The following is a 67,505-nucleotide window of genomic DNA, read 5'->3' on the forward strand; positions in this document are numbered from 1 at the left end:
TTTTCGCCGATCGAGTGCTTCGTCTTCTCTCGAAAGGTGCTCCCTCTGTCTGTGAAGCGTGCGGGGCCACCGAAACCCTAAGCGAACTACTTCTCCGTTTCGTGGCCCCGTTCACTGAGAGTGCACATGTGAGGAGCGTGAGTACGGGTCATGGTATCTGCTTCTTGGCCTGTTTCTGTCCTTGCGACATCACACCCCCTCCCTCGCACTGCCACACACACACACACGTACACAAATCATGTCTCTTCCACTCTCTCTGTCTGTTTCTTTTCTTTGGTGTATATCTTCGCCTTTCCCCTTGCCATTTTTCACGTTTGCCTCCTCTTTCAATCTTTCTCTCCTCCCCTCTCTTCTCCTGTACGCCACGCTCTCAACCGCGCAGGTGTACCCCCACATCTGTTGCCTGTGTGTCTCTCTTCTCTTTTTTTTCTTTCACGGAAGACGGATTCAAACTCGAAGAAGGGAAAGGTGAACCAAAGGACGCGACAACCAGCCGAAAACGAAAACGAGTGTGCTCTTTGTCCATGTGTTTTCTTATTTGTGTTACTTTCTTCTGTGAATGATGGTGCCGATGACTCGAGAGAGAGCAGTATGCCTCGTATTCCCCCTTACCTCACGCTCTATCCACACGCGACCTCTTTTCCTCTGCTATTAGCAAGCAGCTATGTTTCCCCCTGATATATAATACGTATGTGCGTGTGTGTGTGCTGTGTGTGCCGTTGACGTTGCCTCCCTTTTTTTTTTTGCTGTTCTCTTTTGTTTTTTTCGGTTTTGGTCTTTTTCCCCCTCTTCTCCCTCCTACTTCTCTGTCATTTTTTTTTTCCTTTCTGTCCACACACCCACTCACTCCTACAACTATTCTGGCTCATTCGAGGTGGCGCGTGAAGGCGAAGAGTCGGCCTTCTCGTTTGCCCTCTTCTGTTTGTTTTGCCTCCCTCCCTGTCTGTACCTCTCGCTGCTGCACTCCGAGGTGAACCTCGCCTTCTAGTCACTGGGCGCCCATGAGCCTGTGCCTGCCGCTGACATCTTTTTTTCACCTCAGCTGGCCTCCACTCCTCCCTCATAAGCTGTTGGTAGCTCTGTCCGCTGGCCAAGTGTGTTCGGAGCATGGCCACAAGCAATGCGCACGAGAAATCGAATCGCACCTGTGCTCGCGAAAGAGATGATGATGCGAGGGTTATTAGGTAGGGAAAGAAAGGAGAGCAGATGTTTACGCGCGCAAGCGTGGATGTCTTGATGAAGTACACAACGGAGTGACAGCGGCGGCAGAGGAAGAGGGAAAGGCGTACCGAATTTTTGAAAAGAACAAAGTGAGATCGTCTCTTCTCTCGCGGTTGTATCTCTTTCGCTTTTTTCTTTTGTTCTTGTTCGTGCTGCTGTTCTTCACATCAGGAGTTTACGTGGATGTGCCGACGCTCTCCTGCTCATGTGCTGGTGCTTCTTTTTTTTTGTCGTTCCTTCGTTTTTGTTCTCCGGTCCATGCGTGTCTGTTGCTACTTGGATCTTGTCTCCCTATCGCTTCTCCTCTGCGCTCGCCAGGAATAGCTGCGCTATCAACACGCCTACGCACGTGCACAATCACACATAGACACACAGTCTCTTTTCTGTCTGCTGCTTTGTTTTCTTCTACTTCATGAGCAGTGCAGAAATGACGGGCATGAAGTAGGTGAGATGCGCGCTTTTCTGGTTGCCCCCCCCCCTCCCTTCCTCTTTGTTTCTTTTTTCAGACCCTCTCTTGCTTTTTTTTGCCGTGTCCCCACCCTCTCCAGCCCACACCCACCCACACACACACAACACTCCATTGATGCACGGGGTCATCTTTCTGCAACAAAAACGTGCTTTCCCTTCTGTTTTATTTCTTTGTTGTTGTTCGTTCGGCTCCCTTTCGCCTTCTGTACTTTTTGTTTGATATCTTTGTCGTTCTTTCTCTCTTCAAATGTTTGATCCTGTTTTCCCTGCTTTTCACACACACACACACCACTCCCGATCTTCTTCGCCTTCCTACTCCTCCTACCCTCCCCCCCCCACTCTCGTTCTTCCCCTTTCCTTACCGTCACGGTTTGTACGCCACCCTTTGAGAAAGACAACAACAATAACAAAGCAGCAACAGCAGCAGCAGCAGAGCTTCTCCTCTTCCCTCTCAGTTTTCCTTTTAGGATTTTCTTGTAGTTTTTGAGTCCTTCGGTTTTTGTGTTTCTTTTTTCGGAGGGGGGCCCTGCTGGATTTGAGTGTCGAGCAATCCTTGTTTGCGTTTTCTCTTCCTGCGCCTCTCGTTTTTTTTTCATCTGTCACCTGGATGTCTTCTGTATTGCGTTCACGCACATGTTTGTGTTTGTGTTTGTGTGATTATTTGTAGCACTGTGCAAGTGCTCTTTGTTGTTGCTCGTCTTTTTTTTATTGGTTCGGCGAGTTAGGAGGGCACGCGTATCGCTCGTATTTGTGAAGCGTATGCTTCCATTTCTCTGCTCGCACGCGCACACACACATACAAATGTACACTGGATCAACTCTTCGAGTCTCCCCGTGTGATCCGCGCGTGTACATTTTTTCTTTGGCTTTGCACGCCTGTTTTTTTTTGTTTTGTTTTGTTTTTCGTCTCTCCCTCTTCCCCTCTTACGTCCCAGCAGCGAACATACATGCTCTAAGCAGCAAGACAACATATTTAAGCGACCGAGAAAGAGGCTCAACCGGCAGAAAGACGCGTACAAGAGAAGGAAAAGATGGTGCAGCTCCTCTTTTTCTTCGTTTCCGGTGCTGAGCGTGCTTTTTCTTCATGGTTTTTGTGTCGTTCTCTCTCTCACGCACGGGCTCTGCTTCGCTTCTTGTTTGTGCGGGACTTTACACATGTTCATGTGTTGTTGTTTCCTGCTTGCTTCTCCCCCCTTTCGTTGCTCACCACCCACCCACCCTCGCCCATCTCTTCCGCGTACCAGCATGCGCGCCGAGTTTGTCCGCGCGCGTGGGTGTGTCGCTCTGTCTGTATTTCGGTTTACTTGTGTTCGGCTCCCTTCCTCTCTCACCCCCCCCAATCCGAGAAGAGAAATGGCCGGCGCAGCACGCGCGCTCCAATGACACATTCACATCTTTTTCACCTTGTCCTCCGCGTTAAGACCATTCAAAAGGGAGAGAGGTAGAGGGAGAGGTTGATGTGGAGAGCGGGGCACGCGCGCGACAGAGGCTGCTGCAGCCCCCCCCCTCCTTCTTTGCACTCGAAGGTGCGTGCTGGACCTCTTCGGGCGCGTGCCGCTCATCTGCTTCTGAGAATGTGTGTGTGTGTGTGTGTGTGTGTGTGTGTGTGCGTGCCTCCCCCTTACCTGTTCTTATTCTATTTCCATAATGATGAGCGGCCGAGAAGCGACTCTGCAGGACGACGGGCTGTGTGTGTACGTGTGGCGTTGTCACATTTTGTTCCTTCTACGGTCGTGCCGTACTCCTTCACGCTTCTCTCCTCTCCTCTCGTCCCCCCTCCGCCCGCCCTGAACCTTTCTTGGCCTGGGCTGGCGATGCATTTCAGGCATTCAGGATTGACTCCGCGTCTTTCTATGCCTCACCTCCCCCCCCCCGCACAATATGCTGTGTCAGCATTCTGCTCTGAGCAGTGGATGAGCACGTACTTAAGGCTCTCCGCTCTCTTCTGTGTGCTTTGCTCTTTGCTGGAGCGTGCATGTATGGGTGTGCTTGTAGTCTTCTACCTCTTTCCCTCCTCCACACGCACTACACCTGCCGGCACAATCACGGAAAAAAAAAAACCTACACAGCGCGCACGCAAGTACGCAGGTTTCTGTGAGCAACGCAGTCGCTTACTTGCGCGCATCCGTGCGTGGGGGGGGGGGGAAGACGGCTGCTTTTCATGATTTTTTTTGTATTTTTGTATGTCCTTTCCGTGTGCGTCTTATCCACGCAAACAAATACAACAACCAAAAAAAGAACGGATTCAATGCAACTTTCGAACGGGGTGTGTGGGTGTGTGTGTATGGGTGGGTGGGCCCATGCCTGCCGCCTGCCTGCGTTTTCGTCGACCGTTTCCGGAGATGCGTATGAGCAGTTCTCTCTCCGTTCTTGTGATGCTTTTTTTCTTCTCCGTGTTGAAACGAAAGAGTGGTGCGAGGGCTAGCAAGCTGTGCGTAGCGAACCAGCGGAATGGCGGAAAAAAAATGTCCATTGAAACGGCTTAAACTGCAACGATGGGTGTGCGCGCGCTGCCACTGTCTGTGTGCGGTTGCTTATTTCTTCCTTTTCTCTCGTTCTCATAGCCTGGTTTTGCTCGGTATCACACCACCTTTCCTCTGTTTTTTTTTTTTCGATTTTCAGGTAGGTACGCTGTTCGTATTGCAGCAATCGGCAATGTTGTGTGTATGCGCGTTGCCTGCGCCTTTCCAGTTTTGCCGTGTGCGTGTAGTGACAGGAAGACGGGATTATGCAGGGCTCGAACTGCGCCGTGTCGGCTTCCTTTTCTTCTTTTTTTTCCGCACGTACGTGTACGTTTACGAGATAAACTGTCAGGAGAGGGGAAGTGTGAGAGCGGTCTGTCTCATCGCTACAAGGCATGTAGAAGGCGAAACAGAAAAATGTTTTTGCGCGCACAGTGAGAAGTCGTTCTTCTGCACATGTAGAGGTTGTCGCGTTGTCTTCCCTGCCCTCCTCCCTCATTATTGTTTCAGGTGTCTAGACCACACACCCGCCCTGCCCCCTCTACCTTCCGGACCCCACGCAAGCACTTCGAGGTGCTTTTCTTCTTTTCGATTTGCTTTGTTTTCTTTGCGCACCTGTCTTTGGCACCATGTTCTTCAATGACAGGAGCGCACGCACACGCATGCACACGCTCATCTCCTTCCCCGCTCCTCTTGTGTACCGCATCTCCCATAGTGGGAACGACCACTTGAATGCCAAGCAAAGAGTGAATTTGGCGGGGATAGGCATGTGTGTCTGTGTGTATGTGTGTGTGTGCAGAAAAGGGAGAGATGCGCCAACTTCGCTGGCTTTTGTTTTGTCGTTTCTTTCCTCCTCTCCTTTTCCTTCGCTCTCCTCTCTTTTCTACGTTCCATCAAAAGGCTGCACATTTTTTTTTCTCGCTCCCCCTCCCCTCTCTTCATCCTCTGGCTCCTTCTCTTGCTCCCATTGTCGTGGAGCTGTTTGGGAGTGCTTGACTTGCCCTCTCGCTCCCGCTCTCGTCATCTCCCTCTCCCGCTCTTTCGAGTGACTTTTCAATCGAGATGCGGCAGTTCGCCGTTTACATCCTGCCCACTCTCACTCTTGCTCACCAGCTCCACCTCTCCGGGACCCTCCCCCTTCCTTTTCTCCCTTCTTGTCTGTATCTCATTCCCGCATCCTTCTACTTGTGCTGTACTTGATCGCTTTCTTTGTTCCAGCGTGGAGCTCCTTCCGTTGCCACTACCGGCTTTCTCTCGTGCTCGTTCCCTTCTTTTTCTTTCCCTCTCCATTCTATTTCCCCCATACTTACACCCACGCACGCACACGCACCTCTGCCCTGCCCTAGCCCTTACTTCTTTCTCAAACTATCCTTCATCGGCTTCTAGCGCGTCGCACCGAAGGGCAGGAGACGCAGGAACAAGCTAGTGGACGATCAGAAAGAGAGTGGAAACCAAAAAAAAGAGGTGTAGAGGAGATAAAAAAGAGAAGTAAAACGGCTTCGAGCGCACGCTTCCTACAACAAAACAAAATTTCACCAGATTGATTGGTGGCAGCGTGTGAGCGTATGAGAGACAGAGGCAGAGAAGCGTCAGTCTCTGTGTATCTGATTGTCTGGACTAGTGGCCATAGCTGAAGAAAGGTTCTCACTACGTGGCTCAAGGTTTGGATGTGTATGTGTGGGTAGGTGTTTCGATCAGTGAAAAGAACACGAGCGAAACAAAAAAAAAAGTCTATCGCACCCCCGAGCTCATTTATGCACCTGGATCTCCACCTTTCGCTCTCTCGACGCTCACCATCACCACCACGACCACGGCCACGACGACGACCACCACCGCCGTACATGTATGCTTGACCTTTTTCCTTACGGCCCATTTGCTCGCCAGCGCCTTTCTCTGAATGAATTTTTTTCTTTGTTTACTTTTGAGGCCTCCTCGAATGCTCTTAACCGGTCGATGTATTACTTTTTTTGTCGCTCGCTCTCTCTCTCTCCCCCATCTACAGTTCTTCGGCATTCTTCGTTGTGTGTGTGTGTGTGTGCTTCTTTTTTCTTTCTTTTCCGTGATTTTTTTTGGGGAGACGTGAGGGGCCGCTCTGTTAGCGAAGCATGAGTAAGAAAAACGAAGGGGCAGGCAGCTAAGCTACTCCGCATGAAGGCACATGGAGTTGCGTGTAGGAGAAATATGTCTGCTTCTCCGCAAGCATTCGCTTTCCTGAAACCCTACGCTTTTTTGTGCTCTCTTACGCACGCACCATTCCCATTCTTATGAGTGTGTGACCGGCGTCCCTGGGCTTTCCTTTCTCTCTCCCGCACACACACACACAACTGTTCCTCCAAACAGGCTTCTTCTGTTTTTTTTTTGTTTCGTCTTTGCGCCTTCCCACTTTCCTTCTCTCTGTGCGTGAGTGTGCGTGCGCAAGTGCGGGCACTTCTCTTGCTCTCCCCCCCCCACTATGTTCGACCTTCTTTTGTCGCTCACCACGTCTGCTGTTGCTTCACCTCCTCTCTGTTCATTGGTTTTACCCTTCTGCGACACTTGCTCTGCGTTGCGTTCACGTGTGTGTGTGCGCGCACCTCTCGGTGTCTCCGTCCTCTACTTTTGATCTTTGTTTTTTTTTTTCGATTTTTTGGTTCCTTCCCGTCGTTCCCCTCGCCCCCACTTCCACTGTGCGACTCTCTTTCTCTTTTTTTCTGTATTGTACTTTTCCATGTCTGCCCTGCCAATCTCATTTTTCCTCGTTTTCTCGCTCTCTGGTTTCATGTAATGCAAACTCGCGCGCGAACGCGTGTGTATGTGTGTGTGTGTGTTGTTTGTGCGCTCGCGGGTTTGTTTGCTCTTCAGCAGGTGCGTTCTGCTTGCCCTCGCAGCATGCCGTGCACATTATTAAACTTTAAAACACGGAAAAAGAACAAAAAGGAAAACTTCAAAAGGTGCAGGCAAGTCAGAAGAAAACTGGAAGTGTGTGTGTGAGAGCATTTTTCTTTCCGTGGCGTCGTCGCGGTGATAATTCTCGGAGAGCGTGTCTTCCAAGGGCACTGCCTCTTGGCTCTCTATGGCTGCACCTGAGCATACTGCTGTTCGTGAGCCGAGCCATAACATGCAATCTATTCACGGTTGCGGAAGCTGGTCTTCACGCGTATGTGTGCACAGGAGCAACTATGCCTGTCGTAGCGTTTTTTTCGCCCCTTCAACCCTTCCCTTTCCCCTCCCCGACCGCTCTTTCTCTTGCTCACCGAAACGTGATTATCGCATGTTTTTTGTGGGTGCGTGAACACCGGCTTTTACCACCACCGCCACCACCCCGGCACCCTTCATACTCTCATGCCGCTGTCTCACAGCCGATACGCGCATTCCGCTCGTCGATGTGCCTCTCAAACTGGAGCCGCATTTCCCATCTTTTTCACCGACACCACTACCCTTTCACGCACCCGTATGCGGTCGCTTCTTTCAAGGACAAACTTTCTGTCTTCCCCCCCCCCCGCCAACTCTACCGCTCACCCTTGCAGAGCACTGCTGGCGAAGTTCCGATTCGGCTGCATGCCCATTCTAGGATCTCTATGGCGCACCCTCACACACCAACAAGTAGAGAGCGCGCGGTGGCATTCCTTTATTCTCTCTTGTGGATTCTCTTCTGCTTTTTTTTTGCCTCGCCCGCCTCCCCGCTGCTTCTCTGACCACCGATGGCAGATAGCACAAAAATGAAAGAAAACAATGTGCATCCGTGACAGCGACGTGCCTACGTAATCCTTTCTTTTTTGTTTTGGGGGAGCTCGCTTGCGGCACACAATCCAGGTTCTACCATGCCTTTCAGCTCCTACTTGCCCAGCGTTTGCCGTTCCGCACCCCTCCTCGTTACCCCTCCAGGAGAACAGTGGAAGCGACCAGGTGCACACGCTCACAAAAAGGAAAAAAAAGAACACAGAGACGCTCACGCTTCGTGTGAGTGGCATCGTGCAGAATAGACGGAGAGGAAGGAAGCGAGGAAAAAGAAGGCAAACCACCTTGCTTCCCCACCACTCCTCTGACGACCATTTCGAGGGGAGTTCGACGCGGTCACTCTCCCAACTCACACACAGAAAGAGCGGCCCATGAGCATTGAGGCGCCCTGTCCCCCGTCTTTTCTCCACCACCACCACCCGCCCCTCCCCCTCCCTTCACTTTGCTCTGTTTTGTTGCGGTTGCCATTTTTTTTTTGTTCACTAGTACCTCCTTTGCCCTCTTGCTTGACGTGACCTCCATCTCACAGCTGCCGAGGAAAGCGAGAGAGAAGAGAGCCCGAGCACACGAGAAAAAAAAAGGCGGCGCTGCTACACCCGAAGCCGCTTCGCGCTGCTCCTTCCTTGGGCCTCTTCCGGGGCGATGCGCAGCAAAGACACTGACACACAAGGAAACGTGCTTAGCAAGCATTTGCATTCACACCTACATATGGAGCGGGTCAAAGTCAGACTAGCAGCTCGAGCGGCGGGTGCTAAAAATAAATAATAATACACTCCTATTAACCAGCGAATATGTAGCGATGGCAATCTCTCCTTCTCTTTTCTCCTTTTACATGAGAGCGTCGGACTGTGAAGTTCTCACGCAGGGAAAAGGCAAAGGAAGGGGGGAGTTACCAGAGTTCGAGAAAAGAGTGCAGGTGGAAGCAGGCAAGCTAACGAAAAAGCGACCAGAAGCGACTTTCAACGCTGCTGTCGACCGCAACACTCCGCCCCCGCTTTCATCCTTCTTTTACGAGCGTTCTGCATCCGTGTTTGCTTCCGTGTGTCTTCGTCTGTGCATTTTCTTTTCTTGCTTTTGCGACTGCTTTGTCCCTCGACCGCTATATGATCTCTCTCTCTGTCCTCCATGAGCCCTCGCGATCCTCGTAAGGTTGCTTGAGAGACTCCGTGTTTGTGTGTGTGTACGTGGGTAGTCTTCTTTTTCTGCTCAAGGAAGCGGCGCAGCTTGGGATGAGTTTTTCACTCGAATCGCTCCCTGCTGTGCTCCTTCCCCTTGCTTCTGTAGTGGCGCATAGGCTGCCTTTTGTGAATTGCTGGCTCACGCTCACGCGATAGCACGTTCACATGCTTTCCCCCATCGTACACACACACACACACACAAACCCTCCCCTTGCTGGACTTATTACACTCGCTCCTGCGAATGTGTGTGGGGGGAGGGAGGGTGTTTGAAGGTCTTTATGAGTCTCTTTTCTTCTCTGCATACACTCGATAAAACAAGGTACGGATGGCAAGAAATGAACAAAAAACAAAATGCTAAAGAGCAACCAGAGAATTAGAGCGTGGCATGCCCGCTGCGTAGATCCGTGCAGCAGTGAACGTGTTGCATCTTGCTCCACAGGCCCGGCTATCCGGCCATGGACTGCCTATAGCCTCACGCCACCCCCTTGCCAAGGAGAACTACCACGCACTTACCCCATTCGATGTGTCTGTGCTCATGGTTTTCCGCCCTGCTTGCAGAGCATCTACGCTTGCTGCAAAGAAACAACGTGACACGTCTAACCATCTGGAGAATACACTTCTCACACGCAACACGGAACTGCCGCTAGTCCCCTCTCTGCTCAACACATGAACTCTCTTTTCACGTTCCGCCTCCGTCCTTCCCTCCTTCTGCCTTCTGGTTCGCTGGTGTCCGCGATCGGCGTACCGTCTTCTTTTTTTCGGTCACCCTCATCCCAACGATTGCTCCCACTCTTTCTTCGCCGCGGGTCTGCTGCTTGATTCGAAACCTCCACCGCCGGGAATCAGCTCTTCCCGCCTTCTCCGTTTTCGCGAACTGCCTTTTCTACCCCCTCCTGAGGGAGAACTCATTCCACATCACTGTCTCCTTGTGTTTCTGCGTTCTCTACCCATCACTCAGCTGTGTGCCCGGTGCGCCTCTTTCGGTTTTGCAATCGGCTATCTCTTTCCCTCTCCCATTCGGGTTCATTTCCCTCGGCGCTTCCTTTTCGTGGTCGTACGCCTCTCCATCTGAGTGCTGCCCTTGTCGTTGTCGTCGTGTGTGTGTGTGTGTGTGTTCTGTTATTGTGCAAGCGTGGTGAGCGCCGATTATTTCCTCTTCCTGCTCTTCCTCTTCCCCTCCTTTCTCTTTTTCTGAAATCGTCTTTTTGGTCTAATACGCCGTGTTTCTGGGGCCCGCCTGCCCGCCCTCCGCCCCTCTCGTTCTCTCTGCTTCCAGTCCTTTCTCCTCCCTCCTGATTATTTCCCTCGACAACCGTGTGAGTTCGCGCGTGTGAGCGAGTCTGTTCATAGAAAAACTGTCACCAGTGCTGCTCTTCCTGCTCTCGCTCTCTTTGTTTTCTTTTTTGTTGTTTCTCTCGAAGTCGCTAATAGCCTGGTCGCCCATACAACTCCAGCTGCAGCACTTCCCTCTCTTAGGAGGGGTCGCTTGACAAATCGCGCCCTTCTCGGTACTTTGGCACCGCAGCACCTCTCAACCTCCGTGTCATCGTCGGGTGTGTTTGCGTGTGTTGTTGTCTCCCTCGTGCTTCACCTGCATACGACAGTCAAAAAGAGGCATATCTTCTCGCTTCTCTCTTTTTCTTTATATTCCAGCCGGTCTGATTTTCCGTTCCTCCCTCCCCAATCCCCCCCCTCCCCACTTACTCTCCTGGTTTGATTGCGGCCTCTGCTTCTCTTTCCGTGCTGTGTGCGTGTGCGTGTGTGCGGTTGCGTTTTCTAAAACACCTTCTCCATCATCCATCTCGGAAGCAAGAACCGAACAAAAGCGGAAGCGGCAGTGCGCCTTACTTTTCCTTTGCTTTTTCGCTTGTTCTGATTCGGCTTGTTACTGTAGTGGTGGTTTGGTTTAGTTTGGTTTTTGCGGGTGTACTCTATCAGTTCCACGTTGTGTAAGCAACGCCAAGCACACCAACTTCGCATTTGTGAGCTCGTCTGCGTCGGATAAAGAGGTTCCGCCTGTTTTTCTCTTGCTGCTATCACTCATTCTTTATTTCGCTGCCTCCCTCTGCTCGCTGCTTCTCTTTTCCTTCTTGGTCGATCAGAGCCGTTTCGCGTTGTCTCTTTTCGGTGCTCCTCCTGCGGTTCTCATCTTCCGGCGTGTGTGTGTGTGTTTATGTTTTTCGTTTTTGTTTTTGCTGCAGCCCGGCTCACTCTTCTCTCTTCTCAGTACTCGCACCTCCTCCGCGACAGCTGGTGCACCTTTGTTTTCATAGTTTTTTTTTCTTATCTACGTGCTTGGCCAGTAAGACCGCGCTCTAGGCACTCACACGCTTACTCCCGCTCTGTTTGTTTGTTTGCGAGCCATCTTCTCGTCAACTCTCCCTGGCTCCCTTCCCCTGCTCGTGACGTCCTCGACGTCGTTTCTCTTTGCCCCAGTTTTCAGCCATCTCCGCCTCGTTCCCGTTTGTGCCCTCCTGCCCACACCCAGCTAGACACCATAAGGGAGCGAATTTCCTCTTTTGAGGGCCACGCACGCGCGTGCATACCTGCACCTCACCATCCACCGCCATACACACAGGTGTGCTCCTCCCCCTTCCTCCTTCCTCCCTCCCTCCCTCCCCTCCTTCATCACTTGCGGTCTCGTTTGTAGCGATTCACTGAGCGCCTTTACTTTATTTGCTTTCTTCTTCGTTTTCTCTTTTGTGGGCCTTGCTCTCTGCGTGCTCGTGCCTTATCCCCGCGCCGTTCCCTCTTGCTCGCGCTCCGTCTTTGGACCTCCACACACTCAAACGAGAGCCACAGCCGCCTCTAGTGCCCCTCCCCCTCCTCTCTCTCCCTATCCTTGCTCGTTTACTCCCCATGACAGTCAACAACAGCAACAACAACGGCGAGAGGCTGGGCAGTGGCACGGCTCGCCTGTTCGTTGGTCAGCTGAACTTTGACGCCACCGAGCATGATCTCCGCCAGATCTTCTCCTTTTATGGCCACGTCATTCACACGAATGTGCTGCGCGATGCGGACGGCAAGAGCACCGGCAGCGGCTTCGTCACGTTCCGCGTCACAGACGAGGCGGACTTCGCTATCATGTCCATGCACGATCGCTACAACATGGGCCGGGAGAAGCCGCTGCAAGTCTCCTACTGCCGCCGCAGCGAGCGCATCTCGCCTTTTGGGTACGAACACGCAATGAAACTGCGGGAGAAGAACACCACGAACCCGCCACCACCGCAGCCGACGTCATCGTGAGCGCAGAACGCGTGCGAAAACTATGTGAAACCGAAAGAATAGCGAGAAAGGCGAAAGGGCAGGTGAGCGGGTGCGGCTGAAAAAAAAAAGAGAAACGCAGATAGCGTGCCCAAGCACCCGCTGCGCTCGCAAAGCTGTCAAGGCAAGGATTGAGAATCTCGCGCTCGTGCAAGCGCTTCCAGCAGATGTGACGTCTTGCCGTGTGCCTTTCTATGTGCACCTCCGGGTCGGCTGCTGAACGGAAACGCGTCTAGAGAGAGCAGATCCCAAGTACTCTATATCCTTCACGTCTTCTCGAGAACATGTGCGAGGGCCACGCGCACGCACAAGCACACATATTCAGATGGAAGCCCTGTAGCACAGAAAGAAGAGAAAATGAAGCCAAGCTGTGCATCAACAGCCATGGAGAAGACCGCGTTGGCAGAAGTGCTGCTCGTGTGTGTATGTGTGTGTGAGGGAAGTGAGCACTTTCAGCCCCTCTCTAGGCCCCACCGTAATAAACTATTGCGCCTCCTCATCTCTCTTCATTCTCTGCAGCTATCTCGCTTTCCTCTCTTCTCTTTTCTGTGCTTCATTGCCTCAGTCAGAGCTTGTGTGTCCCCCTCCCCCTCTGTCCCCCTTTCCGTCATTCACGTCCATCGCTCGTATTTTTTTTCGTTGCTCTCGTTCATCTGCGTGGTGGTGGTGCGCTTAGTGACCCTCGTGTTTGCCTCCTTTCGTTTTGTTTTGTTTTTGGTGTCCACTTTTCATGGAAGGTCACGAGAGTTAAGGCACTGCATCCACATGCACGCCCTCGCAATGCAGCACGTGGGACTGAGCGAGTGAGAGTTTCCTTTTTGTTGTTTTTCGATGCGTGTGCCGGTGTGTATTCGACGTCTTGAAGATATAGGGGGTTAGGATTACTTTTTTCCTCGTCTGCACCGCCAGCGTACAAGGCAGGGAGGCTGACGTTAGCCTTTTACTGTGTGTGAGCGTGTGAGTGTGTAACCCCATGCAGGACCAAAACAGAAAACATCCTTTTTTTTCTCTACTTTTTCGCTCTCCTATGAAGAAAAGGGAGTCGTTTGTGAAGATGAAGGGCTGTTGCGCACATGTAGGCGTCTGCTTATCTGCTTCCTTTTTTCTGCTGCTGGTACAGAAGACCAGAAGAACGAACATAGCCATCTTTTATTCAACCTCGTCTGCCCATCCCCCCCCCCCTGCATCACTCTCTCTCTCTCTTGATGCTCCCATCGCCCATCACAACCACCACGAATGCGTTTCAGCTTGTTGTCTTTTTCCTTTAGTCTTGCTCTCGGTCCCCCTCCGTCCTCCTCATTGGGCAGCGGCACACACACACACACGAGCACGCGCACATACGCCTCTCTCTTGTCTCTTCTTTATTAGTGCGTGTTGAAGGCTGCCGCTGCACAGCAGTCAGCACCACTCTTGTCTCCTATCGTAAAGGTCCCTTCAATGCAATATGAGCTCGGTACATGCGTCAGCTTCCCTGCGATTTTTTCTTCTGCAGTGCGTGTGTGTGTGTGTGCTCTCTTATCTTCGACGTGGATTTCCTTTTTCTCTTTTTTGCCTCTTCCTTTACGTATGTGTGTGTGTGTTGCATTTTCGTTGTTTGTCCGCTCTCATGTCTGCGCAGTCTTGAGTTGGTGTCCCAGCTGTGTGTGTGTGTGTGTGTGTGTGTGTGTGTGGATGTCGCCTCCCTCTGACCAACTCGCAGTCTGTCCGCCCTTTATCGCGTATGTTTGCAACGCTTCCTTTTTTGTGTATGTGCATGTGCGTGTAAACTGCAGATACAACCGCCTTTGGTAAGTCACTGCCAGACAGGTGCACACATGAATGGGCAAAAAGATGAGGGACGCGAAAAGCTGCAGCGGTTCTACACGCAGAAGAGCAGCGACGCACCGAAAAACGATACAAAGGTGAGGCAGATGTGTGGGTAGCAAATTTTTTAAAAGGGAGGAAAAGACAAGTGCGCTGTAACACCGCTTCTAAATACATTTGCGCCTGCCTCAAAATATTTTGCTTATCCTGCTTTCAGCTTCTCCAGCTGTGAACCGCTTTTCCGCCCCCTCTCACCACCACCACCGCCACCATCTCCTCAGCACTGAACGTAAGACATCGTTTTTCGTCTGGTAATTTTCTTTCGTTTTCGTTTTGTGTGTGTGTGTGTGTGTTATTGTTTTTACTCGTCAGCGCCTGCCCCCCCCCCTCGCCTCTCCCCCTCCTCTCTCAAGCCACACACACCTTGCCCACCCAAGCCCGCAAGCGCAGCCTTCCTCTCTTTTGCCCCACTTTGTGTTTGCGCTGCTTTGCTCCCTATCTCTGTTTCCTCATCTTCGCCGTGAGGTCGTCCGAGTGCGAAGACGACGGGAAAAGCGCATGTATCGTGTAGGAGCCTCGAATAAGAGGAGCACGCACACAGACGCACGCGCGCGAAACGGGAAAAGGGGACGGAAAAAGGAGAAGCATGCCTGTCGAATAGCATGTGTGGCCCCACGGATGTGTGTGTGTGTGTGGTCTTCTGCCTTCCGTCACACTTCACAGCGAAATACAAGCCATTTAGTTTTTTGTTGTTGTTTCTTTGTTTCTTTGAGTTTGAGATCTGCCTTCTCTCTTTTTTTCTGGCGTGCAACAGCACTGCACCAAAACCACTGTTGTTGGTGGTGGCCCGTGTGCATGACTGTGTCGGAAGGCGTGTGCATATCCCTTTATAACAATATCCGAGAAGCGGAGACCCGGGCCGATGACTGCGAAGACAGAGCCACGTTCGCGGAAGCGAAGAGGGCGACACAGTCAGAGAGCAAGACGAAACGACAGGGACGACGGCGTGCGCAAAGTTGTGCGAGTGGAGGAGGGAGGGAGAGTTGATACGATCCACATGGGCGTGCCTACTCCCTCTCTCTCTTTCACTCTCGAGTTCTTCGCTTCACCTCTCCCGCCCTTTCTCCCTTTTTCTTCTCTACGCCTTGCTTGCGCTATTACCTGCCTGCTAACGTGTTGTGACCGTCGTTGTGTGCTGCCCGGATTTGCTCTCCGTTCTTCACTGCAGCTGTCTCGGACGTTCCTCCTCTCTCGAGCGCAGTATCTTCCAAGCTCGTCGCACACGTTCAAGGAAAAGAAGAGGCACCGCCACGCACACGCACACGAATACACACCTCTGCACTACCTCAGGCGGTTGTTTTTTTTTTCGGGGGGAGGTATCGGGGGACGTACAGCTTCGCGGCTGGTCATGTCTCTTGCCCTCTCGATGGCCGGGCTCCATCCGTGGACCCCTACCTGTTTAGTTGTGCTCTCCTGTCTTTTTTTCGCTTGTTTTCCTGCCCCTTCATCTCTGTCTCTCTCTCTCTGAGCTCGTGGACGGCACTTCGCTCGAGCACAGCAACACATGAACTCGTCTCCGCTTTTCCCATTTAATCTATTTTTTTTTTGATCTCTCTTGCTCGCCTCCTGCTTTTTTTTCTCGTTTCTTCTCTGCCGGTGTTATGTCCGAATGCTGTGGTCACTGCTGTTATCTACGGTGTGTAATGAGTACGTGTGCTTTAAGCTCAAAACTCTCGTGTTTTTTATTGATGTTTGTGTGTTGTGGATCTTTCGGTAGCTGTGTATCTTTCTCCGTCTCATTCACCTGCTAACGTCACTGCACATGCCCCTACCCCGCCACGTCATTAAGTGTGCCCCCGCGCGCTACCCTCTTACACTTTTTTCTATTCAACGAAGTCGTCTCTGTATCGATTGTGGCGCATATAAGGGTGCTTGTGTGAATGCAAGTGCAGAATTTCAGCTATGGCAGGCACTTCTTCAATGACCGCGCGCGAAACGAAAAATGTCGATGTTAAAAAAATGGCAAGTATTCGCCGCCTCGCTCCTCTCCTCGCTAGTCGCCCTCGTCTAACCTGGAGCTTGCGGGAGGAGAGCGTTCTCGACCATCAGACACCGTTCGAGTATCCTGGTGTGGGAGGCTGAGTATGTGTCTGTGCTTGATAGTGAACGCGAGGTTTCGCTCATTAACGGAGTTTTTTGCTCGCCTGGCACGAAAGGGCGGGCTACTTTCCGCAACCGGCCACGCATACGCAAACAGGTCCCCTTCGCAGGAGCTGCCTATCATGCCCCTCTGTCTTCTCCTTTGCGTATCTCTGTCCCACCCACCACCCCCTTCCTCCTTCCAGCCGCCGGAGAAGCAGCAGTCCAAAACAGGACGAGAAACGCTGGCGAGAAACAAAGGAAGACATTTTTTCCAGCCCTCTCGACCAGCCCATGTAGAGATGATGCGCCCAAGCGATCATTCAGTTGGCGCCAGCAACAGCAGTTAGCCCGCCAACACCTTCATTCGCCCATCCGTGCGACCGGCGGTCTCCTATGAGCCACTGTACCGTGCCGATGCTTACGACTTCATAAAATAGAAGCCATCCACGGTCTCGCACGTCAGCGCGCTTGCGTCGCCGGATCTGATGCGGCGCTCCGTCTCAGCTGCCCCTTTCTCCCCACCCCCACCCTCATACGCATCGTCGGGAACGCAGTCACAGCAGTACGTCGCCCTGAGCGCGCCATCACCCATCACAGCGGCTGCGCTGGCGCCACCGTCAAAGCCCCTTGCGGCGCCACCGCCACAGCTCTAGCTTCATCGGAGAGCTGTTCAGCGAACCCCTTCGTATCTGGTAGAATACCAGCACCTGGACAGCAGCAGCAGCCAGGAAACGGCGATGAAGATACGGACAGCCTAAAGCATCCGTAGTAAATCCGGTGGCTCGGCAACGGCAAGTTGCCCCGAGGTGGGAGCGGCGCATGTATCACAACACTACCTTCTGCCTTGGCCACATCTTGCGAGAGGTGCATGGGCGAGAACCGTGGGTGGGGTGGTGGGGACATGCCGGCAAAAGCGGCCTAGGAAGTGTGTAGCGAGGTAAGGGGGGAAGAGACCGATGAAGCACGGATCGGCGGTGAGGCACACGAAGGAGGGATGCAAAGAAGCACGCATCGTGGAGGTGACTGGTCTGCGTGTGTCCCCTGCGCCAGGTTGTCAGCTGGCTGCATGTGTGTTCGGTATGCACTGGGAAAAATTGGCGCTCGCGGCTCGTGTGTGCGCACGTGACACCAGTCGCTCACCCATCACCTCTCGTGCTCGACCGTGGTATTTCTGCGAATGCGGCAGGCGAGAACGGAATTGTGCGGAGTGCAGTGGAGGGTTGCGCTGTTGTGCATGAGATCCTTGGAATCGATGATTTCTCATAATCATGATCAGGGTGCATTCGTGTGTGTGTGTGTGTGCAAGCACTGCTGCCAACAGGTGTTGAAGTCGTTGTATGTGCAGGGGAGCATGCTGAGGAGGCGGTGTGTCATCTTCCTGATGACGTTGATGTGTGTGTGTTGATTGGGGAAGGTGAAGGTCGGCGGGCAGACGCGGAAAGGGGTATACTGCGGCGGGCTCCACACCCCCTCCCCCCACCCCTCGTTCCCTTGCACATGCCCCTCTTTGCTCCTAGCACGGGTGACAGAGGGCAACAAAGAAAGCATTCGCATGGTTTTTCCATGTCCACCACATGCACCTGGAGAAATGCCGAGCAGCATAGCAAGACGGGAAACAGACGACGAGACGCAGTGTTTCTGAGTGGTCCCTTTTTCCCGCCATGACGCGCTTGTGGACATGGAAAAGGAAAGAAGTGTTATCTGTGCGCGTATGTGTTCGGTTGACTGCTCTGGTCTCCATGAAGCTCGCCTGCAGTGCAACGTTATCAACCTATAAGCAGTCCTTTCTATGCATCCCTCTCTCAATTTCCACCACCTACTTCTGCGTCTTCTCTTGCCTGTCGGTCGATGCCACATTGCACGCACCTTTCTCGCACATGCACACACACGCCTCACGCACCCCTCCCTCCCCCTTCTACTCATACTCTCATCAAATACCCACCCACCCCCTCCGGTCTGTCTGACTACAACGAAACGCACACGTGCGCACATACAACGAAAAAAGGTAAGAAGGGATGCTTTGTGTGTGTGAGTGTGTAGCTACGTAGTGCATTTCACCTACCCCCCCCACCTCACCCTTCACGCGTGCGCTGTCCTGCTGCGTGTGTGTGTGAGAGCGTTTGTTATGGGGGGTACTTGTTTTGTCCCCTTTCCTGTTCGTCTTCCTGTCACTGGAATTGGTGTTGATGTGTCCTGTGTGTGTGTGTGGCCAACATTTGAGAAAGCAAAAACGATATACATCAACTTGGTGCACGTGTCTGCGCGCCGCTGTCTGTGTGTAGTCCTTCCGCTCCTCCTCTTCTTGGGCTACTCAGCGGCGTTTCTACTTCTTTTCAACCCTTTCGTTCTCCCTCGCCCCCCCCCTCCGCGCTTCACGCACGTTCTCTGTCTTTTGTTTTGGCTGTTTTTTCGAATTTGTAAAGGCACTTTGGTTGTCTTTGCGAGGTCGTTCTCTCTCTCTCGCCGCGTTTGTGCCTCGTGTGTGGTGTATGAACGCTGAGTGTGACCCTCCTGTTGCCTTCTTGATCTCTCGCTTTTAGCCTTTTCTTCTTGTTTTTTTTTTTTTGGTACGGCGCTTCTCCCCTCCCCCTTCCTTCCAGCCTCAGCGAAGCTCACACACACGCGCACACACGGCGTCTGCTGCATTGTCTTTGTCCCGCCTTCCTTCCACTCTCGCTCTTTCCCTTCTTTAGCTTCGTCTGGTCTCATTCGTTGCTTCTTTGCGTTTTGCTCTCTCCCTCTTTCATTTCCTGTTGTGTGTCTTCCTTCCACTCTTCCCCCTCCCCTCCGTCTACGTCTCCTCCACACAAGCGCGCACACCTGTTATCATTCAGTGTTGGCCCGCCCTTCTTCGACGTCGATCTTCCCACACACACCGCTCCGCGGCAACCGCCTCCATCATAGCAGAGGCTGTCCTCGGGTAGGCTCGGAAGCAAGTCAGCCTACTTTTCTTTCTCCTTGTACCTGTTTGTTTTCCCGTCTTTGCACCTTTCTTTTTTTGTTTGTTTCCTGTTGTCGTCTTCGTTTGTGTTGTGTACTGTTTCGCCCGTGTTGCACCGTCGCAATAGTGGAGTAGGGATCGTTTTTTTTTGTTTGTTTTCATTCGTTGTTTCTTCTTTTTCTCAATAGTGTGGTCCTTGTCAGGCTACGCGTTTCTCTATCTGGTGCGGTGATACGCCCTTCTGTGCGCACTCGCGTTACATGTTGGTCGCCGTTTTTTTTTTGTTTGTTTTGTTTTCGTTTTCGTTTTGATTTGCTTTTTTTCGCCTTGTGTGTTGTGTGACTTTCTTGTCTGTCACGGCCGGCGACTCCCACTCTGTATCCACTCCGCTTCTGCTTCGTTCTTCTTTGGTGTACGTGCAGTACCCGCTCGCCCTTCGCCTCTTCCTTCCTTTTGCTCTCTGCTTCTGGCACATCAGAGAGGAGGACGAACGCCGATCCGCAGCAGAAGAGAGCGAGCCAGTCAGAGGTCTACGGCACATCAACGAACACAAAGAACAAATTTCAAGCAGCCCCTATATCCCTGTTTTACTTGGGACGCTGTATTTTCGACCCAATCGCGCCCTTTACAGGGGGGGACCATCTAGCCCCTACCCCTGACTCTCCTCTTGGCTCTCTCTCTCTGGTTCGGTATCTCTCTGCTTGTTGTTGACAGGGACCAGTCACGCCCTGCAGTACCTACCAACACCAGCGTGCGACGCTTCGCTCTTCTTTCTTTTTGTCCTTCTTCTGTTCACTAAAATTTTTTATCCGAGTTTGAATAGGCGTGCGCCCTCTTCCCTTTCTCATCGCCGCCTATACAGAACTCGAACGCCTTCGTGGAGGACCGCTCGCAGAGAAGGTTTGAGGTGTCGGTGTCGTGGTTGCTTTTGTCGAGGCAGCACCTCATCTGTCTCCCTCTCTTTTTTACTCTTACGCCTGCACGGTATTGTCAGTGACGCCACGCGCGACAGAGCTGCGCCATCACGGACTGGTCATCTCCTACCCTGCAAGATCAACACTCGAATAGAAACAAAAAAGGAAGCAACTGTTTCGTTCTCTCAACGCAGCATCGCCATGTTGAGCTTCAAGAGCATCGCCGGGTTCCTGAAGAAGGTGGGCGGTACGCGCGAGGACCATAGCAAAGAGGGCCATCAGAAAGGTGGCGCTGATGGAAGTCATGCTGGGGCGGGCAGCAGCGGCAGCGCATCCGCTTCTGCAACTGGCTCAGCAGCGACCGGTGGCGCAGGTGATGGCGCACATCACCGCTCATACATAGGAAGCAGCCGCACTGCCTTCACAGGCAGCGCAGGTGCGGTGGCGGCGTCGCACCATGGGGACGCGGCTCACGATTCGCACTTGAGCGACTTCCCCATATCAGGGATGCCGTCTACCTTTGGCGATAACGTGATGTTCGCGTCCTCGCACATTCTGAGAGGGCTCCCACCGAACACAAGCATGCAAGACGTGCTGCTGCATATTCGATGTGTCGTGCAGGAGCGCAGCGAGCAGCTGCAGCAAGAGGAGCGAGAGGAGCAAGAGCGCCCCTCAACCTCGTGGCAGCGCGGCCTCAGTGATGGCAGCATCGCTGCTGGTGAGAACGCCACCGCAGCAGGAGCGCAGAGACGAAGGAGCGCTTCGTTTACATCCGTGGCCGCCACCAATGGCGCCGAAGCGCGCGCAGCTCCATGTGAGAACGCCAGCCCTGCGGCTTCTCTGAAGGGAAAAGCAGACAAAGGGGCTGCGGGAGTGGCGCGGGAGCACGTGCAGAGGCTACAGAAGATGCGAGCGGAGATGATCGATGCGCTGGATTTGTGCTTGCAGGAAGTTCCGGAGGACCCGCGCACGTGGGGCGGCAGTAGCAGCGCCGGTGTTTCCGAGGACGAGCGTGCGCGGAACGGCAAGACCGGCGCAGATGCGCACAGGCAGCAGGAGCGCTCCAGTGGCACGCCGGACACCGCGGCAGACAACAGCGGCGAAGCATTGCTTGAGGGCATGAGGACGGAGTCGGAGCTCGTCGTATCGCGACAGGAGTCATCCACTGCCGCTACCCTACTAGGCGCGGCTGAGCCGTCTCCCGTGATAGCGCAGGAGCCTTTGGCCCCTGCTGACTTTGGCCACTACGAGTGGCGGCGGCTTCTCATGGATATCATCAACGTATTGGTGCGCATTGACCGAGCTCTCCTTCACGATGCACGTCTCCGCGCACTCGAACGGCTCATCCCTAGCACCACAGGCTCGTACGGCAACGCTGGGCCGGAGTTCCGGTGGGAGAACCTCTCGCAAGTCCTCCTCACTCCTGCTGTCTTGGGGTCCCCCCTCAGCGCCGCAGATGCGGCGGCGAGTGGTTCACGTCGAAGTCAGCTTCCCCTCACACCCACCCGCGGTCCTCAGCGACACCCACCGCACGGAGACACGGCGCCGTTGAACTCGCCTCTTCCTAATCGGAATGCGGACACTGCCGCGTTAGCAGGAATAGCAACTCCGCGCGAGAGGGCCGTCACACCAGTGGCCACCGCCACCACCGCTGCCAGAGCGGGCTCCACCTCCTCACCCTTTGGCAAGGCCAAGCGAGCACTGGCGGATAGCGGCGTCGTGTCGCCTGAGCCGCCAGCGGACCTCTTCATCACGAAGGAAGACAAGAAGATGCTGGAGGAGCTCCTCACCATCGCGTGCTCCCTTGCCAGCTGGGCGATCGTCAAGGCGATCTTGCGCCATCACCTGCACGTACTGGAGCAGCGAAAGAGCCGCGGCAGCTTCACACCTTTGTCCAAGGCAGCCACCACCGCCACGGCTAGCGTGCGTATCAGTGTGGATACCCCTGCGTTGGCAACAAACATGGAAACGTCAGGGGCTAGCAACACAAACACCACCGGGCGACCACCGCTTGCTCCTCCTGCCCCGCCTCCACCAGCGGCGATGAATGATGCTGCCTGCTCCAGCAACGCTGCGGAAGGCGGAGCCGGCGCTGCAGAAACAGCAGCGACAGACGACGACCGAAGCAAGAACGCGAATCACATTAGTGCGATGGATGACGTGGATGCGATTCCATACATTGACTGGGCGGCTGTCGTGCAGGAGCTGGCGGAGTGGATCGGCGAGCAGCACGTTGTCGCGATTGCGGAGTGCATCCTCTGCGCGAGCTTCTTGCGCGATGACGGGCGCGAGATGGTGCTGTGCATGTTGCAGACCCCGAAGCCGCGGCGGCTGCTCACGAACATTCACCGGCACGCCGACAAGCTGCGCCGTGCTGATGTGGACTCGCTTCTCAGCTGCTCGTCGCCTCCGCGAGTGGTGACCGCAGCAACGGCGCCGGTAGGCAGCCCCACCGCTGCTGCCACAGCCTTCTCCGGATCGGCCCCGGCAGCCACATCCAGTGCACTGACGAGTAGCGGGGCGCCATCGACGAGCAGCAGCAACGGCGCAGCGGCTGCAGCACCGCCCGCGGGCACCTCCGCAAACACCGCTCCAACGGCAGCGGCTATGGGAGCCGCGTCTTTCCTCCCAGCCGCCAAGATAGGCGCTGCCGCCCCCGCCGCAGGGCCCTCATTGACGCCTAACACGATTCGGGCGATGTTGGAGGATCCCACGCTGGTGATGGACGATCTTGTTGCGCGGCTAGAAATGGTATACCGCAAAGCTGTCGCGAACACATGGGCGTCCTACCTAGAAGACGCGATCGAGGCGGATGTCCAGCAGCTCCCCACCGCTGCTGGCAACGCCGTCGACGCAGCAGGCACTCCCGCTGCGGGCGACCCCGACACGTCCCCGGCCTCTACCCCAACGACCCACCTAGTGGCGGCAGGCGATGAGGTGCTGAAGCAGAGCACTGGAAGCGTGGCGTCACCGCCGGCGCTCCCGCTGCTGCAGCAGGTGCACATCACAGACACCAAGACCCTCTGTCGCCTAGCCACTGCCTTCTTCTTTGGCTCTGATGCATGGTCAGAGAACAAGCGGGAGCGCCGCTTCGCGCTACTCTTTCGCAGCATGCGTGGGAGGATGGAGCGGTACAGCGAGTCCGCCGCGACGCGGCGGCACTTGCGTCGTGGAACGATCTGTGCCGCCTCCATGACACACATGGTTGCATCTGCTGCCGCGGCAAGCTCTCTCGATTCTCACCCTCTTGTCGAGCTCGCCATGGCTGGAGCTGCCGCGGCAGCAACCACGCCAAGCAGCAGAGGCGCCTCGCAATCGCAAAGCCTCACAATCCCACCTCAGATGAGCGCAGCCGCCGCCCCTGTTTCCAGTGCTTCGGCGGCCCTGACGCCATCAAAGTTTAGCGTGGAGGACACGTCCGCAAGGCCGTCGCCGTCTGGAGGGTGCCCGTCAGCCGCGAGCAACGCGGCTGGCGTCTGCACTTCCGCCTTTGCGAGTCGTGGCGTGGCGCTGTCCAACCAATGGGCTGCGCACCAGCTTCTTTCATCGAATGCGAGCACCGCTGCCATCTCGGCCCACAGCACGCCGCTCACCACCTCGCTCCTTGTCAGCCGCGACGGGACCAACGATATGGAGGGGACGGTGTCTGGAGCAGGGGGGGCCATCAATGGATCTGGTCTCTTTACTGTGGGACACGCGGATCGGACAACGACGTGGACACCATTTGCCTTCGCGATGACCTCCTCAGAGCCCATGACCCCGCCGCCGGAGCTGCACCACCCGAGCTCCAGCACCACGAACCAGAGGGGCGCCGAAGACGGACACCAGGAGGCGGGCGAGGACAACGTCGGCAGACGCGCCATGGAGTCCAGTGCCTTATCCATGCCGACGGTCACCCTGCAGGGGTCTCCCAACCTTGCGCAGCCCGCAGCCTCCAAGGGCGGGGACAGCGCACTGGAGTCCTTGGTGCTGGAGCGAATTGTGAACATGTCTTGGTCGGCGGCGCTGCACAAGCGGGGCGAGCAGTGCTTGACTGCGAAGCCGCCGCGCCTAGAGGAAGCGGAGCAGGACGCACTGGAGGAGCGCCTCGTCGCAAGCGCCTTTGGCGAGTTCCGTGCGCGCCAGCGCGCCATCGTCTCCCTCATCAACGCGCGTTTGGCGTCGGGCAAGTCGGTGGAGGCGCTGACTAACGCGCAGAAGCACTTCAAGTTCGAGAAGAAAGACTGGACAAGTCACAATCAAACAATCTTCTCCGCGATGCGATACCTGCAATCAATGGTGTTTCTCGTGCGGGCCCAAGCCGCGTGTCGCGTCTACGGCGCCGTCATTGAAACAGTTCAGTTTGTACTGCCGCAAGCCGCCCTGTGCGAGCAGATGCTGCAGGTGCTGGCACCTCGACCGCGAGGCGACTACATCCTCCGCTTCGGCGACTGTCGGTCAAAGCTGCTTCGGTCTTACGTGTATCTGCTGAAGGAAGGCTGGCTGGCGCACGCCGCCTTCAACGACTTGGCAAAGGCGGAGAAGTACTTCATCAAATGTGCGCAGGTGATGCAAATGCTGCGCCGCCGCGTGCGGGAGACGGAGTTGTTTGCCGCCTACATGGAGCGCGGCGCGCAGTTGATGAAGCTGAAGGTGTACAAGCAGTCGGTGGAGCTCTTTCGGTGCGCTGTGAACATCGCCAAGAAGTCTTTGCAAGCGGCCGATGCAGCAGCAGCGGCGAGCGCAAGCGGCGACAGCGGCGCCTTCAGCCCAAACGCCTCTGTCGGCTCCTCTGGTTTGTCGCTTGGCTCAGCTATTACCAACATAGAGAACGCGGTGTCTGCTGCGGCCGCCGGACTTGCTGCGAAGGTGCCACCGGCGACGACGCAGCAGCAGTTTCACCGCAATCTGCACCTACGCGCTGCCGGCTCCGGCAGCCTCACCACGGCCGAGGAGCACATCCCCGGTGTAACGGATGCCATTGAGGATGACCTGGAACTAGTCTGGCGCGTTGCAGAGAGCGAGCGCATGCTGGCGCTGTCCTACGTCACCCAAGCCGAGCATGAGGTGAACGTGCGAGAGCGCCGTGAAGAGCTTAGCAACGCCGTGAGCAGCGCATACAGCTCGCAGCGGTCGCTGCAGCGGTGGCAAAGGAAGGGCGGAACACCGAAGCGATTGCTGACCGCAGTGCCGTGCAGCCTCATCGTTATTTGCAAAGGGCTGCTGCTGCTGAACCAGCCGCGCAAAGCCGCCCTGCTGCTCGAGCCGCTTATCGAGAACAAGCCGAACTCGGCACTGGTGCGGCCTCCCATGTGGGGAGAAATCCTGCACCCGACAGAGGACCCCTACACAACAGAGGACGTGGTCCTGCGCACGTACGTGAACTCTGTAAAGATCGCCGTCTTCATGCTGTACGCGCGGTGCCTGGCGGAGTTCGATGGTGACCGGGCCCTCCGTGCCGTCACGCTGGTTGATCAGCTGCTCCAGGAGAGTGACGCCTGGATCTGCACTATCCGCACCGAGCTCCGCCGCGCACTGGAGAACGTGAGCGCCAAGGACAAAAAAGTGGCCGACTCGCTGAACTCGCCACGAACGGCCCCGAGCATCGAGGCACTGCGGCGCACCAGTGTTGCCTCGCCGCGCGGTGCTGCGGAGCACGGCCCGAACAGCGAGGATGGCGAGGACGGGCAAAGCTGCGGGCGACAGGGCGGCGGCGCTGGCGCAGAGACCACCGCCTCCGCCTCCGCCTCCACTGCCGCCACGACGGCTGGCAAATACACGGCTCGCACGATTGAGGTGCCGACTCTGCAGATGCCAACCAGCCATTCCTCTACTGGGTCGCCGTCGCCGCTCGATGACGACCGCCACAGCCCGGGGTGGAACTCACCGGAAGAAGCACCACTGCGGCCGCGGCCTTCGACAACGGTGGGAACTGCAGGCGCGGCTTCCACCACCGCCGTCGAAGCCGGTTTCTTGCACGACGAACCGTCGCCGGGCGGTAGCGGTAGCGGCGCCGGTGGTGCCGCGATGGATGATGATGACCGAAGCCGTCGCAGCACCTCCATCCAGCTCAGCGCCGCTGGTGGCAACCGCAGCGGGACGGATTTGTTCTCCTTGGTAAACAGCGTGAATGCAGGCATTTCGAGTACCACGGCGATGCCGACCGCACACAGCAGCCACAGTCCCAGCTCCGCCGCCCCACATTTGGCACAGCTGCCGGCGATTCGAGTACACACAGAGAGCTCGAGCGAGTGCATGACAGCACTTTTTGCCCTTCGTGAGGCCAAGTCGCACATCCGCAAAGCGCTTCGCGGCATCTTCATCGTCAGCGGCGACGCGTATTCCCTCATCAAGAACTGGGAGGAGGCGCTGAAGGTCTACTCGCATGCCCTCGTCATCACCATGAGTGAGGTCGAAGCCGCCAGCGCGGCCGCGCAGTCGCGCCGCCGCGTCAGCCACAGCACCGCACAAGCTCGCTTTTCATCGCAACAGTCGTCGACGAGCCCGGTCGCCGTGGACGATGGCGCGTCGCTGTCCGCTCCCCACGACGTCTACGAGACTTTCCGCAGCAACGTCGGTGATGACGTCAGTACCTCCCTGCAAGCCTGGGGCCCAGTTGTCCCCCTGGACGAGGAGTTCTTCCTGTGGGATGAGGAGGACGTGCTCATGTCCGACAACCTCATCAACCGCGAGCTTACGGCGTCCACGGCAGCGAGGGATCTTCGGGCAGCGGTGGCTGACGAGGAGCGCATGGATTCGCGCGCGTGCGAGAGCGTCGTGCTCAGTAAACTGGCGAACGTGTACCGTGCCCTCGAAAAGCCTGCCACGGCGATTCACTACCACACCCTGGTCATGGAGTACGCCAACGAGTGCCACGACAAGTTGCTGGCCTACAACTCTATGCTGAGCCTTGCTCGGCTGTACACCGCAGCGAACATGAGCGACAAGGCACGCGACGCGTGGGCAAAGGTGAGTGAGCTGGCAAAGGAGTACGAGGACAAGGAAGTGAGTCGGGAGACGATGCGCAACATCGTGGCGGCACAGGAAGCCGCTGGCATGTATATGGACGTGGTGAAGACGGCGGAGGAGCTGGAGAAGCTGGCCACCGGCGAGGAGGGCGAAGACGCCGCCAGAGATAGCCGCTTTGCCCTCGAGGCGCTGGCAAACGCGAATCTGCAGCTGGGTCAGTTCGACGCTTGCATCGCCGCCCTCGACAGCCGTGAAAAGGTGCAGGAGAAGTCGGCGGAGTGGAGCGGCGCGCTGCTGAGCATGCGGGCCAAGGCACGAATGGGCCTGAACAAGTCGGCGGAAGCGATCAAGGTGATGCAGAGCTGGGCCACCAAGGCACGCAATCTCGCCAACTGGGTGGAGCTCGGCAAGGCGAACTCGGCGCTCTCTGCAGCGTATGCCTCGGAGAATCACAACATGCAGGCGCGCTGCCACCACGAGGCCACGCTGAACGCCTTTGCCCTGGCCGAAACGCTCGACGAGGAGTGCCGCCACATTGCACTGGAGAGCGCGCGGTGGTTGGTGCACTACGCGTACCTCAACGACACCACGGTGCAGGTCGACCCTACGCTCACGTACACCGGCGGTGGTCTCACGAGCGACTCGGAGGCGAGCGGCTGTGATTTCCACTACGCAGATAGCGGCCTGTGCAACATCAGCGGCGACCTTGGGGTGATGCTCGCCAGGGAGGAAGAGCTGCGCCGCACATCCTCGATGCTTGGAGAAAACTGCAAGTTCGGCTTCAACGATGACGACGACGATTTTGGTGGTGGTGGTTTCCTATCGAATCAGAGCATGTTCGGCGTACGTCCCGCCGGGCCGTCGCTTGCCGATGCGCCCTCGCCGAAGGGCCACAGCATGTTGGAGGAGGAGGAGCAGCGTGACGATTACGCTGCAGCGCACGGGGAGGAGGATGGCGGCGAGGGAGCAGCCGCAGCAGCTGACAACACACCGTCTATGACGTCCTCCTTCATCTCTTCATTCCTGGCGCCAAAGGATTCGGGCATGGCGACGCAGCCGCCCTCGCTAGCATCCAGCGTCAACATCTCGATGCGAGGGTCCCTGACCCAGCTGGACGGCGCCCTGGTCGGCGGCAACGATCACAGCGAAGGCAGCAGCAGCGCAGGACAGTCGGACGGCGGCGACAACGAAGCTGGCGAAGACGTGGAAGACGAAGCGCCCCGCTCTATGGATGTGGAACACGTTGCAGAACACCACCAAGACCCTAAGCTGCCGGTAAGCGTCGAGGGCGAGGAGGCCGGTGACTTGGTGAATCTAAAGAAGCCGGCACCGAAGCCGAGCCCAGCGGCACCGACGCCAACCGTCATCACTGCGGCCGTCAAACCTACCGTGAACACCGCAACAGTGGCCGGCAGCGGCGCAACGGTCGGCAAGTCCGCATCCAGCACCTACGTGCCGCCGCCAACGAGTCTCGCCAATGTCTCTATCTGCAGCCGCCCGGCAGCCGCCGCCGCAGGCACCGATGTCTTGGAGCTGCCGGTAGACGCCAGCCGCTCCGCCTCCGAGCACGCGACACTCTCAGGCCCCAGCACCACCAGCTCCCCTTTGATGAGCAGCTCTCCACGCGGAGCAGCCTTTCAAGGTGGACCAGCCGCAGCCGCCAGCGGTGGGGATGATGACGGTGCTCCAGAGCGCAAGCCCTCGACAGTGCGAACGACGTACTTTCGAGGCGCCATTGAGATGATTGAGACGGCAGCTCAGCTGCTTCTCGTGCCTCGCAGCGTGCGCCACATTGTTATTCCGTATAGTCCAGCCGAGGCCGTTGACTTCGCCCTACTCGCCCATCCGCAGTCCCTCTTCGTCTTCTACTTTGCCGAGTACACAACCGAGTACGGGGCCCAGTGTGACGTGGTTGTCCGTCCTCCACGCGCCGCCGGCTTCTTGAAGTTGCGGGCGCAGATATCCCTCCAGCAGTACCACAACAAAGACGCGATGAGCACACTGCTGGCGTCAACCTCAGCTGAGTTTTCCATAACGGGGGAACACGGCAACGCTGCAGAGACTGCCGGTGCCGCCTCGTCATCCACACACCCCTTCGGGACAGTTATGGCACGCGCCGCAACGGGTAGCTCGGTTGCGAGTCCACCCCTCAGCAACTCAACGCCAGACGTGTTGCGCGCTGCCTTGGAGGAGGAGACATCGACGTGCCTGCGCAACCTCTACGCGGATGCCTGGCAGCCCATTGCAGATCGCATGCGCCGCGAGCACGTAAGCTACCAAGACGCCGAGGAACTCATTATAATGCCGGATGTGTCCCTCATGCACCTGCCTTTTGCCGGCTTCTTGCCATCGCCCAACTACGGCGACGAAGAGACGCCACTTGGCGAGCAGTTCACGCTGATTGTGACGCCATGTCTGACCCACTTCGTGCACCATGGCATGACACATCAGCCGCAGCGCTTGCGCAACACAAGTGGGGCCCTGGACCCGGCGGCCAAGAAGTACATCTTCTTGCCCTACGACGGTAGTGTCGGCGCCGGTTCCGCGGCGCCGTCTGCTCCGCTCGCAATGCCGACCTTCGCGCTGTGCGCGCCGTCGTCGTCGAGCACACGGCCGCAGCAACAGCCGAAGACCGGCGCTGGCACGGCCGCAAATTCTGCTACTAGTGCACTGACAGCTACGGTGGACTCCGCCGCCAGCAAGGCGTCGGCGCACAACGCTGTCACACCTCCTGTCTCCTCTGCACACTCCCTGGCAGACTCTTTGCCCACTGGACATCCCCTTGCTACCTCTGCGACTGTAGGCAACATAAGTGTGCGCAGCAACCCTGCGTCGGCTGACACCACGTCAGCTACTCCAAGTGGTGCGCCGCAGCAGAGCGAAAGGGCCGACACCTTTGACGATTTGCTGCGCACGTGGCGGGTGCACCGCGGGTGCACGCGCAAGGAACTCATTCAGGCCTTCACGGATGTGCGCACGCGGGCATTGATGTTCCTGGCTCCGGTCGACCAGGGGTTCATTCGAGTCGCAGACGGAGTTGTGACAATCCAGGATCTGACGCAGAATCTGCAGCAGGTGCGTGTTCAGCAGCCGGCAGCCCATGTCGCCAGCCCAGCCAACAATGCCACCGCCTCCTCCACTGGTGCAGCAGCTGCGACTTCGAATGCCACCTCGCCTGCCACGAGTGTTTCCCCTGGCGCCACCACGGCAGCGGTGCCCCCCATCACGTCAGGGACGCCGCCGGCTCTCCCTCTGCCTCCTCTCTGCTCTCACATCGACCTACTCGTCCTTACCGCCAACCGCAGCCAGTACCCTACGGTCAGCGATGCTGGTACATCGGCAAAGTTGTGCATGGCGCTTGGCGTCAACCGAGTTCTTCGACTCAACATTCTTCATGGCTTATTGCCAAATGACGAGCACTATGCCTTTATCGCACTTTACCTGGCCAATCTCAAGAAAGTGATGCGGTGGATGCTGAAGAACCCGTACGCGGTGGCGCTTCGCACGACTATGGCTGAAGCGCGGAGGCGGGGCATGTCCTCCAATACATGGGGTGCGTTCACCCTGGTAGGTGTGCCGTGAATAGCGAGTGGCAGCGTGCAATCGGAGTCGTACGTGTATGTGTGTAATTTGGCCCAGTGAGTGGTGCTCCTAACTATGCACCTCCTCTTCTCCGCTATGCTGCTTTACATGTCCTAAACAGGCTCATGTGGAGGCACTTAAACCCCACGATAGCTGTGCATCGGCATTCGTCTGTGTTGGCATGGCGGAATTTCCTCTGTTGAACCGAGAAGCGGCGGGCCGCTCTTTCTCTCACACCTTCCTTTTTGTTGTTCTTCCCTTATCTACCTTGCTCTTTACCTTTTCTTTCCTCGTGTGCGAATCTGTGTTTGTGCGTGCGTGTGTGTGTGTGTGTGTGTGTTTGTAGGTGGGTGCATATATATTTTTTTTTTGTATGCTTGCGGCTGAGCAGGCGTGGAGACGGCGACGGCCGTTAGCACCCTCGTCAGCGCTACTCCATCCCCCCTCACCCTTCCTCGCATCTTCCTTCTTCATCTTCCTCGATCACGTCCCTGTTAACTTCGTCTTTGTGTGCTTGGGAGAGGGGAAGGAGTGTTTTGTTGTTGCTGCTGTTGTCCTCCCCTCATCACCACCGCCACTGCGTGAGCGATCGTGAGCTGCCGCGAATCAATACTGACAACATTGAAACGCTCTCTTGTCTCCATGACTTCCTTTTCATGTCTCGTATGCTGGGACTGAAAGCTGCTCTCCTTTCTTTTGTCACTATTCCTGTACTTGTTGTTCGTTGTTCCTGTTAGTGCAACAGCTTGTAGTGTTTTACTCCTGTCTCTGCATCTATGTGGGCGTGTGTGTGTGTGTGTGTAGGGGGGTGTGCTCGTGACTAAGGTAAGTACGGAGTGTGCTCGAGCGCACGATCTCTCTTCCCCTTTCTTGTTTTGTCTGTCTTTTTCCCTTGTCCTGGTTGCAAGGACGCATGTGGCGCGTATATCGACAGTATGCGACCGCCTGCGCCAATCGCACACGTGTGAGTGTGTGTGTGTGTGTGTGTGTGTCTCTGTGTTTTGGTGCAGTTGGTGCTGCTGTTGCTCTTTTTGGTGGGCCAGTATTCGCGATGATGTATTCTCTGCACAATGATTCCACTTGTCTCTCACTCGCGCTCACGTGGGCATCCTTTCGATCTTCTCAATGTGTGTCGAAGGACAGGCAGATTTTTCGCTTCTCAGGCGAGAGCCCATTGCCATCGGTGAATCGTCCACGTAAAAAGAAACTACAAATATATATTATGAAGAGCCTGCGCATCCCCTTCCCCCTCCCTCTCTCTTCGCGCGCTTGTTCTGCCGCATCGCTACGCCCATTCGCTGGCGCTGCAGGGCCGTTAGGAAGCGGAGTCGGCTGCGAGGAAGGCATGCGAGCACTGCACATTATACGCGCGCAGGAGAGCGGGGGTGGAGGGGGGGGGGGGCGGAGATCGCAGCGGAAGACGCATGGAGAACTTTGGCGGGGTCTTCTCGCTTTCTCTCTCCTTCTGTGCCTTCGTGAGGTAGAGACCCTTGTAGGGGGGCAGAGCCCTTTGTCTCGTCTCTTCACGGATGTTGGCGATGCTGGGGGTCACGCCCCCAGCGTGCATCTCATGCGTGGTCCACCAACTGCCTCCTCGGCCTTGAACGGTGTGGGACCCCCCCCCTCCTCTCCCCGTATCTCTCTCTCTGGTTTCCTTTAACACTCTTTTGCTTCTCTTGCTTCGTGTTTGTGTGCTGCTCCTGTTCACCCCCGGTGCTCCCCAGAAGGAGCAGCGGACAAGCCCCGCTTGGCGCACATCCAAGCTTACACATGCATACACATACACGCACCCGAGTAGCCTTTCTGTGAACTCTACCTCGACGAGCATCGACAGTGGCGCTCGCACATATCATAGAAACTCAGCGGCGCACGCATTTTTTTTGGGGAGAGGGAGGCGGGTCTGAAAAGACGTAACAGCACTAGAGAACATAGAACTGTGTTTTTTGTGGTTGGTTTGCATTCGTTGAGCTCTTTTTTGCTGCTGTTCTGAGTGGAGGTGGTTTCTCCTTGACGTGGCGGCCAGAAGCTACGCTGTGAAAACACAGAGAGAGAGTGATAGGCGCCACATACACTAGGCGCATAGACGGCAGAACACACATCCACACACACACACACACGGAAAGAAGCGAAGAAAGAGTGCTCACAAGGTAAAACAACAGGAAATCGGCACGCTCACTTCATCGCCTGCGTCGTCTTTTCTCTTTTTTCCTTGTGTACTTTGCGGCACGGCATGGCCTCCTACAACCCCGCCCCGCTGCCGGTGCGCTTCGACAGCAATGTTAGCCTCACCTTACACGAGGCGTTTCTCTCCACAGCCGGTGTGCTGCTCAGCGATCCCGTAGCGCGCGTCCATGTTGTCACGGTCAAGAGACTGCACGCATCGCCGCCCTCCTCCGTATCCAATGCAAATCCTCGCAGCTGCGGCAACGCCGCAGCGGAGGAGGGAATCCGCACAGTGCTGAACTCGAAGGAGGTGGCCAAGTCTAAGCCGCACTTCTTCACCGCACACCCCAAGTTCAACGAGACGTTCAACTTTACCGTGACAGAGACGAGTACCCTGACGTCACTGTCGATTCCAGGAAAGGCAGTTCCGGACAGAGTTAACGCTTCCGCCCAATGCCGTAGGAAACGGGAGGGTGGTAGTAGCTGCAGCGAAAGCGTCGTGGACTACGTGGTCGTCACGATCGAGTCCGTCGACGGCACAGTCTTCTATGGCGAGGCATACGCGCCTTTCAGCCCACACTGTGCCAGCTCTGCTCCCGCCGCAAGCCCGGTGCGTGTGATGCTGGCCCCTCGCAACGCCCAGGACACCGCAGACCCACTTTTTCTGCTGGACAATGCGCTGCTGGAAGCGAAGCACCTCGACGACTTTGGGTTTGTGACAATGAGCTGGGAGGTGGCAGTGGTGCCGCACGGTGGGGCGCTGATGGGAACTGAGCCTCCGCTTACCTCCTCCGCACCCTCTGGTAATGCTTCACCGTTCCCAGTTGGGTTGACACTGCGGGCAACGTGGCTGGCACGCGCCACCGCCTATGTGCGCGGTGCCCATTACACCACATCCGTCGAGTTCGGAGGACAGGACCGCTTCATTTTCTCCGATCCTCTGCAGCCGCTGTGTTTGACGCTGCAGGGAGGGTCTGCCGAGACGGAGCTGCGGCGCGCCGTCTTCCATTGCTCTGTCCAGAGCGTTGTCGATCCCACCAAGTCGCATGACGTTGCGGTGCCACTGCCGCTCCCGCCGCTGGCCTCCGCTTCGGCCCGCAACCGCGACGTTCGGTGGGCGGCGCCTGTCCGCACCATCAACGGCGTCGACCTCGGCTTGCTGCTCGTGACGATGCGAGTGTCCAGCAAGCCACTCTCCGCCGATACGCCGCGCTGCCCGGACGCGGCGTGCACGCGCATCAATGACCCAGCTCATCAAGAAGAGTACCAGCACGTGGCACAGCTCTGGGGGAAGTCACAGCCGCCACAAGCGCCGCTTGGCGCCTATCAGCCCATTGCTTGGGAGTCGCAGCAGCACGTCGCTGAGGCTGCGCGGCGCCAGTTGAAGCGGCAGTGCATCCTGGAAGCACAGCCCACCGCGGAGCATGTGCGTCACATCTTCGATGTTCTCATGGGCCGCGCTTCGCTCGACGGCGGGGTGGCGCAGTTGGCAGCGACGTTCAGCGGCAAAAGTGTTGCAGAGGTGACTGCCGGAGATCTGCGGGAGCTGATGGTGGGCTGCGCCTTCCACGCGGCACAGATGTCGGTGCAGGATGCAGCGCGCTTCTGCTTCGTGGCGCTGCGCCGCGACGTCGAGGATGCCGTAGCGGCTGAGGAGGTGCAGTACATAGTGGATTACTGCCTGCTGGAGAAGACGATCGAGATGCCGACAGGAGAAAGGAAGCGCCTCGTCGCCGACCTCTTCGCCGACGTAGGCACCATCTCCTACCACGACTTCGCGAAGTACCTGCTGCACAACTACGCCGTGTGGGCGGCACTCGGCGTCCCGCTTACTGTGGACGAATCGGTGTCGAACGTGCAGCGTCAGCATGCTGCCCTTCTTCACGCGCCAGGATCAGGCGCGGCCGTATTGGACGTCGCAGCCCTTCCTCAGCCACCCCGGGCGACGACTGGTGCGCCAGTGACGACAGCAGCGGCAACCGCCACGCAGGGCTCCGCTGTGGCCCTCGCGGCCGCCCTCTCCGACCCTGCCTCGTCAACTATGTGGCGGACCTTTGTGGTGCGCGTCGCGCAGGCGCCCCAGAAGGCGTTCAGCGTGACTGCCCACGCGGCAGACCGTATTAGCGACATCATGGCTATGGTGGAAAAGAGCACTGGCATCAAGGCCGAGCGTCAGGAGTGGAAAATGTTCAGCGGTGGCGCAGAGGGTGCTGGTGTGTCTTCTGCAGCAGCGCAGAAGTCGCTCGATCCCGCGACGCTAGTGGGAAGTACGACGCTTGGTCTCCCGTCGGCACTGCGCAGCCGTACAGCTCCGTACACGTCCTCAACCTCTGGCAGCAACGCCGCGCAAGAGGTCTGGATCTATGAGGCTGAGGAGGCCGTCCAAGTGCGTTTTCATGTCAAAGATCGACTGCACAGCACAAAGGACTGGCAGGAGCGACTGCCGGTGAAGGAGAAGGTGCTGAAAGTGCGCGCCGCAGTGCAGCGCAGGACGCTCATCCCACTCTCCCGATGTACCCTCACAGTGAGGCACAGCAATGGCATGGTGACGAAGCTGCAGGACCGCCACACGCTTGGCCACTATCACCTTATGAGCGGCGATGTTATCGAGGTCTCGCACGAGTAACCGTGTCAGCGCCCCAGTGCGTGTGCGGCAGCGGTGCAAATGACATGAACGGAGACGACGCGGAGCCTGCTTCTTTTGTTTGTTTGCCTAGGAGGGGGTGTTCGCTGTGCTTGGATGCTTGCGCGTGTGCGTCTGTGCGCTTTTCATGGTACTGAGCGCTGCATGCATGGCAGAGGGTGCTGCACACGGACCCTGTTTGAGTGGGTGGGGGTGGGGCTGAGTCTTTATAAGACCTTTTGCTCCTTCTCGCTCCTGTGTGTCTTTGTGTGCACAGGTGCTTCTCCACCCGCGTGCACGATACAGGTGGGCAAGGGGGACACGCAAACACATGCGTGTACATCATTAGTGCCGGGATAGAGTCTGCAAGGTGTGCATGGGCAGATGTGTAATGCTCTCTGGTCCCGGGTCCACGACTGTTTTGGTTTGGCTGCCGTTTCGTCTTTTCGCTGCTCTGTCGCTCTGTGTGTGTTTGCGTCACCGCTTGTCTGCCTGCACATGCAGCACCTCTGTTGCTTTTATTTTGTTACGTGCTTACTTCCTCCTTGAGAGGATTTGATTTTTGATGGCACACATGTCGTGTGTGGGTTTGCCTGAAACAGTAGCAGCCAATGTCTTTACTTCCAGCGTCAGATGTTGTGCTGTGTGTTCTTGCTGCCTCGTTGTTGGTTTTTTTCGAGGAAGAGCTAGCGAGAACGAGAGCGGACAACCCGCCGGGGAGACCAAACAAAAAGCAGATGCATGCAGAGATTGCAAGAGTGCACCAATCTCTGCAGCGAAGACGTGGGTCGATGTGTGCTGTGCATGAAAGCGCCCTCATCCTTCTTTTTCCCCCTTCGGCACCGGCGCATGCACATCAGCAAAGGTACCTCAGGCGCCTGCACCGTTTGCGGTGGCGAGCGTGTGTGTGCAGGCGCATGTGTGTGTGTGTGTGTGGGGGGGGGGGGGTAGAGGCAGCACATTGACCCCTCTCCGTTAAGTGCGATTCCCACGCATACGGTGACCAGCGCCTTGGTGTGCTGCCCCTCCCCCATAAACGCGTGCATTTTCTAGTGTAAAGAGAAAACGGATGCAGCAGTGTTTCGTCCTTGCATCTCTTAATGATCTACAGCGGCGCGCCCCAGTGACTGTCTTGCTCGTGTGCCCTTTGAAAGGAAGGGGGCGGATGCGTGGCGCAGAGCAAACTACCGCGCACGCACATACCCACCCTGGAGCATACTCGAGCTCTCTCAGCACACACAAATGAGGCGTGTTTGTCACTCCTCCCCTCGCACTCACTCCGCTGTGGCTCCTTGTCAGGCCTCCCGCCTGTTTGACAGATATGCTCCCTTACTGTTGCATCCCTGGCCCTCTCTGTCGTGCTTGTGTCTCTCCTTTTTCTCTCAATCAGGCTATCATGGACCACGAACACACACGCAAGTGCGCCCACACCGCATTCATTCAAGTTTATCGATCACTTCCAGTGGCTGCCTTGAGCAGTCCCTACCCCCGCCCTCACCTCTCTCCACGGTAAAGTCTGTTCAAGCCTCTCGTCATGCGCGATGTGGTCACACTCTTTATCGAGGCAAGCGTAGCGAAGGGTGAGTGGCAGGCAGCCCTCAGTGCACTGAAGCTCCCTCGAGCCAGTCAGAGCAGCAGTAGCAGCACCAGCGCCAGCACCAGTGCCGGCTCGTCGTTTGCGGCGGAGGTGGCCTCGAACCTCTTTCGTCTCTCCAGCGCCCTCTCCAGCAAGGGGGAGTGGATGGCTGCGCTTGCGGTGCTGCGCGATGCCCCGTTGCCGTTTGCCGCGCGGGGGCGCAAACCGTACTCGTCTGCGTATCTGGCAGCGCGCGTCCGGGCATACCAGCATGTCCTGACGGCCTGCTGCAGCGGCAGCTCAGCAGCAGCTGTAGGCAACGCTGCAGCAGTCACACGACCGACTGCATCTGCGCGTGCTGGGAGGGGCGGAACGGAAGATATGTCCTTTGAGTGCGCTTTGGCGCTAGCCGAAGAGGCGTTTTGCGTGTTTGGCAGCGCGCCAGGCCTCTGCGGACGGGGCAAGTCGCCGTGTGAAGAACCGGCAGGTCGAGCCTTGACGAAGCCGCTCGTTGCCCCTGTAGCCGCATCCTCTGTCGAGTCGGATGCTGGAACGGCATGTGTCGAGGACCTCTTGCGATGGTGTCGCGCTGAGCTTCCCCGGCGCCGATCCTGCACCGGCGTAACCACATTAGAGCAAACAGAAGCCGCCATACAGCAGCTGACGGCGCTATCGGACGCGGCTCTGCGCGGCATCTCAGACGCACACGTGGTCGCATCACACAGACCTTCGAGCGAGCCTGGAAATAAAACGGTCTCCGACCCGCACGCCGATTCACTGTATGCGCGAGCCGCCTCGGATGTGCAGCGCGCAGAGGATGACCTTACCAAGCTACTGGCCAGCAACAGTCAAGCCGCGGATGCCTGGGCAACCTCGCTCACCTTTCTACGGCGACTTCCGGCGGAGTGCGTTTCAGGACACCTCTTCACCGCCTTTTTGCGGCACCTCCTCCAGCATAACCGACGAGGCGAAGTAGCTCAACTGGTGCGCACGCTCGTATTGCTGCACAGGAGTGGTGACAGCGCGCAAGGGGCTTCACCAGCATTGACGCGCACGCCACCGTCACGTGCCACGGCGAGGGTGCTGCGTTTGGACAGTGTCGTCATAAAGGTTGTGGCGGAGGCGTGTCACCGGCTGCGGCGCAGTGACCTGGCGGCTGAGCTTCTTCTCGACACAGAAGCGCGCGCTGCGATGACACCGTCGGCAGCTGTGCCATTGGTTATGACGCTGCGTGATGCCGGCGCTTACTCGTCGGTGCTGCTCTGGTGGGAACTTTTGCGGAGAGAAGAGTCTGCCCTGCGTTACCCGCTTCTGAAGCACGCGAAGCTCAGCAGCTACGTGGCCTCGTGTGTCTTGCGCAACACCACCGCGAGGGAGGGCGGGGCCATCGCAGAGGCGCAGCAGGCGGCCTCCTCCTCAGCGGCGAAAGTTACGCGTGCCAGGTCCGCCGCTCTCTGGACTGGAGACTGGCGAAGCGCTCTGGATGCCTTTCGTGACGCAGCGGCGCCAGCGCACGATCCTGCTCTCGTCCTTCTTTTTCAGCTGCGCCTGCTTCGGCAGGCTGGGCAGTGGGAAGCTGCTGTGCAGCTTTTCAACGCGTTCTGTCAGACACATCCCGGCATGCTGAGATCCAAGCAGTCTCCCTCCGATCTCGCTGGCCAGGTGCACGACGGCAGACGCGACGGCCAGCATCGCTGGCGCACCCACCGTGAGGCCCCCTGTCCGGCCCCAGGTAAGGAGCGCGCTAGTGCCATGAAGAGCGCATGCGCTGTCCTGACGCAAGAGCACGCGGAGCAGTGGATTCCATCGCCTGTGCTTGTCCACCTGAAGCAGCAGGTACAGGATTTGAAGCCATGAAGGTGGAACGCAAGGTGGAGCGACAGCGTATTCCCGCTCTCACTGGCCTTTGTCGCCTTGAGGAGTGCGCGCGTTCGCATTTGGCTCTTTCCCCTTCTGCTGTTCAACGGAGCTCTTGGCCGTGGAGTGCGTCAGCAAAGAAGGCTGTCGCGTTAGTCTAGGTGGCCGTAGGGCGATGACGCACACAGTGGCACCGCAGAGGTATGCAATGTACGCATTGGCTAGGAGAAAAGAGGCCACTCTGAAAGCTTATAAACGTGTATGCCTCGATGTGTGGCAGCCACCTTTTCAACTGCCGTAGTAGGCACACGCCCCCTTCCCACACGCACGCCCTACTCCCTCTGCTGCGTATGGCGGTTGTGATCAAACATCTATGCAATACAGGCATCTGCCGTGTCGTTATCGACTCTCTTTGACGTCGTTCTCCGCTCCATCATCTCCTAAACACCCACGCTCGCACCGCCTTCCTCGATGCACGCCTCTCTTCGCGCCTCAGTCGGTTCTTCAGCACGCGTGATCTCATAACGTTTTTTGCTGCTAGTGTGCTTGACAACTTTTGGTTCTCTGTTCCGCCTCGTGAAAAGAGGAAAGCCGCAAGCGAAGCGCAGGCGCACACGCGAGTTCCGTTCGAGGTGCAGTTTCTCGCGCCTTGGTTGCACCTACGGCGCCACATCAAGAACAGCAGCGGTTCGGCATCTGCACGGCTACATACAAGCGCATACGTGATCGACAAGGAAGCCGTCTGCGAAACGCGGCAAGAGGAAGTACGAATATCAGTGCCGCCCCCTGCACAATGTCCTCGTCCAACGCATCAGACTCGCCTATGCTAGGCGGTAGGCTCCAAGGCGCGAGCGACACGAACTTTGATCCACCAGCGTCTATGAGCATCGAGGAGACGCCGTCCTTCTCCTCTGCACACCTGGAGTGCGAGCATATGAGGCAGTTACATACGCCGGGCATCTCTGCGGCCACGTCCGGGCAACGCCGAGGTGGCCACGGCGGCAGCGTCAGTTGCGACAGCTGCAGTGACCTCTACAGCGAAGGCGAAAGCGAGGATAGCGACCTCTTGGAACGCCCCGGTAACATGGCACTACCCGCGTTCCAGCATAACCGTCAGCGACTCGGTGCACATGAAAACAGAAGCGCTCTCCGTGCTCCCCAGTCTCCTCAGGCCATCCAATCAGAGAAGCGAGGCGGCAGCGACAGCAGTAGATTTGGCGCAAAACGAACAACATGCTCACTCGGCAGCATCCCCGTGTCTTACTTCAGCAGCTCCAACGTGAAATCATTTGCCTTTCGCGACGAAATCGGGTGCCACGTGCAGCATCTGCGCAATTTCTACAAGATGATCGAGGATGACCGTCTGCCATGGATGACGGACTTCGCTGACATTCACAAGATGGAGCTGCCGCGCAAGGCGAAGGAGATTGCGTGGCGGCTCAACCTGAACATCCCATACTACTCTTCAAACTACATTGAAATCTTCTACGTAGTCACGATGCCGCTTCTTTTTGTGTGCAACACGCCCTTCTTCGTTGTAACCTTTCTAGCCATCGTGATAATCCACTCCATCCGAATGCACAAGAAGAAAACGCACGAGTACGGCGATAGCGTGGTGGTGTTGGGTCAACAGATCAGATACCGCCAGCTGGGCCACCTGCTCGTGTTCGCCTTTGTCATGCTCTTGATGTTCTTCAACGGATTGCGCACGCTGCTGTGGGTGCTCCTGCTGAACGTCTGCATAATTGTTCCCCATGCACTAATGCGAAAGCCCACGTACTTCGACGACGAGGACCTCGAGAAGTGCCGGCCAAAGATGGTGCAGTACGCGATTTGCCTGGTTATTCTGGTGCTCGCCTACCTGGAAGGCGACCTGTGCGCCGACGAGGCGGCAGAAAGCCGGCGCGCCGTGGAGCGGGAGCGAAAGCGGGTGGCACAGGCTATGGCGAAGCGCTAGGCAAAGGATTAACGCTGACGGTTGAGATATTTTTCCGGGCGACAACAGCAGTGGATCGAGACGGCGCTGGGAAAAAAGCTACTTGCCGTCTTCACACGCTACAGTGGCGCTGTGCTCTGATGGCAAGAATGAGGCGCCCCCCGCTGCAGCGTTTCCTTTCTCTTTCTGCAAGTGTGCGCGCCATGGACTGCCGGTGCTGACGGCGTTTTGTTTTTGTTTTCTGCGCTAGTACTCGTGTCTTTACGTTTGCTCTATAGTGTGGATGGCATCCGTTTGAGTGCTTCGTCTCTGTCCTTCCCTTTGCAGCCGTGTCTCCTCCCCACGGCGCGTGCGTTTTGTACGTGTACGTGTGTTGCACCGACCGACACAACCACTGCCGTGTGCGCCTGTCCTCGCGTGAAGGAGGAATGGAGGCAGGTGAGAAGGCGGCGGATACATGAATGAGTAAATGGCGGAAACGCAAAGAAAGAGCTGTGTGGCTGGAGATGGACGACTGCGATGCAACTCCATCGGCGCATGCTGCTCACGCTCCTCTTCCCTTCGACTGTACGCTTTTGTGCCCTGGAAGTGTTCTACAAAGGCCATGGCGACTGTAAACGAGGATAGGTGGGCTTGTGCGTGCATTCTTCCTCGACAGTGCTCTTTTCCTTTTTTTGTTCGCACCTCGCTTCCTCCCTTTCCGCGGCGATTGTCAAGCTCTGCTTTTAGCCTCTCTCTCCTTCCTCTTAGATAATGATGTGGCCGTATATTTTTTCTGTGCTCTGTGTATGCGTGAGGGTGCACGAGCCCATCGTAGATGAGGGTGAAGGGAGACGGCAGCCAACGTTAAGGGCTGCAGTCCTATTACGCTCAGCTGTGTTTGTGTCTACCCAAGACTGTGATGCGCGCACACACAAGCAACAACTGCCGTAGGTGCATGAATATACTGTGTAACAGTCATCGCCTCCGTTCCCATCTTCCCTTCCGTATTTCCCTTCTTAGGTCGAAGCTGCATTTCATCGCGTGTCGCGCAGAGGCTCACCCCTTCCACACACACACACGCGCACGCCCTATCTATGCATCAGCAAACCCGGATGACGGGGGAGCGCCTCAGCGCGCGGTATCGTAGGGCACAGTATCTCCTGTGTGTAGGGAGAAGCCAGGCAGCCGCCCCCCCTTCCCTATCCACGGCCAATGCCGCACCGCATCTGGTGGTGACAGGGTCCAGTGCCTACGACATAAGGAAGTCAGAGCGATGCATCGCTGCTGATGTGGGCAGTCAGTTCGTGGACGGCGCTGCGTCGAACCTACCTGCGACAGTGAGCACGTTTCTATAATCTAGATGATATGCAGAGTTGCAGCGCGACTCGAACGCATTCCACCTGCCTCTCACACGGTCTGACAGTGAGGAGCCTGCACCACCCAAAGAGGGGGGCGCGCCACGTGGCGACCAGCATGATGGGTGAGCGGCTGTGAGGCAACCATCGAGGCGGCAGGTGTGGATAGAGTTCGACGCCGAGCCTGTGCTGAGGTGGCTGAGTCGGCGCATTGCTTTAATGCGTGTGTTCACAGCTACCTCGCGCCACGCGATTGGGGCTCGTGACAGGGCCGGGGGTTAAAGTGGAGTTTGACTCGCGTTCTGTATCGGAACAGGTACATTGAAAAGGAAAGACACGTTGCTCTGCTTAACTTTTGTACGTATTCCTCGAGACACAACGGCGCGATGAAATCGGGGGCGCGGCCGAGTTTTCCGGTTCTTTGTCCAGTGGAAGTGATATGCTTGTTCTGCTTGTCAGCACTGCTTCTCGTGGCCATTGTTCTCTGCGAAAGGTCCCCAGGAACCTTATGGTGCCCGCCTCTATCGTTGGTTTCACTGTCCGTGGCTCCCGAGTAACGCCCCCACCCACCCCTTCACATTTCCACGTGGTGAGAGTGGAAGCTGAAAAAGCGGGCGGCTCCGCACTCTCGCCAGTGCGCACAGGAACAGGTGTATATATATATATACGTATCAATGCTCTTGAATGAGAGGCGCGGTATTCCTGCGGGGATGGCCCTCAATGTGTAAGCGGTCCAGTTGCATACCCACCGCCCCCAGAAGTCGGGTCTATGGAGACCAATATGCGGACTCGCTCAATGGCCTCCGTTTATCCGCCTCCCTTCTCTCCTCTCTTTCTTTCGTCTCGGCTCTCTCCCACGCTGGCGCGGGAAAAGTATTCACGACGCGCACACACACACACAGACACACTTCATTTGCCTCTCTCTGTCTTTTTGTTGCTTGTAACAGCCCTCTTTCCCGTTTCTTGCACCTCGGTTTCTAGAGAGTACCTAGCCCCTCTACCTCTCCCTCTCAAGTACATGCATATACGCCCTTCGGCTTCTGCACCTGCTTCCTAGCTCCCACTCCTAAGCAGCATACTTTTTTTTTTCGGCAAAAGCCATATTTTACGTCGTAGGATGGCTGACTTCAAACCCGCAAAGGCAGACATGATCGGGAAGATGTCTTTTGTGGAAGGCTCGGCTCCCAGTGCCGGCGCGGACGCGTCGACTGACGCAGCCACGGCTCACAGCGCTTCTCTTGCGTACCCCGCGAGTGATGAGCCGCTGCCCAGCTATGTTTCCATCATCATGTCTGACATTTCCATCGCCGCCAAGGTGCAGCAGCTGTACCATGTGAGTCGCCAGCACGTGATGCGCAATTTTATGGCCCTCCGTCCGTGGTCAGAGTTCTTCGACACGACGTTCTTCCACTCGCCCTCTGGGGTGACGGACACCGTGAACCGTCTGAACCGAAATCTCCCCTACTTTTACGCCAACTACTTGGTGCTGTCGCTGCTGTGCTCCTCCTACATCCTTCTCATCAACCTGCCGTTTGCAGTGTATGCCGTGCTGATGGTGACATGGTACCTGTTCATCCGAAGTCGTTCCGCCATGGTGGCCGCCCTCGCCGCTCAAGGTGCCTCGGAAGAAGAGCAGATGGTTTACATCGCGAACCGCGCCTTCACGATATCGCAGCTGTACCTGATGCTCATTGTATTCGGTGTTGTCGGCTTCTACCTCACCAGCGGCAGCTCTGTCATCTTCTGGCTGTTGCTGACATCGTTTGGTGTGTCGGTCGGCCATGCGTCGATGCGCCGTCCTCCCATTCAAGACTCCGCCTTCGACCTTGTGTAGCGGTGATGGGCTACCACACTCCTAGGTAGACCGGCACCACTCCCGCCTTCAATGAATTAGCCTCGGCGATGCACAGAAGAGATCGGGCAAAAAGGAGAGGCTAGGATGGCGCTGCGGGCGCGTCCTGGTGCACAATGCAAAGGGGTCATGAACGCAAATAGGGGGACCGAGGCGCATGAAAGACCTCTGAGTCTGTGAGTGTATGTGCACTTTTCGGCTGGCGTATATTGTGTGCAGATGCATAACGCTCCACCGCAGGAATTTGGACAAATGACTTGAAGCTGGAGGCATTGCGAGCACTTCCCCCCCCCCTCTCCCCCTCCTCATTCACCCTCCACACTTCGACATGTTCATCGGTCTACGGTTGTCTGCATGTCTCATGTGAGTTTGTTTGCCTTTTTACCCCTTCCCGAAACTGATTGCCCTTACACAAGTCTGTGTATGTGTCACTGTAAATCGTGTTTCGTGATTTTTGGGGAGGTTGGGGGGCGCTCTTTTTCCACATGGCTCTACTCTTCTTGTCTCCTGAAGCGATGTCAATGTTGGATCTCTTGTTGTTGCTGTTGTTGTTCTCGCCCTCTCTCGCACTCATCGCCTCTTACCGATTGTACATGGGGGTGCCTTAGCCCTCCTAACCGCCATGTAATTGGTGTTGTGCTTGCCCCCCCCCGTTTAGCTCTCTAGCGACTGCATATCGCCACGCTCGCATAGGCACCGGCTTTGTGTCTCAAACATGACTGCGTGTGTTTCGTGGCGCGTGGATGCGTGTTTCTGCAATGGGTATGTGCTTTCAGTCGAGATGCGTCACCTTTGGATTTCCACTCGCACCCGTGTAGACTTTTAAATTCAGACTCGAGAGTCAGATCAAACGATAAAAAGCACAAGGCACTCGATGCGTGCTCATCTTTATAAGCTCTGCCTGCTCTCTTGTCCCTCCCCCTGTGTCAATGGAGGAGCGCTTCGTGCAACCACCCACCTCATTATTCACGGCTGCCTCGCGCTCGTGCACCCCATTCTGCTACTCCTTTTTCGTATCCTCTTCGTCCTCTCCTGGTTCACCTCTCAATGATTCCAAGACACACCAACACGGAAGCGTGTGCGCACGCACGTGCATGCAACTCAATCGCACAGTGCCCCCACTCACTCTATCAATGTCTCTTTGGGCTTCACATTATCTGTAGCCTCGATGAGGGAACGCGAGAGGCGCGCACCTCTGTTACGGTCAACCGTTTTGTGTTTTTGTGCTCGGACTGCATCAGCATACGTGTTGTTGCGAGCTTAGGTGTCTATGCGTGTTTCTCAGTCGGCGTAATTCAAGCCGTAGCATATGCACGCAACTTCCCCTCATTCCTCGCTCACCTCTGCGGTTTCTCCGCGAGGTCGACGAGCAGAGTCACGCTTTCCGGGTGTCTCATCACCGACGCACTCATACTCCCACCGCTGCTTCATCATAGCCATCTCCTACACTGTGAGCACAAATCCGTTTCTCGTGCTCTGCGTTCTGCAAGAGATGATGCTCTGATTTTCTTTTTCACGTTGGCCTTGACGGCATGTAGCGAAGGTGGCATCGCTGAACCACAGACACGCACGCACACACATGCGCTGCTCGACGCAGACGAGGGCGAGCGTTCCCGGAGCGGAGCAAGTGCGCGCTCGTGCTGAAAAAAAAAAGGAGTGAGTGGTGGCTGGCCGCGTTTGGCCCAACATTGTGTATATGTTTTCTTCGCCTCTGTCGCTGGCACGCCCTCATTTCCTTCGGGCGTTTTTTCGTCTTTCTGATGGACAGCTCGGATGGCAGCGTTCTTCTTCGCAGCATCGATGCTTTGTATCTCGGCTCTTTCTCATGAACGCGTGCGGAGCCCTTCTGCAGGCTTGGCTGCGCTCCTGGCAGACTGATTCGGCCACCCACGCGATTGTGCATCATGCTGCAACATGCCTTTGTGGCAATACCGCACTCCTCTCTCCCGACCTTCCCCTCCTTTTTCGACACACACGCACGCATCCATGTGTCGGTATGCTTCAAACTTGTGTGCTTCCTCGGCGGACGTGCTGCTCCGGCGCAGGTGAACTCTTGTCTCTCAGTAGAAACCTGCCGCCTCCACACACTTCAGTAGAAGCAAGGAAAGAGGAAGGAGCACGTGTGCGAGACTCGCACTAGTCGCGTCTCTTTGCAACAGCCAGCAGCATCCCTTTCAGTCTTGCTCGACTTCACGGGCCCTTCTCACATTCGCAGCGGTGGTACCACCATTCCATTCGTCTCCACTCCCTTACCGCTGCCCCCCCCATTCTATCTACCGTTAACGTCAGCACGATATCATCATCGAGACCGGCGGCTATTCCTCCTCGATACTTCGTTTGTTTGCCCCGTTTTGCTTGCCTTCCTTTCCGTCGCATCTGCGTGCGTCTGCTTGTGCGTGTCTTGTCTTCACGATGCATCTGCTCTACAAAAAGAACGCCAATAACGCTCCAGCGCAGAAGATTCTCGCGGCGGCGGCGTACGCGGGTGTGGAGATTACCGCGGAGCCGTGTGACGAGAACAAGGCCAGCACCGACGCTGACTTCCTCAACTTCTGCGACCCGTGTGGCGAGTACCCGGTGCTGGCGCCCGGTGACGGTTCTGGTGTCTGCGTGTTCGGTGCCAATGCAATCCTGCGCTACGTGGCGCGCATGAAGAATGAAGGCTCGGTGCACCCCTACGGTCGCACGCCGTTCGAGGCGAGTCAGGTGGACATGTGGATCGACTTTTCTAGCACGGAGATTGACGCGGCGAACATGCCGTACATCCGTATGGCGTACGAGAAGGCTACCAGCGACGCACCGGCGGACGCCCTCGATAAGGTGAAGGCTGTGCTTTCTGCACTGGAGGAGGTGCTGAGCGTGCGCACCTTTCTCGTCGGTGAGCGCCTGTCCATCGCCGATGTGGCCGTCGCCTTCTCGATCCATTTGGTGTACCGTTGCAACCGCAAGCACGGCCAGACCCTCTCCAAGGAGTACCGCGCCGTGTACCGCCACTACAACACGGTGATGCGCCACCCCAAGGTTCACGCCATGATGCGCAAGGAGGGCGCAGCACTCGGGCCTCTGCGCAGCTAGAGGCGGTGTGTCGCCTTCTTTTTCTCCGCCTACTGCCACAGTGTGCAAGACTCGGAAACGGTGCCGAGAAGCGAAAATAGATTCGGGCTGAGAATGCCTCGTGGCCACCTTTTCTTTCTCTCTTCATCCCGCTACCGTGCACCGCTCTCTCCGTTTACATCTGTGCTTGCGTGTTGGCAATGATTTTTCTCTCACCGCCTACATTCGTAGAAGTCCTCTTCCTTCCCCCTTCCCTCTACCTGCTCCGCGTCTACCTCTGATGGTTGCGTTTTGCCTGAGAGGAGAGGAGAATGGGTGGGGGGGGGGGGGGGCATTGAGGCCTGTGCATTGTTTTGACTCTTCTGTGTGGGTGTGCGCTCCGCTTATGTTTCTTTTTGTTTTTGTTCTGTCTTCGTCTGCATTGTTCTTCTCTGTTCGTTTTCTTTCGTACATTTTCAGCTCTTTCTTTCCCTGTATGCGAGCTTCACGAAGTTGCTCGCGGTGGCAGTGGATGATCACTGTCGGTGAAGATTGCTTGCCGTCGATGGCACCTGAATGGAAGACCTGCATGATCTTCCCTTTATGAGCGAGTGTCTGTGTGGACGTCGGTCTGCCTGCATCTCTCTCTCTGTGAGCATGTGATCTTCATCGCATAATCTCTTCGTGCTACAGTAGTGTTCGCCCGAGTGGCTTTTTACTCTTTGACTTCTCTGTCGCGCTGTGTTCGGCATACATATGTATATGTATATATATATATATGTATGCACGCGTGTGTGCGCGTGTGCCGGAGACGTAAAGCAGCAACTACGGCTGTTGTCGCGTTGCGTGCGTGCATGTGTGTGTGTGTGTGTGTGTGTGTGTGTGTGTGTGTGTCAAAACTGGCGTATTCCGGAGGTATTCAAAACGGGCAACTCGAATACAGGTGGCATACAACAACAGAGGGTACATGAAAACTCCACCCGCCAGCACTCTCCTCCAAACATCCTCGCCTTCTTCTCCCTTACTTGATTTAGTGGAGGAGGCAAGAGCGATATGTGCGCAGGCCCCTTGGCTTTCCTAAAGCCGTTCCCTGCGGACGATGGCGCATCCCGCACGCACAGTCGGCGATGATGGGGAAGGAGGCGAATCGTATTTGGTGTTGCTCTCCCGTAGGCGTTGTCATGCTGATGGAATGAACTCAACTCGGCCGCCTCATTTGTGTTGCCCCTCCCCACTCTTCTACCCCTTACCTTTCTCACTGCCTTATGCTATCTACTATCCCTTCTCCTTTCTCTGGTGCATCGTAACGAGCGTGATGATTATCTGAGAAGCACTCGCGCCAGCACAGGCACAAGCGCATCACCCACGCACTTCCTCGTCGCCGCCGCCACAATGAGGACAGACAAATGCGTATCTGAGGCAGTGCAAACGTTCCGAGAGGCACAGAACCTGCTTTCTACCCTCTACACCCATCTCTCTGCACTGGAGAACATCATGACGCAGAAAGGCGCGCTGGTCGGAGCTGCGCGTCGGCGTGAGCAGTGCTTTGCGAAGGCGCTGCCTGTATCGCATTTCCTTTGCATGGATACGGGCACGGAAGAAAGTACGCCGCCGGAGGCTACAACGGCAGGCCCCAGCTGCGTGCACACCACCTCTTCAGTGATGACTTCTCCACTGGGTGTACTGGCGGCGTTTTCGGCTTCCACAGTTCACCACCTTGTTGCCCAGCACCAGCGAGACGTGGAGGAGCTTCTCGGGGTCGTCTCCCGCATCACGCAGCAGTCTTGGCCGCAGAAGGTGGAGCAGCTCAAATCCAAGATTGCGCAGCTCGAAAGGGCGAGCGAAGTAGGTGAAGCACCTGGACATCCTCCGTCAGCGAGCGGTATTGCCGCCGTCTCGTCAACGCCTGCGTCATCCTCGTACTTTGCCACCGCCCCGGAGCTGTCCGTCGCGCTCTACGGCTTTGCCGCCTGCCTGCTGAAAATGGGGAGTGTGTTACAGGAAATGATGTTGGCGCTCCGAAAGGATACCAGGCTCTCTCTCATGGCACACTCCGCTCCCTGTTCAGCCGCTCTGTTGACGTCCACCTCCGCCGACACGGCGAGTCACCTTGCCGCTATGCTGGCTCGCGAAGACAGGACGAGTGAAGGTATGTCCTTGCTGCCGATGCACTCCTCTCACTGGGGGTCCTTGAACGAGGCCACGTCCGCCTCGAGCCCCTTCTCTAGAACAGCAGGCGTTCAGGCGGCACCGCTGCAGCCAATGCGGCTCGTGGACGCAGTGGGAAAGCTCAAGTCTTTCTTGGAGGGGCGCTGGAAGAGCTGCTGCGACAGCTACCTCGTTCCCGAATCGCACCTGCTGCTCGCCCTTGTTTAGCATCTTTACATAGTGATGTGGTGCCAAGAAGTACGTGTGTGCGCGGGCGCCTGAGGATGGTTTTCCTGCCCTTCCTCTTTTTCGCTGGACGGGCAGTGTTTACTTCGATGAAGTACCGCCGTCCTCGGCGTCTCTGCGAGAGTGCTCGTGTCTCCCACGTGAAGAGCATGGAATGACAGACTAAGAGACAAAGGCAAAAACTGCCCAACGTCTTTTCGAGACGCACCGCAAACGCAGACGCAATTTTTCGACTCGAGTAGCCGCCGTGCTCTGTTGGCACAAAGATATATCTATCTATATATAGAGAGAGAGATGCGCATGCGCGCACGCAGTTTCGCTCTGCCTCTCTCCTCTGTCGATGGATCTCCGCATGCATATATGCCACCTTGTACACACGTACGTACACAAGCACATACGTACATACACGCTCTCCTCCTCCTCCGCCTCCTCTCTTTTCTCTGCCAACTGCAGCCCTCTTTTGTTGTGGTTTCTTCCTTTTTTTCCTAGTTTGTGTGTGTGTGTGTGTGTGTGTGTGTTGTTGTATCCCCGTCACCTCTCTTTCTCCCCGTGCACGTCCAGCGTTTTCTTGTGATCCTACCCCCTCCCTGGTGCTGTGAAAGGGGTGGCAGTCGTTTCTGTTGTGGTCTCATCGCCTCCCCTCCCCCATTGGCGCATTCTTGAGTGAGCTATCACTGTTGGGGTGGTTTTTGTTTCGTGGTGCGTTGCTTCTCTGTAAATATCGAAGTAGAACCGTTGCTCAGCTTTTGCAACCTCTACACGAACACAAGTCGACGCGTTGCTTTCCGTTTAGATGTTCCTCTTTTTTCTTTTGCTTCTTCTCCCTTCCTCCTCCCTTGCACCCCACCTTCGCCACCTCACTTCTCTCCCTTTCACTCAAGAATCGTCACGCTTGCGTGTGCGCGTCGGTGTGTGTGTGTGTGTGTGTAGGTGTGTGGGCGATCTTCCTCGTGCTTTCTTCTCGTTTTTCTTCCCCTGGGTAGACACTCATTTCGTGTCTGATCGGCTTTTGCCTTTAGGGGCATCTTTTTGTTTTTTGTTCTCCTCCTGCTCCTGCTGCTGCCTCTCTAACCTTGGGACATACACACCGATACCCTGCACTTTTGCAGAAGCAGCTCGACTCCCTCTCTTCCCTCTTTGCGAGTTGGGTGAGCGTGCTTGTGTGTGTGTGTGCGCGCGCTTCGCGTTTGTGTCGTGCCAAGGTGCTTCCATTACGCCCCAGTGGCATCGTTTTCAGTAAAAGATTGAAAGCCCATCACGTTCTTGTTTGATTTTTAAGCGCGGCGTTTTCAAAAAGAACCGCGCTCTCTCTCTCTCTCTCACTCACTACTGCGTTACCCAGGCTTGCCCACCGCCTTTGTCTCATCACCTCTCGAAACGACAGTGCATTCTCTTGCGAGGGAAGTAGCACTTATTCCTTCCCTCCCCCTCCCCTTTCAAATCTCTTCACCTCATTGCAGTACTTACGCACAGACGCGTGCAACAATGACGAACGAGCAGACGACCACGTTCCTTGTGTACGTCACCTTGGCAGTGTTCAACTTTGCTTCCAGTATCATTCAGGGTGTCGCAGGTATCGGCGATGCCATCCTGATTCAGGTCCTGTGGCTTCTCGCTTGCAATCTGTCCGATGATTTCAATAGAACCCCGCTTGGCGACTCACCGGTGCGCGCCGTGGCGCTCATCATGTACATTAGACTGCTCTTTATGTCGCCGCTGGTCGTCTATCTCGGCATCGACGACAGCGTTTTCTCCAAGCAAATGACGATCATGATGGCCGTGCCGAGCACCATCCTCACAGTCGTCGGCGTCATCCTGTACACGAGGCTTGATGCCGACACCCTGAAGAAGATTCTCGGCTTTACTTGCTTCCTATTTGCCCTCGTGTACATTGGCATCATGATCTACCGCGTCTGGCGGAAGAAGAGGCAGGTCGAGGAATTGAAGTCGCGAAACGTCAAGTTGGTGGTGGAGGCCGACGCCCTGGAAGAGGAGGCACAGCTGAGCCTCAAGACCAGTATGGTTAATCTGCACGCCAGCTTTGTGCACAACGTGCCAAACAACAGTATTTTTGCCATGCGCCCCCCTCCCCCTGGCGGTCATGGCAGTCTTGATGTTAGAACTCTGTACATGGCCCCGCCGCCGGATTCGAGCATGCTGCATGGCTCGGCCGTGGCTATGCGAGGTAGCACGATTATCGCCCAGGGCGTCACAGCCGGCGAGATTGATGCGCGGACTGGCCTGCCAGCGGATACGACCGAGGCTTTCCTCAGCACCATCGGCGGCGAGGTGTTCGTGGGGCCCGAGACGCGGGCGCCGCGCGTGAACGAGGAGAACGTGCCGAAACTGACGCCGTCAAAGATCTCGCCATCGCGTACCATGACCTTCACCCGTGTCCGTATTAACCGCAACATCGACGCAAACGGAAAGATCAAGATGAGCACGAAAATCAGCGCGGCTGTGGCTGCGTCTCTTGCGGGTATCATGGCTTCCCTCACCGGCGTGAATGCCCCGCCGCAGATTATCTTCATTCTCCTCTTCGATGCCCCGAACTACATTGTGCGCGTCAACTTCAGTGCCCAGTCGATTCCCAGTAACGTCGTCCGGTTTATCATGGCCGTCTGGAACGGCTCCTTCACCTGGGCCATGATTCCGCTGATGATCGACGTGGTCATCTTTGGCTTCGCCGGCGTGTTTGTGGGCAATCGCATCGGTCGCCTCCTTGGTCCGCAGAGTTTCAACGTGTTCGTTCTGTGCCTGCTGCTGCTCTGCTCGCTTGCCATGGTGGGCAAGTGGCAAAACTTCCTCATCATCTGCACAATCCTGACCGGCATCATCACAGTCGCGTGCGGCTACCTTGAGAACAAGCGCAGCAAGCCCATCATTGAAAAGCAGCGGCTGTCGGAGCTCGAGGTGGAGAAGCGCTTGTACGATTGTCTGGAGGAACTGCAGCGCAGCAACAACAGCTTCATTCAGTCGAGGCGGTCGGTGTCGACGTTCACTACACTGGTACCCTTCCAGCGCACGAATCGTCCAAAGCCGATGTGGGAAGGTGCAAACTTCGACAACGACGATGAGGGTGCCGGGGATGAGCGGGAGCGGGATGCCACAGCATCGTCAGCGGCCGGCGCGACCCATGGCGAGTTGGGTTCGGTCAAGGGAGAAAAGAGCAGCTCTTTCGGTCATCCGTTGAGGCGTCACAGCAACCCTGCGCCACCGCCTACAGCAGCAGTCGCGAATGGGGCTGAAGAGGTGTCCCCGGCAGCTGCAGCTGCCACTCATCCGGGCAGCGCTGCAGGCATGCGCCTCATTACGACGGTCAGGCGCCGCCCTGGCTACCACACACCCAGTAGCAACAACAGCGACAAGGACGACCACAATCTCCCTAGCTCGAGCAGTACTATGCTGCATAATGACCAGTCCGCTCCGAGCGAGGTCAATCACTGCCTCCCGGAGCTTCAATCGCCCTCGCTGCGCAGCATGAATAGCAACGTGTAGAGCGAATCAAAAGATGAGGATGTTACCCCAAAGCGGTGAGGCGAAGCTCGCTGTTGCGTTCTGCCACTTTTTTTTTGACTCCTGCCGCTTTCTCCCTGATCCCCCCTCCCTCCGATACATCAGCACACACACACACTTGTTCTCTGTCACAACAACAGACACACACATACACATGCGTCTTTGCGTCCGCCCTATGGAGGGGGATGGTGACGGCCTACGTGTGCGGGTGTGCTCCTTCGTCTCTCTCTCACTCACTGCGTGATGAAGGAGGGCTCAGACTACGCAGGAGAGGAGGTGGTGGTTCAATTTTCTCTGTTTTTATTGCTCGCTGTCTTGTACTGATAAAAAAAGACAACGTTTTATGAGAGTTTGGTAGAAACGAACACTTGGAGATAGCGCAGCTGACCATGGGTGCTTCCAAGGAGGCAGGCACAAGAGGGGTGGCGGGTAATGTAGGAAACGTATATATATATATATACATGCCCGCCCTACGAGTTGCAAGCCCTCCTCGGTCTCCCCTCCTCCTCCCCAATTCAAATGTCCTCACCCTCCCCTCTCCACACGCACACACACTAGTTGATGCTGACCTCGACTCTTCTATACCGTGAAGAAACAAAGAATGCTGGAGAAGATGGTGCTGCGGCGTCCCTCGCCCACTCGCTCGTTATCATGCAGTATAGCAGCACCCTTTACGTTCGCCTTATCCTCTCCCCTCCCTCCCTTCCCTCTTCATCCCTTTGCTATCCTACACACGCATACATGTGCACGGCGCACATCTGCTCTTTCCCTTCGCATGGTGTGTTTTCTTCCTTCTTTCTTCATCTCGCGTACTCAACAGCTCCATCCGCCGCACTCTACACAAATAGCAATCCATCTCAGTATTAGGGAGCGTAGGCACAGCGCAAAACAAAAAACGCCCCGTACCAGCTGTACACTTGCACAACAGAAAAAGTACCCCCACTTACGCACGCACGCACATCTACGGCGTACTTCCTGACAACACTCGATTTGACACAACTACTATTGCTGTTGTACCTCATATTATTGGTATTGCTTACACTCCTCTAGCTCGCTCACTCTCTCCTTTCTCCCTTCTCTTGCTTTAAGTCTGTACGCGCCTCGGTCACGGCGCAGAGCCCCTTTTGTAGATCGGCCGCAAACACCTCCAGAACACTAGCGATTGTGTCACGCGCATTCGACTCCGTCGTTTCACATTTCGCATCGACACCTTCCCCACTACCACCACCTCGGCCCCTCAACCACATAGACAGCCGCCCCCTTCTCTTTCTTATTCAACAATGACGGAGTTCAACCGCTACAACCACGAGGACAAGTCGACGTGGCTGAACGCCGTCGAGAAGCCGCAGGCGCCGCTGGAGGCCATCATCGACCCGTCCATTCTCGCGGCAGACTTCTGCAAGCTCGGCGACGAGGTGGCGAGCGTCGTGTCACCGGCGGGTGGCGCAGCGGAATGGATTCACGTTGACGTGATGGATGGGCACATGGTGCCGAACATTAGCATCGGCCCCGGCGTCGTCTCCTCTCTGCGCGCGCGCTTTCCGAATGTGTTTCTTGACGTTCACTGCATGGTGAGTGACCCTAAGCAGTGGGTCCCTTCCATAGCCAAGGCAGGCGGCTCCGGCTATACCTTCCACATTGAAGCAACGAATGACAGCAAGGATGTTGCGGAGTACATTCGCGCTCATGGAATGCAGGTCGGTGTGGCAGTGAAGCCGGCAACAAATCTCACCCAAGAGCTGAAGGATCTAATTGAGGGCCACTACGTGGATCAGGTGCTGGTCATGACTGTGGAGCCTGGATTTGGTGGCCAGTCTTTTATGCATGAGCGGCTTAGCTTCATCTCCGAGCTGCGTCGCAACTACCCACACCTAAACATTGGTGTTGATGGTGGCATTGGCCCCAGCACGGCGGAGCAGGCGGCCGACGCCGGCGCCAACATCCTGATCGCCGGTACGTCGGTGTTCAGGGCCGGCGACCGCAAGGCGGCCATCGAGGAGCTGCGCGCCTCGGCGAAGAGTGGCATCTGCAAGAACTCGAGGATTCAAAGGGCGCTACCAGGGACGAGGTAATCCGTAATGTGGCGAATTTGTTTTTTTTTCAAGAGGACCGTTCATGAGGGACAGATCCGGCAGTGTCACACAAAGTTTAGCTTCTGGAGTGCGCCTTTGGTGCTTGACTGTGCAATCGTGACAAGTACACGTGTTTGTGTCTCCAGCCAACGACCTGGTGAGGGGGAGAGTAGAGGTAGAAAGGTTGCGCGAGTTAAACAAATGGCTACGCATAGGAAGTGGTGGGAGAAGGGAAGCGGTCACGAGCGTCCCACCGAGTCCGCCATCCCCACCCCTTCTCAGTCCTGTTCTTTCACCTTGTGTTGGTTCTTGCTTTTTTTTTTTTGGTGTCACGGTAAGAATATCATATCTCTTTTACTTCTGCTCTGAACTATGTACTTCAACTCACAGACACTCGTCACCGTCTCTCCTCCCCCACCCCACCCCACCCCCCTCGCCGTTCGCCCGGCCCCATTTTTCTCGCGGTCTCGTCACAGTTCACTATGCCAGCTACGCACCCTCACCTCTGTGTTCGTTTGTCACGTCCCTATTGTTGATGCATCTCTCTTTTTGGCGTTTGCTTGCTTGTTTTTCATCCTTGCCTTTCCTGTCGACGTTGAGGCGCCGTATTGTACCAAGACATTCGCAGGTGCGGTCAGTGTCATCCCACTTCCACGCGCCCACCACAGGGCGGCGCAGTGACTGAAAGAGGAGGAAGTAAAGAGTAAGACGCGACTTTCCACACCGTAGCCGATTCTTTCACGTTCTCCCTTTTCGGGCCACCACTACCCCACTCCAGACAAGAATGCCATCGAGGGAAATGATGAGTCCCCAACGCATACCCGCTAAGGCATCACCCTCCCGCCTCATTCTCCTGTGTGCTCTCCCCGCATCTCTACACGACCAGAGCAGCGTTCACGGCATCTTTCTGATTTTGACCAACCACGAGACCATCAGCATTGGCAATGGGGAACTCTAGTGGGGGAAAAAATCGGAATGAAGCATATAGGGCGATAAGGGAAAACGTATCCACTCCAGCCATCCTCTGCTGTATTTCTTTCTACGCGTGCGAGTTGGCGTGTGTCTGTGTTTGCGTCTATGTTGTGGCGCGTCCCCCCCTCTCTCTCGACACGATGGCATAGTATCTACCTGTACAAAGTCCATTGGTGAGAAGGCAATATGCGCGACCCCCTTCCCCGGACACACAGGTTGACAAATAAAAAGGAGCGCTACAGCAAAGGTGAAACAAAAAGGGAACCTCAGCCGTAGTGGGCACTCCACCCCCTCTGCCTGTGAGTTGTGAAAAGGAACAAAAAAAAATGAGGGCAAAGCGGAATCGGCAACGGCTGACGAGGGACCGCCCTCCTCCCGAATTGTCAACTCCTGCACTCTCTCGACGGAAGTGTTCATCAGTGTGGAGAACGCGAAAGGTGACGGCTCGCAACCGCAAGATACTCACCCCTCCTCGCCCAAATATGGTGAAGCATACGCATCAATGTATAGGTGTACGCCTCTGCGTGTGTGCAGGCATTTCTAAGCCTCTGGCCCGAGCATGAGTACGAGTCTTACCACCGGCTCCCTCGCGGTCTCTTGTTTCGCATCAAATGGATCCTTTACTTTCTTGAGCTCGACAAACCCCGCTTCCCCTCTTGCTGCACAAACCACGCGTTGACGGACAGCAGCGCACTGGCGCCACCCAGCGTGCGGTCTTTGCTCGTACTATTTTCTTTGTTTCGTTACTAGTAATGCAGTGTCGAGCCTTGTGTAGGCGTTTGCTGGGCTTCCCCAAGCGAGGAGGTTTGTGGCGAGGCGTGCGGAGCGGCAAGGTTGTGGATGGCATGAGGACATCAAACCCACAGTGCCCAGCCCGACACGCGACGACGTCCTCAGCCACCTTCGACTCTGCTGCTGCATCCTTTACCACCACAAGCCAGGCCCCATCCCTTCATGATGCTTTTGTTTCGCGATTCTCAGCTCAGCTTCTCTCAAGTCCGCATCGTGACATCACTCACGTCCCGTACGGGGACTGGTTCGCACTTTACGTTCAAGCGCGCAAGCGCTGGCACTCGCTCGAGCGGGAACCTACCTGCGCCACGTCTGCTACCCGTGAGAAAAGCAAGATGGGGGAGAGGTCAGAGCAAGCTGAGATACTAGAAGTGCGTTCGCAGCATGCAAAGCAGAGCATCGATGCACTGCTGCTCAGCAGCTTGTTTGCCCGTCACTGGACGGAGGTGCAAACAGCCACCACGTCGTCGTCACCTCCGCTTTCGACATATCGCTGGTGGTGGCATCGTGGCTCCCTCTTCTCCGCCTCCGCCCCGGCAAATGCTCCAGACTGTGAGGCCGCCGCGCCGCCCCTGGAGCTGTGCACGCCAGAATTTTTGACAGAGCCGTTGTTGGGTGGAAGTCACCTGCGCCTGTGGATGGAAGACATTCGTGCCTCCTCTGGTATGACGGACGTCACCTGCGCAGCCCGCGACGCCACAGCAGTGCCGACGGCTATTCTCCCGTTCTCCTCCTTGTGGGTGGTGAAGCAGAGTGCGTACTGGCGGCCATCAGCAGCAGCTGGCGCCGGTGCTGGTGACCACAGTGGGGCGGGCAGCAGCGGTAATGAAACAGCCGCCTTCACCCTTCAGGAGCGGCAGGCCCGCCAAGCACTTCTGCAGTCGGTGGACCAACTCCTTCAACTGCAGCACGATGCGGCGGAACGTTGCAACAGCCCGTTGTGTCTTCCTGCGAATCAGCTGCAACGCGTGTGCGTCCTCTCGCCTACCCAAGAGTGGGACCTCTTGTGCGATCTCCCTCGCTACCGGCAGGCGCGGTACCGGTCAGCTCGCGAAGCATCATCCGCAAACACGAACGTATCGGATCACTCGACAGCGGCATGTGTATTACCGCCTCGGTGGCTGTCATTGAGCTGCTTGTGTGAAGACGCCACCGCACGACTCGCCTACTGTACGCACATGTTGAACTGGCGGTGGCAGCTGAAATCGAGCACGAACGCGCCAGCAAGCAAGACCGCCCCTGTCGCGGTCCGGGTTCTCTCACCTGCGACTGAGCATGCTCACCTTCGCAGTCTTTCGGTCTCCTCGCTGCACGAGCAGTCGTGCATGAAAGCCTCACTGCAACGGCGACACGCTGCGCGTTGCCAGTCCCCATCTGCGGTCTCTGGGGCATCCTCAGCAGCGACCGTCCACGAGCAGGCGCGCAAAGGCTGCAGTGACGCGGTGCGGCGGATGTCGCATCGAGAAGAGAACATCCGTCAGTCCTTTTCTGTTCGCTGAAGCAGCATGCAGAGTGAGTGAGTGCATTCGCTAAGCAGTGCGGATATTTCGCGGGGTTTGTCTCGGAAAAAAAAATGCCACTGGAGTATAACTAGAGTGAAAGGCATGTCTCTCTCTCTCTCCTTACGTTTCACTGCTTTGCATCCCCACTGTGTACTCTCCTCAAGGAGATGCTTCGGCATGGCCAGATCGCCTGGTGCGCTTCATGGTGCACGAAAAAAAAAAGAAAAAGTTAACAGAGGTGCGAGTGAGAATAAAGGCTGTGCGGCGATGGGGCAATGCGCATCCTCATGAAATTACTTCACAGATGACACAATACATATACATATATATATATATAACGTGAGCATGCTTACACTGCAAATGGCATGAAGGGAAGGCCTACGAGGAATATTTTTTTTGACCGGTATGGCATCGGTGGATACACAACATTTAAAGTCACGCGCGCTCTCTGAAGACAATGACGATCACGCCCGGCGCTTCACTTGTGCTGAGGCGGTGGCGGCTGCTGTATTGCAGCTCCTGCTTTCAACTACAGGACGAGTAGGTTTTGTGGTCCGTGACTCTCCCTTTCATGGCTTCCTTGTTTTCGACGAGCGGCCCCTTGCGCTACCTCCTCTCTATCTGTTTACCATTTTTCTTTGGCCTCTCCCTCTTCCTCCTTCGCAGTGCGCACGGCGCCTACACTACTTTTTTTTATTTTGAGCGCAATCACAGTGCTCGTGCGCCTGCTAGAGTCGTGCCGTCGGCCTCCCCGGCACCTGTTGCTCGCACCTTGCCCTGCACCAACGATGCCGTCATCTCCCATGACGACCCAAGCTGCACCAGAGACCGGGAAAAGAAAGGCGGCAGCCACCGTTCTAGCACCTGCCGCTCCCTCTCTCCCGTTTGACTTTCACACCGTCACGTGTGTGACGTGGTCAGCTTCAGGTCGGAACATTGGTGTGGGCACAACAGACGGGTTCCTCATCTACAGCATCGAGCCTCTCTTCAGCAACCTGAGTGGTGCCTCGGCTTCTCAGGGCACCCTCGCCCACTCCGCTGAAGCTGCAAGTCTCCTGGGCGCAGATGTACACAACTCAATGGTGCAAGAAGTTTGCCGATGCGTGGTGTATGGCGGAGTGGGGTTGCTGAGCTTGTACAAGCAGTGCAGTCTCGTAGCCTTCACCGGGGTTCAGCGACGCAGTGCAGCAGCGCGAATACAGCTGGCGGACATCAGTCTACAAGCACCGCCGGACTTCTATGCACCCTCCGCGCCGTCGCCATCGGCGGAGGTGGCAGGCGCCGCACCGCCCGCGCCGCGCTGCAAGCCATGGCCACCGGAAGAAGATGCAGCGGTTGCGCATTGGTACGAGCGGTGGCGCGTGTCGGTCTTTGCCAACAGCTCAGCAGCAACAGCCACCACAGTCAGCACGCTGGCCTTTGTGGAGTGCCCGCCGACAGTGGTGGGGTTGAACTTTTGCCCTCATGCCGTGATTGCAGCGGCGTCTGGGGATCCCAAAATCGTCGGCTCGCACACCCTTCATGTGTTCGACCACCACCTAAACCCGCTCTACACCCTGCCCGTGTACCCACCCAGCAGCAACGCATACTTGAAGGACATGATTGCTATTGCGGCGACTCCGACGCTCTCAAACGGGGCTGGAATGGCGGTGCAGCGTCTGCGCGTCCTCCTACCGGGGGAGAGGAGGGGTGAGGTTCGCCTGCTGACCTTCAAGAAGTCGGTGCTGACGGCTGCCTCCTTCGAGGAAGCCACGCACGACGGTTACGCGCACCGCCTCGGCAGCCCCTACCGGCAAGGCTATGGCGACACACATCGGCTGGTCGACAAGGTGCTTCACCAGGCACCACTGCGCGCGGTCGCCATCACCGAGGACGGCAAAAGCGGCGTGACAATGAGTGAGCAGGGCATGCGCATCCGGGTGCTAGACTTCGTCGGTGACGACAAGATGACCAACCGGCTCACCCTTGATCGAGGCCACCTGCCCGCTGTCGTCGACACCGTCTCGCTCGCCATCGTCGCCGTGCCGCAGGCTCACCCCTTGCTGCGGAACGCCGCGGCCGCGACGGCATATACCCACGAGCGATGCGGCAGTAACGACAACAACGCACCTGCTCACGCCAGTGAGGCACTGAGCCGACAGTACCAGCGCTTGACAGAGGCGGTGCACGACATCGTGGTGTGCCTCACAAGCTCCGGCACAATCCACATCTTCGGCTGCGGCCTTCAGCAGGTGCTGTTTTACCACAGTGACAAGACACTGCTGCCGCGGGTTGGCTACCCATACGCGTTTTCTGTGTGCTTGCCGCCCCTTCTCGCTAAGGAGGGTGTCGCCTCGGTGTTCGTGGCGCGTAGCGACGTGACCACCTCCGCAGTACACTATCTTCCCCGCCACGAGCACTACGTCACCAAGGGAAGGAAGCGCGACGGCAGCAACGGCGCAACTAATCACTTGCCCGGCGAGTTCTTTGCGTTCGAAATGCGTTACCACAGCAGCACTGCAGCGGCGGCTGCCGCAGGTGGGGCGGGTAGCACATCCAAGTGCACAACGCTTTTCTGCTTCACCCTTTCCGCTCCGTGAAGGCAGGCGAGAAAACTGCTCGATTGTGTGCGAGGGGTCCTTCTGCTCCGGCTGCTTCTCTTGCACTGTTGAACAAGTGCAAACTGATTCTTTGCACCTCTGTGTTTCTCCTTGCTTCACCCTCTGTGCGCGTAAGTGTCTGCGTGTGTGCCGTTGTGGTGGCAGGCCTTGCTCTTGTGCGTATGGAATAACTGCGGCTCTCCACGTGCATGTGTGTGTGTGTGTACTTATGCGACGAAGTGAGCGTAGAGACGCAAAAAAAGAGAAAAAAGGGGTTTGTGCCCCTTGCTCTTGGCATCCCTTCCCTGTCTCGACCCTCCTCTTCCTCCCCCCCCCCCTCACTGCGACACTTACGCATCTCATGCCCACGTTCGTTCCCGTGTTTTTGTTCGTGATTTTGCCGACGCTTCTCTTCCCGCTATTGGCTCTCCCTCACTATCCCCCCTCCTCCTCCCACCCGCTCGGAATTCCGCAGCCCCTCTTTTCTCCACCTCTATGGGTGTTCCTTCGCTGCTCTCACCACACAGGCACCTTGTGACTGCGAGTCTTTGCAGAGCCCTCCCACCTGACCGCACCTCCACCTCCCCCTCCAACTCCCCTCTATACCATTCTTGCATCGCTGTGCTCGCATGCCTGTGTGTGTGTATGCCCTTCTTTTATCCTTCAACAAGACAAGCAAAAAGTGCGCAGGCACTGAGAGACATCACATGTGTTGCTCTTTCGTTGGGCAGATTTTCATGAGCGACTCTAGAGGACGTTTTCCGTGGCATTCCGCATCACCTTCTCATCAACTCGCCCGTATGTGTTGTGGGTGTGCGGCTGTACCGTCACCACTCTCTTTCTCCCTTCGCCCTGTCTTTTTGGGGGAGGGGGAAGGGGGGCAACTGCGTAACACGGCTTACAGGCGTGTCAATGGCCTGTCCTGTCCAACTCCGTCCTTTTCCCCACTCACCCCTCCTCCACCTAACCTCGCACAGATCTCGTCGTCCGCATATCTGCAGCCATTTCACTCCTTTGCGTTTTTCGCACCTCATTCTTTATTCGCCCTTTATTCTCCTCTCTTTTTTCTCGCCTTACTTCTTTGCCCCCCCCCCCTCCCCCGCCCACCATAACTACCACCATCCTCGATCCCTCACTCTCTCTCATTCCTACCCTGGTGCACCTCGGAAGCGGCAAGATGATCTACATTTACACCTGGATTTGGGCCGTGGTGTGGTGCATCTGCGGATGGGTCGGCCCCTTAAGCATCCTAACGTACCTTGTCGCCATAGTGACGCAGCAGATTGCCCTGCGCTTCCCGCAGGACTTGGCAAAGAAGTACAAGACGCACTGGGGCCTCGTGACCGGTTCCAGTAGTGGAATTGGCAAGGCCATCGCTGAGAAGCTAGCTGGCCAGGGCATCAACGTCGTGCTTGTGGCCCTGGATGACAAGATGCTCGCCGACACGTTCGCGGAGCTGCAGAAAAAGTATCCGCGCGTGCAGTTCCGAAAGGTCGGCGTCAACCTTTCTGCCAAAGACTACGCCTACATGAAGGACATCACCAGCCAGACGGATGACATTGAGGTCGGTCTCGTCTTCAATAACGCCGGCTACATCTGCACCGGCCTCTTCGTGGACACTGATCTCGAGCGCCTGCGCTGCAATCTGGAGTGCAACGCCGGATGCGCCGTGCCCATCACGCACCACTTCCTGCGCAAGATGATCGAGCGCAAGTCGAAGGGTCTCATCACCTTCACCTCGTCCGTCGCGTGCTACCTGCCTGGCCCAACGGCCACCATGTACAGTCCCTCCAAAGCCTTCCTCACGAGCTTCGCCACCACCATCGCGGCTGAGAACCACGACCTTGGCATCGATGTTGTCGTCATCCATCCGTCCCCAGTGAACACGAACTTTTACAAGAACGAGGGACCGGCGCTCGACTCGCTCAAGACGGCCCAGAAGTCTGCCATCTCTCCGATGAACATTGCGGAGCAGATCTTCGCCTCTGCGGGTCGTCTCACTGTGTTGGATCAGGGCAGCATGTGCATGATCATCCGCATCATCAACAAGGTGCTCGACTTCCAGATTTTCACAGAGATCATCACCCGCTTTGCTTACATGAACGGCGATCATCTGCGTCTGAGGAAAGAGTCGAAGCTGCGCACCGGCAGGCAGTAAGAAACGCGTGGAGCAACCGCGGAAGTAGTAGAGATGTGTTTATTTGTTTTTTTTTCTTTTTTTTGCGGCGGTGGTGGCGAGCGGGAACCACGATCGTGAGAATGAAAAGAATAATGCACGGCCACTTGTGTGGTAACAGCAAGAAAAAGGGTTCCGTCATACGTCGCACAAGAGCAAGCGCAGCAACGACACGTGCACAGACACACACACACATAGGGAAAAAAAGAGAAGTGCATATTTGTTATTTTCTTTTTTTTTCTGGATGAGCTGTCTTCCCTGATCTCGCTTATCTCTTCTCGACCGTTCGTGTGAATAACCGCAAGAACGACAACCACCAAGACAAGCATGTCTCCTCCTACCGACGTCTCTTTTCAGACGCAAGAGGACGGATGCACAAGGCGTCCCTCATTCTTTCAACCCCCCCAGCCACCATCATACCCATTATAGTCAGCATGTGTTAGTGGGGACTATGGCATGGCTACTTCCCTCCTCGTAGGGTAGAAAAGCCGGCGACTTCAGAAAGAAATATATATCAAAAAAAGAGGCGCACATGGGAAAACGTACAAGAAGCGACTGCGGCCGGCAATCAAACGAGCAGAGAGCAACGGGAGCGACGCTGAGCGATTGTGCTGTGGTTCCAACAGCGAAAAAAAAAAGTGAATTCAAAGCGGTGTGTCTAAAAACGGCGCGTGGGCGTCGCAGCCGCCGTGTGCTGCACGCGTGCTGGTGAACAAACAAACGAGTTGTAGGGCAGAGGCTCCGCACGCCTTTTTTCCCTCCTCCCCTGTCACACGATGCAGTTCAACGTTATTCTTTGCGGTGCACTACCGCCGTTGTTGGTGTTGCTGTTGTCTGGGTCCATTTCGATTGTTCAGTTGCCCTCTCCCCTCTCTTATCCTTTCCTCTTCCGTAGCTCACGTATTCACATACCCGGAAGCTGTCATGAAGTGTACAGCCCGTTGGTGCAACACCGGCGGCGTCGTGGCGGCGATGGAGCGCGCGCATCGTCACGTGCCAAGGCAAGCCTTTGTGAACCGCACTGCCACGGACGGTGAGGCGGAGCACTCGCACACACCCCGGTACCTCATTCCGGACCTGCAGCGGTACGCAGAGCGGCAGCAAGAGCACCAGAACGCTCACAAGCAATCGCTGAGCGAATTGCCACGGCTGTATGAACACGCCATGAGCACCCCTGCCGCCGTGTCACCATCCCTCGCCCAGTTCATTCACGCCGCCAAGACCGCCTTCGAAAGCTCCTTGGCGTCCTTTCAGCATCAAGCATTGGCCTCGCAGTCTGCGGCCCAATCGGCCGTCAACGACACCACTAGGTGTCTGCCACAACCGCCTGTGCAACGGACTGGTGGTGCGAGCCGCAGCGAACTCGAGGCAGCTGTGCGCAGCTACAACCCAACACTCGATCGGGCACTTATTCAGCGGATCGCCGCTCGGCTTGCGATCTCGGACGCTCTCCGCATCGCACGTCAGCTTGCTCGCTACCTTCAAGACTCTGCAGCTGTGGCAAGAGATAAGGGGGATGCCGGCTACGATGACGAGCACCAAGTAACCGCAGCGCAGGCAGTGGAACTTCTTCGCCGCGCTGTGGATGTGTGCCGTGAACGTTATGTGCAGAATTCAGCGGACATGCGTACAACACCACGTCCCACGTCGCCCAGTCTCTGGGCCCTGACATCAGCGGCCCGTGAAAGCGCTGGGATTGCAGCGCGCCTTCACAACTCCGCCGCTGCCGCGACAAAACGCGCACATCGACGGCGTCGACAGCTTCATCGCTGTTTCCTCCGCTACACGAGTGATGTGCAGGTGAACGAGGTACTGCCCAATGGCGCAGTCGTCACCTTCACGCACGCGACGCGGCCTGAGGAAGTTGGAAGCCGCACAGGTCCTGCAGAGAGCAAAGGGGGGGAGCGCAACGCCGACACCTCAGCAGCAGCAGCCAAGGCAAAACGAGCTCCGCCCCGCTTTTCGACTCCCGTATCCTTCCGTGAGTCGCTGGAGTCGTGTCTCACCTCTTCTCCATCCACTGTGCACCTGCACTTTGTGCTGTACCGTCGCGGCGTTTCCCTGGCAACGGCCATTGCGGACATCGTGGAAGCCAGCGAAGGACTTATCTCCGCGCACAATGTCAGCGTCAACATTCACATACCAGAGAATGACGAGCACGTTGTTGTGCAGGCTTGCAGCGTTCGTGTGGCACTGCCGGTGTCGACGCAGCCTTGCGGCGTTGAAGACGCCGTGCAACACTGTCTGCACGCCGCCCGCGCCATTGTGCAGATCAACCTCGCGAGAGGGACGCCAAGGGTTGCCCTCCAGCTCCTTGAGTGCCGCACAGACGCTTGCGGGGAGCAGCACACCGCGTCGCAGGTGCTCGATGAGTCGCCGATGCGGCTGCAGTACGCCCTCCTCCTGCGCGGCTTTGAGCAACGTGGAGGGCCTGTGAACCGCCTCGACCATGCCTCCCTGGCGTGCGCCATGTGCGTCCCGAACTACTTCTCCCCGCATCACTTCGGTGCGGCCGCCGTCCCTTTCTTCCGCACCTACCACGTCACGGAGGCCCTGGTGAAGCGCCGCTACGCGGATGCGGCTGTCATGATGGCCTGCCTCGAGGTGGAAACCGTAGCTGAGGCAAGCACGGAGTTACCACCTTGGCTTGCGCGCGCGTTGCAGCTCTTGTGCCGTGGCGAGGACCGTGAAGGGGTGTGGCAAGCGTGGTGGATTCACGAGGTACCAGCGGCTACGCGGCGACGCATGGTTTGCGCGAAGAGCGATCTGGTATGGAATGTGGTGGCGAGCCTCCGGCTTCAGGAGCTCGTGGCGGCGACGGGCGGATGCCGTGACGTTCTGCTCGCGGCGGCACCGAAGCCTGGCGACTTTGTCTTCCAACCGGAGGAAGCAAGAGACAGTGGTGCGAGGTCAGCAACCCTCGCGCCGCTGGCACTGAGCGCGCCGGTAACGGCGGTGTACAGCCAGGCGCAGGCAGCTCGCTACAGCGTTCATGAAATTGCGTTACCGCTTGTCTTGGACGCCAGCAGCGAATTCGAGGGGTGTGAAAGCCTGGCCGTCATCGAAGCGCAGCTAGGCTTTACCCATGACCGTCGTCGCCATTCGTCCCTGCTTCCGTCACAACAGCCGCGCCAATCGCACACATCCCTGCCTGCCGTCGCGCAGACAAACGAAACAGTGTTTCGCCCGCTCTTGGTAGAGGCGACCGGCTACCCTCGCGCCACTCGGCCGTGGTGCCGATCCTTCCCGGAGCCGTCCGTGGGTCCTGCATTTGGCCGCCCCAAGGCAGCCCTGGAGAGCAATGCTACCGTTTTTTCCCTCGCCACGGACTGGGATCTTGCGAGTCGGACAGCAGTAGCCCGCGACTACGCTTCCAAGTCACGCGGGCCGCGCGCGTGTGTGTGGCCGCTAAGTAAGCGTGGTCGCGCGCTCACGGATCGCCTGCCTGCTGGCCTCATGACGGTGGCTTCGGCGGATGGATCGTCGTTGCTAGGCGGCGCAAGTGCGGCAAACTATCATGGGTCCCGTTGCCTCGCCATTCATTGCACGCTCCCAGCGCGCGTGTCTCTGGCTAACTTTGTTTCGGAGTTGGCCGCGGTGGAGGACCTGCGTGACTCGCAAGCGTAGAAAATGGAGCAGTGACACACACACACACACACACAGGTGCACCTTTGCCGGTTTGTCACATACACCTACGGGCTGTTTCTACAAACACACAGCGCTTGCGTTGCTGCATGCGAGCATTGCTTGTGAAGAAGCGGCATCCGACAGCAGTAGGTGCGCTGCAGGAATGAAAAAAAAAATGGCAGACGCGTCGCTTTCAGCAACGCCGCAGCGTTTTTCTTTTGGGGGTGGCTTATGTGCTGCGGCTTGCACGGCCAACCTCCCGCCTACATGCGAAGCCGGCCCCGATGCCACACACGCATACGCACGAAATCGACTGCGCCAACACACAGCATTCTTTCTTCTCCCCTGTGCTCCCTCTCCTGTGCAGATCGCCGCCTCTCACACACTGCAGTTACTTGCCCCGTACTTTGTTTTTACTCTCTCTCAATTCCGTAGCGTGCACACCTGCACATATATATTTGCATTCATGAGCGACTTTGACTGGGCTGTGATTCAAAAGGCCGTGGAGGCCGAGTGGGACGCCTCCATCATTCCTGCGCTGTCCGCCTACATTGAAGTGCCGAATCAGAGCCCCGACTTCGACCCCCAGTGGGCAACGAACGGACTCATAAAAAAGGCCTTTACCATTCTGATCAACTGGATGGAGGGGCAGAACCTGCTGGGCCTCAGCTACGAGTTCATGGAGGTCGAGGGAAGAACGCCGTTCCTCCTCGTCGAAATCGCCGGGACAGAGCCGACGAAGAACACCCTGCTCATGTACGGCCACATGGATAAGCAGCCGCCTCTCTACCCGTGGGACGAAGGCCTTGACCCCCACAAGGCGGTCGTGCGCGATGGCAAGCTGTACGGCCGCGGCGGC

General features: G+C 56.6%; 16 protein-coding genes across 16 annotated transcripts in view; all 16 read left to right on the top strand.

The window, feature by feature from the left end:
* Positions 1 to 11,904: 11,904 nt before the first annotated feature.
* LDBPK_331560 (RNA-binding protein, putative) lies at positions 11,905 to 12,291 on the top strand (the record flags this gene model as incomplete). Its single annotated transcript, XM_003863934.1, has 1 exon — positions 11,905 to 12,291. The coding sequence occupies one exon, from the start codon at positions 11,905 to 11,907 to the stop codon at positions 12,289 to 12,291; it is 387 nt and encodes a 128-aa protein (XP_003863982.1).
* An 8,019-nt stretch (positions 12,292 to 20,310) lies between these two features.
* On the top strand, positions 20,311 to 30,639 carry LDBPK_331570 (hypothetical protein, conserved; the record flags this gene model as incomplete). The annotated part of the gene is made up of 1 exon (XM_003863935.1): positions 20,311 to 30,639. One exon carries the CDS (start codon positions 20,311 to 20,313, stop codon positions 30,637 to 30,639), a length of 10,329 nt encoding a protein of 3,442 aa, XP_003863983.1.
* A 2,230-nt stretch (positions 30,640 to 32,869) lies between these two features.
* LDBPK_331580 (hypothetical protein, conserved) lies at positions 32,870 to 35,428 on the top strand (the record flags this gene model as incomplete). Its single annotated transcript, XM_003863936.1, has 1 exon — positions 32,870 to 35,428. The coding sequence occupies one exon, from the start codon at positions 32,870 to 32,872 to the stop codon at positions 35,426 to 35,428; it is 2,559 nt and encodes an 852-aa protein (XP_003863984.1).
* A 1,531-nt stretch (positions 35,429 to 36,959) lies between these two features.
* Positions 36,960 to 38,858, top strand: LDBPK_331590 (hypothetical protein, conserved; the record flags this gene model as incomplete). Its single annotated transcript, XM_003863937.1, has 1 exon — positions 36,960 to 38,858. The coding sequence occupies one exon, from the start codon at positions 36,960 to 36,962 to the stop codon at positions 38,856 to 38,858; it is 1,899 nt and encodes a 632-aa protein (XP_003863985.1).
* A 1,345-nt stretch (positions 38,859 to 40,203) lies between these two features.
* LDBPK_331600 (hypothetical protein, conserved) lies at positions 40,204 to 40,815 on the top strand (the record flags this gene model as incomplete). The annotated part of the gene is made up of 1 exon (XM_003863938.1): positions 40,204 to 40,815. The coding sequence occupies one exon, from the start codon at positions 40,204 to 40,206 to the stop codon at positions 40,813 to 40,815; it is 612 nt and encodes a 203-aa protein (XP_003863986.1).
* Positions 40,816 to 43,419: 2,604 nt separating this feature from the next.
* Positions 43,420 to 43,965, top strand: LDBPK_331610 (hypothetical protein, conserved; the record flags this gene model as incomplete). The annotated part of the gene is made up of 1 exon (XM_003863939.1): positions 43,420 to 43,965. The coding sequence occupies one exon, from the start codon at positions 43,420 to 43,422 to the stop codon at positions 43,963 to 43,965; it is 546 nt and encodes a 181-aa protein (XP_003863987.1).
* A 1,065-nt stretch (positions 43,966 to 45,030) lies between these two features.
* On the top strand, positions 45,031 to 45,627 carry LDBPK_331620 (hypothetical protein; the record flags this gene model as incomplete). Its single annotated transcript, XM_003863940.1, has 1 exon — positions 45,031 to 45,627. The coding sequence occupies one exon, from the start codon at positions 45,031 to 45,033 to the stop codon at positions 45,625 to 45,627; it is 597 nt and encodes a 198-aa protein (XP_003863988.1).
* Positions 45,628 to 46,395: 768 nt separating this feature from the next.
* On the top strand, positions 46,396 to 47,058 carry LDBPK_331630 (elongation factor 1-gamma, putative; the record flags this gene model as incomplete). Its single annotated transcript, XM_003863941.1, has 1 exon — positions 46,396 to 47,058. The coding sequence occupies one exon, from the start codon at positions 46,396 to 46,398 to the stop codon at positions 47,056 to 47,058; it is 663 nt and encodes a 220-aa protein (XP_003863989.1).
* Positions 47,059 to 48,408: 1,350 nt separating this feature from the next.
* On the top strand, positions 48,409 to 49,392 carry LDBPK_331640 (hypothetical protein, conserved; the record flags this gene model as incomplete). The annotated part of the gene is made up of 1 exon (XM_003863942.1): positions 48,409 to 49,392. The coding sequence occupies one exon, from the start codon at positions 48,409 to 48,411 to the stop codon at positions 49,390 to 49,392; it is 984 nt and encodes a 327-aa protein (XP_003863990.1).
* Positions 49,393 to 50,895: 1,503 nt separating this feature from the next.
* LDBPK_331650 (hypothetical protein, unknown function) lies at positions 50,896 to 52,908 on the top strand (the record flags this gene model as incomplete). The annotated part of the gene is made up of 1 exon (XM_003863943.1): positions 50,896 to 52,908. The coding sequence occupies one exon, from the start codon at positions 50,896 to 50,898 to the stop codon at positions 52,906 to 52,908; it is 2,013 nt and encodes a 670-aa protein (XP_003863991.1).
* A 1,298-nt stretch (positions 52,909 to 54,206) lies between these two features.
* On the top strand, positions 54,207 to 54,998 carry LDBPK_331660 (ribulose-5-phosphate 3-epimerase, putative; the record flags this gene model as incomplete). Its single annotated transcript, XM_003863944.1, has 1 exon — positions 54,207 to 54,998. The coding sequence occupies one exon, from the start codon at positions 54,207 to 54,209 to the stop codon at positions 54,996 to 54,998; it is 792 nt and encodes a 263-aa protein (XP_003863992.1).
* A 1,724-nt stretch (positions 54,999 to 56,722) lies between these two features.
* On the top strand, positions 56,723 to 58,261 carry LDBPK_331670 (hypothetical protein, conserved; the record flags this gene model as incomplete). The annotated part of the gene is made up of 1 exon (XM_003863945.1): positions 56,723 to 58,261. One exon carries the CDS (start codon positions 56,723 to 56,725, stop codon positions 58,259 to 58,261), a length of 1,539 nt encoding a protein of 512 aa, XP_003863993.1.
* Positions 58,262 to 59,862: 1,601 nt separating this feature from the next.
* Positions 59,863 to 60,843, top strand: LDBPK_331680 (hypothetical protein, conserved; the record flags this gene model as incomplete). Its single annotated transcript, XM_003863946.1, has 1 exon — positions 59,863 to 60,843. One exon carries the CDS (start codon positions 59,863 to 59,865, stop codon positions 60,841 to 60,843), a length of 981 nt encoding a protein of 326 aa, XP_003863994.1.
* A 1,177-nt stretch (positions 60,844 to 62,020) lies between these two features.
* Positions 62,021 to 63,001, top strand: LDBPK_331690 (hypothetical protein, conserved; the record flags this gene model as incomplete). The annotated part of the gene is made up of 1 exon (XM_003863947.1): positions 62,021 to 63,001. The coding sequence occupies one exon, from the start codon at positions 62,021 to 62,023 to the stop codon at positions 62,999 to 63,001; it is 981 nt and encodes a 326-aa protein (XP_003863995.1).
* Positions 63,002 to 63,943: 942 nt separating this feature from the next.
* On the top strand, positions 63,944 to 66,646 carry LDBPK_331700 (hypothetical protein, conserved; the record flags this gene model as incomplete). The annotated part of the gene is made up of 1 exon (XM_003863948.1): positions 63,944 to 66,646. One exon carries the CDS (start codon positions 63,944 to 63,946, stop codon positions 66,644 to 66,646), a length of 2,703 nt encoding a protein of 900 aa, XP_003863996.1.
* A 466-nt stretch (positions 66,647 to 67,112) lies between these two features.
* Positions 67,113 to 67,505, top strand: part of LDBPK_331710 (peptidase M20/M25/M40, putative) — a gene marked incomplete at both ends in the record, with an annotated part of 1,419 nt that continues 1,026 nt past the window's right edge. Inside the window, one exon of the mRNA XM_003863949.1 lies at positions 67,113 to 67,505. This exon is cut by the window's right edge and continues 1,026 nt beyond it. Coding sequence (XP_003863997.1) covers positions 67,113 to 67,505 — 393 coding nt within the window.

Source organism: Leishmania donovani, chromosome 33 (genome assembly GCF_000227135.1).
Source record: "Leishmania donovani BPK282A1 complete genome, chromosome 33".
In the NCBI taxonomy this organism is placed as follows: Eukaryota; Euglenozoa; class Kinetoplastea; order Trypanosomatida; family Trypanosomatidae; genus Leishmania; species Leishmania donovani.